Source organism: Amblyomma americanum, chromosome 1 (genome assembly GCF_052857255.1).
Source record: "Amblyomma americanum isolate KBUSLIRL-KWMA chromosome 1, ASM5285725v1, whole genome shotgun sequence".
In the NCBI taxonomy this organism is placed as follows: Eukaryota; Metazoa; Arthropoda; class Arachnida; order Ixodida; family Ixodidae; genus Amblyomma; species Amblyomma americanum.
This window is the reverse complement of record NC_135497.1, coordinates 330,401,510-330,473,598: the sequence shown is the minus strand read 5'-3', so window position 1 is coordinate 330,473,598 and position 72,089 is coordinate 330,401,510. Positions and strand designations below refer to the sequence as shown.

General features: G+C 47.7%; 2 long non-coding RNA genes and 2 pseudogenes across 2 annotated transcripts in view; 3 read left to right on the top strand and 1 right to left on the bottom strand.

The window, feature by feature from the left end:
- LOC144099318 (uncharacterized) overlaps positions 1-2,030 on the top strand; it is an 8,468-nt gene extending 6,438 nt beyond the window's left edge. The window contains exon 3 of the long non-coding RNA XR_013307374.1: positions 1,923-2,030. This is a non-coding gene — a long non-coding RNA (uncharacterized LOC144099318). The remainder of the gene's footprint in view (positions 1-1,922) is intronic.
- Positions 2,031-4,478: 2,448 nt separating this feature from the next.
- Positions 4,479-6,276, top strand: LOC144099312 (uncharacterized). Its single transcript, XR_013307373.1, has 3 exons — positions 4,479-4,839; positions 5,211-5,334; positions 5,963-6,276. It is a non-coding gene; the product is annotated as an uncharacterized LOC144099312 (long non-coding RNA).
- An 11,318-nt stretch (positions 6,277-17,594) lies between these two features.
- Positions 17,595-30,615, top strand: LOC144120807 (nose resistant to fluoxetine protein 6-like; annotated as a pseudogene).
- A 36,000-nt stretch (positions 30,616-66,615) lies between these two features.
- On the bottom strand, positions 66,616-68,847 carry LOC144120804 (cullin-3 pseudogene; annotated as a pseudogene).
- Between the last annotated feature and the right edge of the window lie 3,242 nt (positions 68,848-72,089).

Below are 72,089 nucleotides of genomic sequence, written 5' to 3'. Positions count from 1 at the left end.
GTGATTGATTGCCCAGAAACAGCAGTGTATCTTAAACAAGGTGACAGCAGACATTCGTTTTGATAATCCCCCCCCCCCAAAAAAATAAAAAACATTACCACGTTGTTGTTTGCTGCGAGCCCCACAGTTATCTTGAATATTGGTGCTTTTCGGTTTACTGCGTTTTTTTTTTCATATCGCTCCCAGCGGGGCCGGCGAAGAGCAAGAAATCGTAGTGCACGAGCCATATTTTCTCAGGTCAGCAACAAGAAATGGCTGGGGAAAAAGTAGATGTAAAACTTTGGATGATGACTTGCACCAAGCAGAGTGCAGAGGCGGCTAGGTAATGTACGGCTCTTTTGAACGAGGGCAAGCGCGTAGTATATAAACAAGAAGTTAATGCACTGTAATAAAATCTGTCAATGGCATGGGCTGACTATGACACCTACTGTCGTCGTTGCTGGCTATGCATAAGGGAAACGGCTTGTACCTGCTGTGTACGGTATGGCCAATAATACGCGGCGATGAAATGGTACAAAAAAATGGCTGTGGTTTAGCTCTGGTTAAACTTGGAGTGACGCGATAGCTACATCTGACCGAGTGGCTCAGTCGAATTGCAAAGTCAGTCTTTCGCCGCTCCGTTCCGCTGGGCGTTCCGTCTTCATCTTCGTCCCACTTGAAACTGCACATGCGCACAGCTGTTGCGCGCCGCGCCGCCGGCTGTTCCGCACCACGTGACCAACCACGTGACCAGTGGCCGCACCACGTGATCAACCCACGTGACCAGCCACGTGACCAATGGCGCCGCCGCGGAGCTCCACTGGTGAAACGCTGAAGGGTCGAAGAGGGGGCGTAGTTTAGCTATAGCTACAAAAGTAAGCTTCCAGGGTAGAAATACAAACCCAATGTCATAAAAGGGACAGACGATTGAATACTGTTAACGGGCATATTCGGAGCTCCGCAGCTTATATTGCTTCTCTGGCGCTCTTGCGGCCTACATCCCTTCGATCACGTGCGAAGAGCTTCTAGGCAACCACCGCACTTCTTCGTCCAAACGCTGCCAACTTGCGCTTGCTTTGCGTCCCCGGCGCTTGTCGCCTGCGCGTCTGCTGTGCCAGGAGAGCGGATTGCCGCACCTGCATCATGCTTCGCTTTCGGGTGCGCGTCGCAGGCCAAGGTTTAGTCGTGGCGGTGGAAAACAATGCAGAGCGTGGACACACTGACCGAAATGTTAAGCTAAGGCCCGAGTTCCTTTTCAAGACCGTCGGCATGCGTCATTTGTAGGTTGTCCATAAATTAACACTCCTCGTTGTTTTCTGAAACATTGTTTAATAAATATTTATGCGATTAACAGAGAATACCACCACATATCTGCCGGATCTATATTGCATTTCAGCGTAATCTCCGTCAACGATAATAGCCTTGCTCGTGCGGTGAACGAGGGCATGCATGCCTGCTTTGTGCCAGCTGTTTTCCTTCTGGTGCAGCCGTGCCTTCACGACGCGAGAAAAGAGATGGCGAGTGAAGGCTCTAGTCATATGCTGAAGTCTGGGCAGCGCATCTTTTAGCCGCCCGAAAACAATGAAAATCAGGAGATGCTACCTCAGGACTGTATGGCGGATGAGGCAGCGCAGTCGACACAAATTTGGCAATCACTTCTTTTGTTTTCAGGCTGGTGTGAGGGCGGGTGCTATCGTGATGGAGAAAAATCTCCCTCGCACCTTTTTTATTTCGGACACGGTGGTAACGCTGCTTTAGCTTCTGCAGGGTTTTTCGTGAATATCAGTATTTACTGTCTCCCTCTTAGGCAGCGCATCTACAAGGAATACTGGATCAATGTCCCTCAAAATAGTGACCACGTCTTTAGCGAGCCGACTCAGTAGCCTTGAAATTTCGTATTCTTGGCGAACTTATATGGCACCATTCCATCGATTGCCTTGCAGCGCCACCACATGGACTGGGGCTTCAAATGAAGGGGAGGTGCCGGACACGCTCACAGTGGAACATTTAAGGCACACGGGCAGAGCGGACGTGTTGTTGGCTGGTCGCCGCCTCTCATCGCGCCTCAAGTCATCTCAATAAATGTGGGGCCACGTCTAGCGCACACAGTGTTTTCGTTTCTGGCTCAAAGTGATTATTAGTGGTTGTTTCGAAACCCACCGCATAACATCCACCGGTGCAAATGTGTGCAAGCGTCCTCCGGGCCGGTGCCTGGACTCCTCACGGATGTGCGCTTGGAGGAGGCTGCACCCCCGGTGCGCCTTTTTTGGGGAAAACCCAGTTTTGAACACGTCGACCTGCAAAGGTGGTTCGTGTTACCGGGATTGCATGGGGATGCCTCACCAGACGTACACGTTCTCAACAGCGTGTCTCAACAGACGTACACGTTCGACTGTCACAAGTGCAAGCAATCCTTCGACATTTCAAAGAGAAAATTTCACAATTTCACTCCTGTCTTGGACGAAGCGGGTTCGGCTCCCCACTGGCGACCGGCTACCCACCGGTTCCTTCAAATGGATGCAAGGCTATCCCAGTGCCCGGTGCTCGGCTTTTCAGGGTGGATGGGTTATAGCAAAGGAGCCTGCGCCTTCAAATCTCGTCACTCTGCCGTAGGTTTGAGCCCCTAGAGTGATTTGAGCACCCCGCATGCGGTAAGTGCGGGGTTCAATTCCCTGTGCAGCCGTCTACCCACCGGTGATACAATAGGTAAAACATTTCCTCTCGCCTTGTGCTCGGCTTATTTCGGGCGAAATGTTTGGGAAAGGGGTTTTCGAGCCCACCTTGTGTAAAAAAGGGCCACGGTAGGCTTTACACCACAAGGATAATTTCGGTCCCTATGCCCTATAGATTTTCCATCGCGAGAGGGCGAAGTGACCAAAGGCCCTTCTCGAAGCATTTCACCCCATAAGAGTCGATCACTAGGCTGAGGAAAATCTTGTACCCATTATAAAACTGATGGTCACCCGGCAGCTGTGGGGACCAAGCCCAGAATCACCCGAATGCGAGGTGGATGCTCTACCACAAGCACATCGCCTGGGTTTAAAGATTGCCGCCTCTTCCAACAGGGCAATTTGCCAGAACGACTTGGGTCACATTTTCGACCGAAGCGGTCCCATGATGGCCGAGCATCAAGCAAGAAGCGTTCTCATGCCTATTTTCACGGTAGGTACCCGGCGACATTCAAGCTCCCACGAGTGAGAAGGCGTGCGCCGGCCGGCTCGCATCGTGAGCGCAGTCGGCCCGTGATGCGGCGTGATGCAACCCTATGTCATGCAGCTGAGGATTTTACATTTGCTTGGCTCTACGTATCCGCCGCCGCACCCCTTCTGATCAGTGCGCTAGCTTCGTGAAGGCAGTCGCCACCCCAGCGCGACCCGCGCTCCGCCTTAAAGGTATGACGGTATGTCAAATAATTTAATGCCCATATACGCAGAATTGCTGTTTATTTACTTCACATTCAGAGATCCCTGGGAGTCCCGTACCAGTCCTGGTACAGTGGTACAGCAGTTAAGCGGTGCGCCACTGTCCTTGGATGGCAGCTGGTTTTGCCCCCGTTGAATTCGTGCGATCCAAGTTGCTTTTCCCGCGCAACCTCGTGCGACCAATCAGTGACTTAACCGCCACCTGCCAGGGGGTCTATTCTCGATATTCACGTTTGCCTGTCGGCGCCATGTTGCCTCTCTGATTGGCTGTCAGAACTGTCAGTCAGCGACAGGGCTGGGCAAGGTGGGTGTCAATCATCGTCTGTTGCAGAAGCACTTTTCGTGCTGACGTCAAATTGACGTGGCATTGAAAAAACATTTTCAGCAGCGCTATTCTTGGTGCCCGGCTGGTAAATATAAGTGATTGTGAAGGGCAAAAGAAGATACAGGTGGTACGTATGAGAGCACATGCGCTCGACTTACCAATTTGGATAAAATAGATGCATACCGAAAATGGCCGCTTCCTGAAATCTGATAGGCTGGAACAATGTCACGTGTAACACGTGATACGCACGTATTATGAAGTGATGTCAAAATGACGTGTCGTCATTTTTACAATGTGCCGCCATTGCTAAAAGTGATGGAAATTCGCTGCCATAATTTCGCCCCGCGAAAGGTACCCGAATTATGCAAATGAGTGAATGCAACGCTGATTCATACGACGTTAGGTCACCGCAGTTTGACATGTATCTATTTGAAGCCAAAACTAAGCTTATAAAAGTTTTGTTTTCTTTGCACAATGCAATGAAACGGCGTCATAAGTGCACATGTGAAATAAGCAAGGGATTAGAGCGTTATTAGCCAGAGCTTAAATATGCTGCCGCATTCGGGCGCTAACTGCTCTCCCATTGCAAACCCTTCGCTCGCAGTAAGAAATCATCGGTCCGTGCGCTTAATGTAGCGTGGTGATGGCGGCGCTGGCGGTGCGTTTCGACGGTTTTAATGAGTTTTTCTGATCGTTGCATTTATTCGTCGTTTGTTAAACCCTAGAATTGTGAGAGGTGAGCGACTTTCGATAGCACCACGACGCTTTCGAGTTGTCTCTGACTAGACAGCTCTTCTGTGCAATCATCTGACGAGGCGTGTGATGTGGTGGTTGTGCAAGGATGCACTGGGGTGAGAGGCAGTGCCGAACTGTCGAGCTCTGAGGTGCGATCGCCAGCAGTGAGCGTCGCTGAACGGGTGGGCTTTGCGCGCGTGATGAGTGGATGACGTGATAGGTGTTCGCGCGGCCGAGGAGGAAACTCCAGGAATGTGTCGGGCGTCACGACGAGACATCCGTGTGCACTGGCGCACTATCTTGATCACAGCTGTGTCAGCAAGACAGCGTAAACGTCTGTCGGGAAAGGTACAACGTGACGCCTCCACCATCATTGAGGTAAGGAAATCTAAAGCTGTAGCGGTGACAGTTTGTCGAGCATCATTCTCATTCCTTTTGCATGCAGGCTGAAAATGACTTCAAAGCAGGCAGATGAGTATTTGCAGCACACAGTCGTTCCCTTAAGCGTGGAAAAAAATATTGCGTGAAAGCTTAAAGAAATACTATAACCGGCCTTAAGCATTACTAATGAACCACATAAAGGTGGTTTCTCTACTCAAGCTTAAATTTTCATGGCAGTGCTACAGCATCAGTTACACAGCAGTCACGTGGGAATGACCGCAGGAGGACGAAAATTTTTTTTCCCTAACTATTTCTGTAAGGGCTCGCGGAAAAACAAAAATATATGAGTCTTGCACATTTTTTTACAGGTGTGCTGTTCCTGACGGGGAAGGTGCCAGCACACAAGAAGCCTGTGTGGGATCCATCCATGACCCATTTGTGTGGAATATCTCTTCATTATCCTGTGCTGCCCGCATAGAAATCGTCAAACTGGTGAGCACGTGCTTAGTGTGTTGTGGCAGGCATGAAGGAATAACATGTTCACCTGTAGTAAGATTGCACACAGCTAGTGATATCTGATTCTATTTATACATAGTTTATAGAGCAAGGAAGGACAGTGTAAATAAAACTGCATATCAAAATAATGTACATGAATCATGGCTATAGTTTTCAGATGACAGCAGAGATAGGTGTGGGTTATACACACAGTTGTTCTGTGACATTGGATTTCTCTTACTGACCACAACATCACGGCAGCCTCATTTTGATGGGTACAAAATGGAGAAGCTTGCATGTACTAAAAAACTCAAGGTAGTCACACATAACTTAACTTGTGCCTTTCCTTGCAATGTATTTTGTAGTAGTTTCTTTTACTAAGTGTAAAAATACTCTAATATGAAATTATTTGTGGCTATCAGTTTGGAAAATCTGCAATCAAGTACCTGTAGCTATTATGGAAACAGTTCAATTTGGTACTAATGATTGGTTTTGCACTGAAACATATTTTACAACGATACGTAAAACAGACTGCAGTTGGACTTGCAGCTTCAAGAATTTAAAATATTTGGAAACCCAATGTCTACCTTGTTCGAAGATTTCAGAGTATAACATTAACTTGCAGGTTATGGTGTGCGTCAAATGCAGATGTGGCGGACCGCTATCACCATGGGATCTCAGCTCGAAGGCCCTGATGCCAGATCACTCTTCGCTCACATCTCGGCTTGACTGTTTACCTAGCTGGGTGGCCGTACCAGGCTCCTGAATGATTACATGAGGTGTCTGCAAAGATGTCAACTGCTGCATGGCATGGTCAAGATTCTCTTCGAAGATCAGCACAGCTTGCATTGTGTAACAGAAGGCATTCATCCACACTCAGCTGCAGGATCATGACACCACCGGTGAGTGGTGACAATAACAGGAGCATCAACATCTACAACAAGGAGGAGAACACAGTATCATTTGGGTTCTACCTGACAGGCAGGAATTGTGTGATCAGCTGAGTGTGGGAATCGCACTCACTGCCATGGTTTTCACATGTAGCTATGCCACAAGCAATCAATGCGCATTTTCTCTCTTTCAAGTTTAACAGCATACTGCTAAGAAGCTGGTGAAGTGTTCTTCATTTTGGTTCTGTTCTATAAACAGGACCATATTTTTGGTTGGCCTTCAATTTATTAGTGGTATTCATGACTACAGCGAATAGTTTCAAGGCGAAAACCTTTATAGGCTCATGACTCGCGATCGGTGATGGTTGCATAAAAGTGTCACACCATAGCTAAAATCAAAAGTGGTTGAGGTTTCCACCGAGATTTCGAGAGATGTGAGAGCTACTTAGAAGTAGTGAAAGCTGGGCAGGTTGATTACTACTATCCATGGTAAAACAGCGCGGGAAAACACGAGGACGGAACAAACACGACGACACTAGCGCTGACTTTCAACTGGTGGTTTATTAAGCACATGTGTACATATACTATTCCCGCGAAACACTAATCAGAACAAAAAAATATTGAAGAAGCAATGCGTCATCACTGAACAACTTAAATCTACATTTCTACAAATGCATGCTCCAAAAGGTGATTTCGCGGTTAGCCAGTGATAATAAGGGCTTGCTAATGCATGCTGCACTCCCCTTGTCAATGTGATATGCCTCTACTAGTTCCCTTACTATCTGATTCTTATGTTTGAAGATGACGAATGTCTGATGAAGCAATGGGGCGCATGTGTGCTTAGGTTGACTGCAGTGCAGCGCCAAATTCGAACCAGCTGCCCTGTCCAAAGAATTGTGATTCTCCCTCAGGCGTTCGTTGAGACATCGCCCAGTCTGGCCAACATACCATCCACCGCATGAAAGGGGGATCTTGTATACACCTTCAACGCACTCTACCCTCCTCTCTACGTGTGCTGTGGTACAACCAACACCAATCCTCCTTCCTAGTAGGGACTCTCGCTTCCGCTGCACAGCTCAGAAAATGTTGCTTAATTTTCTGCGAGACGAAAATACAACATCAATTTGAAATTTTCGCCTAACTTTTTTCAGACGGTGTGATAATGCGTGTTTGTTCCATGCTTGTGTTTTTCCGCTCTGTTTTACCGTGGATGAGAGCTACTTGTCCTTCCCTCAAAAACCTTTCCTCAAAACGCATGCTTTCACATTTCTCCTCGTAAGCAGGCTGGAGTCCTCACAGTTAAATAGTAATTAGTTAATTAGCAATAATAGTGCTTAATACCTGCGCTTCAGCCTACTGCGCATGCGTGAGACGTGATTGAGTGGCGCCACCATCGTTAGAGAGGAGGGTTCCCCTGGCAGTCTTGCCAGACGCCTCCTGAATGGCGATCTGGAAGGATGCCGCCTAAACCGCAAGATCTCGAGCAACCAAGCGTGCGCGTGCTAATGCGAAGGTGTTGTGAAGCGAGTAATTGTGTAGTATTTAATGAACATCAGCGAGACAGGGTGTATTGTTACAAAGTCAGGAAGTTTCCCAAGTGCTTTCCGCCTACCATCGGCCAACTTGCTGAGTGTGTGCTTCAACACATGCGCTGGTGATTTTGAAGATATGCCATTCCTTGTATTGCCTCCTTACGTGTTCTGTTTGTACACAACGCACATTTTATTTGGTGCTTCAGTGAGACAGGAGGGCACCAAAATGTTTCCCTTCTAGCATCATAGTGTTGACTGGACATGCTTTCATCAGTGCTTTGCTGTTTATTTTGGCGTTTGTGGAGAGCCAGCAGTTCACAACTTGCTCAACATACAGCATGGTTGCTGCGTCTGCAGTCATTTATAGCATCTCTCCAGGGTGCAACACATCTTGTGTGGCACTGTTTGTATGGTAAGATTGCAACATGCTTTGCTTCATGGCATTTGGTTGCCTCTGTGTGCTTGCTTTCGACTGGCTCTTTCCCATGCTGCATGTGATTATACCGCAATTAACTGTTTTTCTTGACGGAAAAGTCAACCGATTGTTTCATGGTCATTATCTTCGAGATGAAAATGGAAGGCTTGGGCAGAGTTTTGTCAGGCTAGCCATTGCCATCTTCGAACTGAAATTTGTACCCCTGACGAAAAGCTTCAAATTCTACATTAATTCAGTTGAAGGTAACTGTAAGTGTAAATTATGGAGCTGGACGTAATTTCAACAATAAAGCTCCAAATGGCATTTTGCAGCTGGAAGGGTATGATCCAGTTCAGTAATCCAGCTGGAAATTGACAGTAATAGTAGTAGTAGTAAACTTTGTTATTCATCTTTCTGGGTTACTCAGGTGGTCTTCCCAGGTCCAATATCTTTTTCTTTTTCCGGGATAATTTTGTGCTCTGGGCTATCAACCTCCCAGTCAAACTGTGTTCGATCCCACTTTCATTGACTCAGCCGTTTGCACTTTGCTTCATGTAAATTGGGGATGTTCGGTGGCTTTAAGAAAAATCCCAGACAACCTGTTTACCCTCTACACCCTTATTGTGACTGGACCGTCAGTGTACGTGCTTCCACTTTTTTGTTTAGCAAAGGTGACTTCTGGGTACTCCTCTTTGCAAATTAGGCAACAATAATGTGCGTGTCCACGGTTGTATGTTTATGAAAGGAGGGTCTGTCCAAAAATTCTTATCTTTTTAACACGAGGCGTATTGTTCAATATGTAATGTTGCCCTAGGTAATGTGTCTGAATTAGGCTGCATAAAGAATTCTAGGATTCATTAAGGACAGTGATGAAAATAAATTATTTTGGCAATACAGGCTTCCACTCACTGTACATGCAAAACACACCTTACTCGGACAAGTTGCAACACCTAAAAGACATAGCAACTTGTTAAGTGTCCTCCAATACAGTTGGAGGACACTTAAGCTCACCATTTGAGGCATTATGCGACAGTTTTAATGGATCCTTGCAGTGGTTTTTCTTCACACACACAGTCGCTGTTCTCCGTTCATGCTCGCACATGTATCACAATTATCTTAACACAGGTTCGACATTCTTGTTTTTGAACTCTTGCACACTGCAGGTCGCCTACATGATATTACTATAACTGGTTTCTCACTGACTGGCACATCTCTAGTTAACTGCAGTAATTACATTACTAAGCTTCAAATGAAGCCAACAGCACGCACACATCACGCCCCCCCCCCCCCCCCTCTATTTTTGTACCTCAGTACTGTCAATGTGCCTGCGTGATCTAGTCGGTAGTCAGTGCCTGGCTGGTGACCCGAGCGTCTTTGAAGCCAGACTGAAATTTAATCAAATTTTTTGTATGTAAAATCTATTACTTTATTAAGGCGAAGTAGTTTGAGACATGTGCTGAAATTTGATTTAAATTACAAATGCTGTTTTCAGTGACTTGTTCCAGACATGCATGCGTGGTGCAGTTTTTTGACACAATGCCGGTTGGATAACGCTGGGTTTTCTGCTGAATGGCAGCTTTAATGATGTCCTGTTATAAACCTCTCCTTGACAGTGGTGTGTGCAGGCTTTCCATACCTTTCTTTTCTGGTGGTACATATTGCCCAATAACATCTCAGCACTAATTAGGATGCCATCGCATTCCACGCAGCAGTAAAGATAATACCTGGTAGTAATCACAAAGAAAAAAATTTTTTTCTGACAGTCCAAAACAAGATAGCAGCCTATTTCCACCTTTCTTGGATTGCTTTCATACTTCTCCTTGAACTTGAAGAAAAATAGCCAGCAAAGTTGTACAAGAAGGTAATTTTTCAGGAAGCCTAAATGTTATGCACGAGCAATGACTCCAATTTCCTCATTTTGCAACCTGTTGTACCATTATATTCGTGATGAATACTTTCTGTTCATGACTTGCTTACCATGTTTCAAACTGACTTAATCATGCTGAAAAACACACCCATGTTCACACACCACTGTGCATCTTAAGTGTTCCATTTTTTTTTCACATAGTCAAGGACTGTAATAGCCTTCTTGCCAATGCAGTTCACCACGGTAATCTTGCGCACTTCAAGTGTTTCTTTGATCAAATAATCTATGAGCTGTACACGAGCTTTGTTCTAATTACAAGCAGGCCCTTTCTTATTGGAATGTGGTAATATATTGTTACAGAGCAACTTTTGGGTAATGAATTGTTACAGAGCAACTTCGACTTGTCCTCAGTGTCCTTCCAGACTTTTGCCAACATTTCAACGCCTACTGATGGTATGGTGGCCTTCATTGAACTGTAGACGTCATGTTTTAGTGTGCATACAGAGTTTCGGTTGTTTATGTTAATGCACAGTAAAGGAAACTAATTTGAATGTGAATGCAATTAATTGGAGCATTACTCTCCTGCAGTGAACATTAGTGCCATCACAGGGTCTTCATTGCATCAGTGTATGGTGTAAATGTTGCCTAACCGCATTATGATACACCACTTGAAAAGAACCAACAATGGCCCTAATATGTATGTGATGAGAAGTGTACACAGGGAAGGTTATACACTTGCACATCAGGCAACAAACGTTGATGAAGCCTGTTGTACATTCCTCATGGAGTGCACTGGGCTTGCCAAAATCATTACACATCCAGCGTTATCATTCAGCATTAATGAACCTTTTGCCAGAATACCACTGCCTGCGTGTGATGCTGCCTCCCTGAAAGATTGTTCTGAGGGCCACGTTAGCCTTGCATTTCTTGTGTCCTTTGTGTGTTATCTTGCTGCTGTCATGCTTGTGCTTTTCTTGTCGTGTTACTGTTCTTCCTTCTTAATTGTGATGCCTGCAACTTCACAGTTGTTTTTATTCTCCTTTGGTTCCTTCGCCTCACCCTGAGACATGTTCATGCTTAATGTGCCACATGCACTAGATAATGCCTGTGTATGTGCACATTAAGATAACTTGCATGAAGCGTATAAACCAAGTGTTTTGAACACTGCATGAAGCTGTTTGTAATGTTGCATCACCCTCCAGCTCTGTATTCGTCCCGTTCCGGAAGATTGAGTAGCATATGTGAAGACATTTTTTCCAGGTTTTATGTTCATCTTTCCAGGCGTTAAACCTTTCTCTCTTACTAGGAATGTTGCTGCATTAAAAGGAGCTGTCTGTTGCTGCCGCAGCTGCGTAACGGTTGCCTTATAGCAAATGAATCACTGGGCTCTGCGTGGCAAATTTTGTTTAAACATTGTGGTGTTAACTTCCATCAGACGACCAGTCATCATCATCAACATCAGCCTGACTACGCCCATTGCAGGGCAAAGCCTCTCCCATGTGCTCCCCGCAGGGTGGCGTCTGCAGCTTGCAGGCTTTGGTAAATGGCAACACCACGGGTTCCCGAGCATCCGCAGGCACATCCCCGCAAGGGGATGATGGTGAACAGTGCATCACCACGGACTCGCGCACCCGCGCCTAGCCGTGCGTGGCATCGCCGTGTCCGAGGAAAAGGGGATCCTGGTAGTTGAGCCGATGCCGAGCGTTTGGACCCTTAAGGCCCCTCGGCGGAGGCAACACACCACTTTGGCCCCAGCTTCCTGTAGACGGCACCTCCGGCCTGTCCCGACCGGGGGGAATCGGCAGTCGCCTTTTCCTATCCTCCCCTCTATCTTTCACTTTCCTGTCTCTGTCTCACAACTCTCCTATATCCTACTCACTTCTTGGTTTTTCCTTTTTTCCTGGCAGCGAGGGTTAACCTTGTCTGACCAACTGCCCTGAGTTGTGTCATATTTGGTTATAGTTGAGATGTACAGCTGGCGGGGGCAGGACTTGATTTCAAGTTCCTGTCCCGTCCCCTTGTTGGACTGCGTGTTGGGTGGCTGGCACCATGACCAAAAAACTAATTTTTTTTATGGCTCCCCCCTTATCTAAACCTGATCGCTCTCTAAAAAGAGGGCGGAACAAAGCAGCTGATTTTTTTTTCAAAAAAGAGACAAACATTTTCAAAGTTCCACGTAATCCACGGTGAAAGTGACGGAATACAGGCAAGTATAATATCCCCAATCTTTGTGTCAAAATGCTTAACCGATACCTTGGGCCCTGGCTACAAGGTCTCAAAAATGGCCAGCGGCGACTTACTTCTTGAACTGCGCGACAGCATCTAGTGTTCCAAACTATCACACATTGTGTCTATAGGGCACATCTCTGTCTCTTTAACCCTCCGCCGATCTCTAAACACAGCCCGAGGTGTAATCTCTGAATCTGACTTATCCATCTCACAGAAGCCGAAATGCTTGAAGGGCTCACCGACCAGAATGTAATCAACGTTCACCGAATCAAGATCCGCAGGGACAAAGAAATAGATGCCAAACACATGGTCCTCACATTTAACACCAGTACCTTGCCCCAAAACGATCGAAGTTGGATACTTGAAAGTCAACGTCAGACATTATATGCCCAATCCCCGCCGATGTTTCAACTGTCAAAAGTTTGGCCACGGCTCACAAAGTTGCCGCGGCTGCAAAACCTGCGCGAAATGCGCTTCGAAAGACCACCATTCTGAGGAATGTGAAACAGCACTGCGCTGCGCAAACTGCGAAGAAGACCATGCTGAGTACTCCAGGGTGTGTCCGTTCTGGAAAAAAGAAAAAAATAATTACCATAAAGACAAACGAAAACATTTCATTCAAAGAAGCAAGGAGGCGTTTTGCTCTTACCAACACATTCTCTTTCACAGCAAAACCCAACTTCCCTGATGTGCTGTGCGGGGGCGTAGCACCACACAGCACTACGGCACCTACCGAGGCCGCTTTCACAGTGCCTATGGCAGGGCCATCCATGCCTCAGCCAGGGACAGCGAAGGCTGCTCTGCCACCCTCAAAGCAGGGAGCGCCGGTGCATGGATCGGCATCCCGCAGGACCTCCCCCCGTCGGGAGAGGCCTGAAACTAACACAACCGCGGCCCTTCCGCGGTCCTCCAGCACCTCGGTTGAGATTATGGATACAACACCCACTCCGCCTCCATTACAGAGGTGGAACAGCTCTCTTGAGCGGAAAAAAGACAGGCCCCTCATAACGGGACCACCACATACGTAAATCCCCGTTCATTTCCTCTCAAAAACATAAACATGTTTTTTTTTTAATACAATGGAATTGCAGAGGACTTACGCGGAATTAGTGACATAACACATATTTTAGGGTGAACGTTACCCATAGTTTTGTCTTCAGGAGACGAATCTTGGTCCACAACATGTGCATATCCTAAAACATTATAAAACTTTTAGACGTGATCGAGAGCAGGAAAATCGACTCTCGGGAGGCGTCGCGATTGTTGTTCAACGCGGCGTCCCTGCTCAAGAAATAAAGTTCAAACCAAAACTTGAGGCGGTAGCAGTCAGCATCGTCAGCTACAAAACACTAACAATCTGTTCCGTGTACATTCCTCCACACTTTGCATTAAGAGTCCATGACCTACAAAAACTGATAGATGAACTTCTAGAGCCATATCCGGTAGTTGGGGATTTTAACGCTTACTCCCCTTTTTGGAGAAGCGAGCGCTGCGACTCTAGGGGGCAAAAAATCGAAGATTTTATTCTTACAAACAATATATGTATTTTAGGCACGGAAAAGGCCACATACTGCTCTCCAACCTCGGGCAATACGAGCTGTTTAGATTTGTCTTTTAGTTCTCCATCTGTTTTTAACGATTTTAAATGGGACGTTATCGACAACCCATATGGCAGCGATCACCTTCCTGCAGTAACCAGTTTTACATCTGCGCCAGAAATCATCCCAACTAAACCGCGACGTTGGAAGATGCATTTAGCAGACTGGGAAATTGTTAGAGCACAAGCCAATTTAGAAGATATAGTTTTAGAAGACCTCAGCATCGACGAGATAAACGAAATGTTCACGAATTGTATAATTAATGCCGCACACCTAGCTATTCCTCAGTCTTCAGGAGTGATGCGGCAAAAACACAAAGTGTGGTGGACAAGGGAATGCAAGGAAGCAAAAAAACAACAAAATAGAGCTTGGGGCAAATTTCGCAGCTACCGTACACGTGAGAACCTCGTACGTTTTAAAAAGGCAAGAGCGACGTTCGTCGCAGTGCCGAGAAAGCTTCATACCACAGTTACATTTCATCTATAAGCTGTCAAATGACATCAAAGAAAATGTGGGAACAGGTTCGGAAATTATATGGCAACTTCTCACCGTTCACGATTCCTCTTTTGACAAAACCTAGCATACAAACAAGCATAGGGGAACAGGCAGACATTCTGGGGGAGCACTTCGCTGCAGTTTCTAGTCCATCTCACTATACGCAGCCGTTCCTGAAATACAAAAGTATTGTCTAAAAACAAAGACTTCCAACAAGTGGAGGTGCAAACCAACAATACAACAATTTAATAACTCTCCAAGAAATCAATGCCGTACTGTCTGCCGACAAAAAAACTGCTCCAGGACCCGATCAGATACATTATCAAATGCTTGCCCATCTTTTCCAGCCTGCCATAGAGGCACTCTTGAATTTCTTTAACAATATATTCACAGAAGGAAAAATACCTAAAGAGTGAAAGAAAGCCATTATAGTACCATTCCTGAAACCTGGAAACCCACCAACTTAGCTATAGGCCGACAGACCTCACAAGCTGTCTCGCGAAATCTTTCGAAAGTGTCCTTAATATGATTAACATTTGTCCTTGAATCCCGCGAACTTCTTGATGTCCATCAATGCGGTTATAAAGAGGGATGCTCAAAAACAGACCATTTAGTTCTCCTCGAAAACAAAATAAGAGAAGCTTTTATACACAAACAGCACTGTCTTGCCGTTTTTTTTGCGATATGGAGAAAGCGTATGATACAACCTGGAGGTTTGGGATCCTGCGCGACCTGGGCAACCTACGTATCCGCGGTAGGATCTTAAACTGCCTCACTGACTTCCTTTTGGACCGTTCATTTCAAGTACGCCTGGGATGAACCCTGTCCAGGAGCTTAGTTCAAGAGAACGAAGTTCCTCAGGGGTGTATTTTAAGCACGACATTCCTTATTATAAAAATGAATTCGATAAGTAAAATAATCCCAAAGTCCATCCTGTATTCAGTGTACGTTGACGACCTTCAAATAGCCTGCACATCCTCAAACGTAGCAACATGCAAGAAACAAACACAGCTGACAATGCTTAAACTAGTGACATGGGCAGATCAGAAAGGTTTCCAGTTCTCCACGCAGAAAACAGTAGCCATTCTTTTCTCGCTGAAACAAGGCCTACAAGCCAACCCATTTATACATATGTACGGAACACAGATACCCGTTAAAAATGGGCATAAATTTCTAGGGATAACTTTTGACAAAAAACTCAACTTCCTGCCACATATAAACGCACTGAAAAAGAAAGCCTCCGGATCCCTAAATATACTCAAAGTACTGTCACGTAAACGTTGGGGTGCTGACAGGACATGTCTTTTACAAATTTATCGCTGAGTGGTACGCTCCACCTTGAACTATGGATGTATTTTACCTTCCTACCTGAAACGACTAGATCCAATACATAATTTAGGTTTGCGTCTTTCCTCTAGTGCTTACAGAACGTCACCCATAAATAGCCTATATGTAGAAATCAACGAACCGTCGCTTACAGATAGAAGAACCATGCTCACATGCTCATACATTTAAAAAATTCGTTCACTGCCCAAACACCTATGTTACCCAATAGTCACAAAGTGCCCATCTAGAACATTGTTTAACAACAAACCGCTCACTATCAGGCCACTGCTCCTGCGTTTTGAAGAGATGTGCCAAAGCCTCGGCGTACTAGATGCATTACCTGACATTGCTCGGAGACGAGATCCACTGCCTATATTGTGCAATTTTCCTGCAATCTGTGATCTCACTCTTACGCAGTTCCATAAAAAACAAACTCCGCAACAACATATAGTACAAGAATTCCTTTCACTCGAAGAAAAATACAGCAATTTTACGCAGTTTTATACAGATGGTTCAAAAACAGACGCTTACGTAGGGAGCACAGTGGTCCGAGGGAAGTCGGAGAAAATAGTACGAGTTCCACAGTGCTCATCCATCTTCACTGCAGAATGTTACGCAGTCTGTGCGGCCGTAGAAAAAATACAAAACGAGAACCTTACCAACAGTATTATTTACACAGACTCCCTCAGTATGCTTACAGCTTTGCACCCTAGAAATGCAGTTACTCCGATTCTTGGTGACATCATACACATGATAGTAACAGCCACAACTCGAGGACAAAACATAAAATTCTGCTGGGTTCCCAGTCATGTCGGAATAAGAGGCAACGAGAGAGCAGATTTCTTTACTGCTAAAGCTCGTGGGAAGAAAATAAAAAAGTAAGTATACCTTTTAAGGATTGCATAAACTTAGTACAGCGTAAATTAAAAGACAAATGGCAGTCGGAATGGAACGGCGAAGTGAGTAATAAACTACACTTGGTAAAGTCAGTTTAGGTGAATTTAAATCATGCGTGCACCAGGAACGTTTTAAGGAAGTGATTTTATGCCGTCTCCGGATAGTTCACACGCACCTTACACACAACTTCCTGCTAACAAAACAAGACAAACCTATTTGCGAATGCGGAGATGATCTTACGATTAATCACATTTTATTTTCATGTCTGCAACTCGAAACACTAAGGAAAAAGTATTTTACTCAATTTTATAATGAATGCAATCCTTTTCATCCAGCACTGCTCTTAAGTGATAATGCCATTGTTAACATACATTCCGTTTTTAGCTTTCTAAAAGAAGCAGGGGTACTTGAAAAGCTGTAAACCTTGAACCACTGGTTTGCTTTAGTACAGGATACACATCAGCCACTTTTTCATTCCTAAGAAGAAGGTTGAGGCTTTTTATTTCATTGGTTGGGAACCTCAGGATCCTTGCTCAGCCAAGGATAGCTGCTGAGGCTACCTGACCTTCTTTGCGGCTTTTACCATTAGCTATTTCCAGATTTCTTCTTCGCTGTTATTACAAGGCAGTTCAATACTTTTAGGCCATCTACACCATCGATGATTTTTCATATTCCTAAACACTCTACAGACAACCTTGAGCTTGGCGCAAGATGGCTTTAGCTGCCTATGTGCCATAAAACCCAACACAACACTCTCCCATGTGCCTCCAATTAAAATCCTTTGCCAGCCGCACGCGTAGCGCCCGCCTTTCCTTGGCCGATATACTATCATCGGGCGCGTGGGCCAACGCGTGGTGATTCTGCATAAAACTGAGCAGAGCTTCCAGTGGAATTGCGCTGCAGCGCAGTGCCGCTATCGCATTCACTGCTTCCCTCTGCACAGTCAATTTTAATTCTGGCGCGATTGCGTGCTCCGTAGAGCTCTTCCACCTATGTTCCTAGCCGTGAATGGACCAAGGTACAAAATTTTTAATTCAAGTTGTTTTCTTTATCTCTTTTTTCATGCGACGAAAATAAGTTATGAAGCGGTAAATTTCCACTATATCATTTTGTTTTGCCTTCATTGTATGGGCACGCGATGAGTTCCCGCTTAACGCCGCATGTGCCAACGAAGCGGCAGTCAGGGACCGCCAAATAATTCTCACTTATAGTGTTTTTCATGCTCTGCCGCCAAGTTTCGTCGCTTCTTGTGGGTATAGCAGGGGAGAGTCGGGAAGAACATCGCTTCACGCAGTTACCGCTAAACCGCCTTCACTAATCTTGCGACTATTCGCGCCGCATTAAGAACCAACGCCAGAGCCATATATTCCTTTGCTGGCCAATGCATATGTATGCACTGATACGCTGAGACCACAACGCATTGCACTGTTTCGCTCAGTGGCTGTAATACGGGATGCGTGCGCACCTATGCGCCGCAAATGCTCGGCTTCCGGCACGCTTTAGGGCATCGGTGTTTTTTGAACTTGGCGCCTAGTAGCAGACGACAGTATGTATCGTTGTGATGCTTTTTCCTTTCTTTTCCAATTTTGTCATCCCATTCTGCGTCAACGTACCTTGGCAACGCCTCTATGTGCGCGTCAAGGGTACGCCCCGCTCTGGGCGGTTAGGCGAATATCGAGAATACGGTCCGAGGTTTCATTTAGACGCCATCTTTTATGAGTACCATCGAGTGCCCGCCCGCCCGCCCCTTTCCCCCACACGCACGCACGCACACACACACACACACGCACACGCACACACACGCGGACACGCACACGGATTTTAGTTTAATGGGGCAAGTAAGGCTTCTGCATTAAAAATGAGGGTCATTACTTTTTGGACAACCTACTTAAAATGGCCTCTGGTCAGCTAGGCCGACCGCGAATAGTTGCTTCTCGTCTTGTGTTGAATAATTTTGCAAATATTTCAAACGAGGTTGCAGGCGCACTGAAGAAAGCGAAGCCAGGAGCCCGATGTGGTACCGTCAGACTTGGGGAGACCCGTTATCGAGCAGCAGCTGCCGCTGAACTCCTCGCGATCCCGGCGTCTCCAACGCCTCCCCGTCCGGCTGCAGGAAGGTGCCTCGCTTGCCTGAACACGTGTGGCTACGATTGGTATGCTGCTGGACTGGCTCGCGTCTTTGCCGACATGACCTCCTCTCCCTGGCTGGCGATTACCCACGTTGTGGCGCCCCTGAGGAGATGCGGAGCAAATATTTGTCAGTGCCTCAACTTCGTTCCACGACGAATTGCATGCAGGTTCCGACGCCTGGGCCTCCAACAGATACCGCGACGTGCATTATATTCTTTCTACCAAGGCCTTCTTGGATTTTCTGGCCTTCTTGCAGGACACAGACTTCAACGGCCACTCCAAGTCGAGCTTTCTTGGACAACACTTTTATTTGTGAGGCAACTGTGGAGTATTATAAGATACTGTTATGAACATATTGGCGGGAATGGCGAAACATCCTGAGCCGTAGCAAAATCTTGCTTTTAAAGCTTGTCCTGCGCTGGCGCCGAGTAGTGATTGCCATTGAAATCCAATAAGGGACGCCTTTGACAATAAATAGCAGAAAGTAGGAGCGTCCCAACTAGTGTTCTGTGGGTGTATTGATTGTCATGGAGCAATTTATGATATGAGAAAACGTCGGGGCATAAGTGTTTATAACCGAGAAGTTAACTTCCTGTTGGAAAATTGCGCTTGCCCAGAATTTCTTGGTATATGAGGCTAACAGATTACCGGACGGACTGTTGTCTTTGGCACACAGAGTGTCTGTGGCGCACGAGCCACCTTTCGATGCTCTCCTTCTTTCAACTATATCTCCTATCCTTCTTCTATTTTCCCTACTTCGCTGCCGTCGTTTTTGTGAGCGACGAAGTGAATGATGATGACCCGCCCCGGTGGCTCAGTGGTTAGGGCGCTCGACTACTGAGCCGGAGTTCCCGGGTTCGAACCCGACCGCGGCGGCTGCGTTTTTATGGAGGAAAAACGCTAAGGCGCCCGTGTGCTGTGCGATGTCAGTGCACGTTAAAGATCCCCAGGTGGTCGAAATTATTCCTGAGCCCTCCACTACGGCGCCTTTTTCTTCCTTTCTTCTTTCACTCCCTCCCTTATCTCTTCCCATACGGCGCGGTTCAGGTGTCCAACGATATAGAAAGACAGATACTGCGCCATTTCCTTTCCCCCAAAACCAATTATTATTATTATTAAGTGAATGACAAAATGCATGCCGCGGTACAATAGCGGAGGCTGCTCGAATCGGGCGCCGTACGAATTGCATCACGTCACCAGAGTACACTGCTTTTGCACCGAGCTTCCAGCACTCATCATGGGCTACGATTACGATTTCGGGCAAAAAATCACCCGATTTCCTCGCGCTAATGGTTTTGGAGAACGACGTTTTCTTCATTTCAAAAACCAATTTCACATCATCTTCACAGCAGTTGCGACCTTGCTGTTGGCCGTAACGACCAGACTGCGCTAATTAAAAAGTTAATTGAGAAGTGTGTCACTGCTAAAGTGGCTGCACATCGCTCTTCAGAAAAACCTCGCCATCCACGTAAATACGTGCCCTATTTGAAGAGAACTGCATCCTCGCCTCCACCGTGATAATCACCATGATAATACGTATGGAATAGGCGGTAAGAAAAAAAACAAAAACAGTTTAAATTGCTAAGCTCTATTCTTCGTCATAATGGCGCATTTATTGTTCCCATGTCATGACAGGTGTCGTATACATCTACGCCTCGCTAAGATTTTTGTACCTAAATACGGAACTCTGAGTTTGGACTAGCGAAAATACACTCGCACACCTTTCTTTTCTTTTTTTGAAACTGTACTAGGACCAGTGATCGACTTGCAGAAATGACCCATTAATTCACATCGATTAGAATACTTATTCTAATCCCCTGTTGACTTTAATTTCTACAGTCGATTTTTAATCACTACAGCAGAGTTAATAGGTCATGCAGCAGGTTCCGTCCAGTTAAGTAAGCAGATGCCTGTCGTGAACAGCTGCATTTTGGCAGTGTATATCATAATGCACCTCTTGGCAAAGAGAACGAGAGAAAAGCTAGAAACAGTGCAGACTATTTGTAGACTTTATAATTCCCAGCGCACGCTGGGAGACTTTTTTATTAAAATGAATAAAAAGAAACCCAGTCTTGGCATCGTCTTTTCTGACCTTAAGTGTTCGGAACGGATCTCTGTCAGCGAGTGAACAACAGTTGACGCAGTGCCACAAGTCACAAGTCAGTCACAAGTCAGTACCACTGGTCAGCTGACCTTACAGAATTCCCGTGTTCTAACCGAGGTACAGCTTCTCATACCACGAACTCTTACAACTGGCGTCTCCATTTTTCTAAAACCAAATTTATTGTCACAGGGTATCAATTATGGGTGAATGTGTGACTAAATATGAATCCGTAATTAAATGTATGGAAAAAGGCTAGCTGATTTGATGAAGTCCAGTGGAGAACGATAGTACGGTCCCTACGTCCAGGCAGTGTATGAAACAGGGTTGCTTGGTGAAAGACCCGCTACCTTGAGTTGCCGGATCCTTGTAGGCTTGAGTGCTGGGCAGTCCCACAGTAAGTGATGAATATCGGCTTCAATGTTCTCGTGTTTGCATATCGGACACCCGCGTCTCCATTTCTTCCATGCAGTAGTGGGTGATCTCAAGGTTAATATCAAGGCTGCATGGTGCTATATTGACCGGCCAGTCAAGCTGGACCAACGCCAAACCCTGATTGGGTAAAAAATGAGGAATATGCAAGCCTTCCGACGCCTATATATTCGTTTATTTATGTATTTATTTGTTTGTTTGTTTGTTTGTTTGTATGTTTATTTATTTCTATTTTTCATTATTTATTTATTTATTTATTTATTTATTTATTTATTTATTTATTTATTTATTTATTTATTTATTTATTTATTTATTTATTTATTTATTTATTTATTTATTTATATTGTAATGGGACCGACCGGCAGCAGTTCAAGCAGCGCAGCGAAGATGTAGACGATGTGCAGATGGGATTTCGAGTTATGCCTGTGAGTGTGTCCATCGCGTCGCTGTTCGACCAACACACACTAACCTGCGCTTCTAATAAACACCTTTACACTTCGTGGGTGTGTCTCGGTTCCCGTCCTGCTCCTCATCCTGGAACTTCAAAGCGGAACGCTTCTCGTCGGGAAGTCCAAGCGAACCATCGCAGCCCATCCCTACCACCATCCCCTGTTCCGGCTTGCCGCGCCAGCGTGACCCTTCACTCCTTAGTGGCACCAACGACCAGGACGTCATCGATTGGCTGGCCTCCTACGAGCGTGTCTGCAGTTACAATCGGTGGGACGATTCCGTTAAACTGATCAACGTCCTCTTCTACCCCACGGACGTTGGCAACCTATGGTTTCGCAACCATGAAGCCGACCTTCCCACCTGGTCGTCCTTTAAGACGAGCTTCGTCGACGTTTTCGGCCGCCTCGCCGTTCGGAAACTTCGCGCCGAGCAACGTCTTCGTGCTCGAGCTCAGCTACCGCCAGAGGCATTCACTAGTTACATCAAGGATGTCGTTGACTTGTGCAAGCGTGTCAACCCGTCCATGACCGAAACTGATAAAGTCAATCGCATCCTTAAAGGGATTGCCGATTACGCTTTTCAGATGCTCCTGGCGAGGAACCCCAGCTCCGTCACTACCGTCATCCAAATTGTGCCAATGCTACGACGGACTACGAAAGCAACGCGGTTCTACGCGCCAGTCCGGCGCGCCGGCGGAGGGTCTTGCTGGCTTGGCCCATAATGTATCGTCTTCTGAACAGTCCCTGTTCATGCAGCACGTCGAAGACTTCGTCCGAGAAGTCGCTCGCCAGCTTTCTCTGCTACATCACATTCTCGACCTCCTCTGCCCTGCTCTCCACCAGGCGGCATCCCTCACGCCCACTATCCGCCGCGCTATTCAGGAGCATTTAGCTGCAGTTCTGCTGTCCAGCCGCCCACTTCTGCCTGTGGCAGCACCGCTCACCTATGCTGAAGCAGTCACCAGTACACGTCGCTCTCCCACCCTTGCCGCCTACCGTAGTAGCCCGGCCTTTTATGCTCCACCGCCACAAGCCCCGTTTCGTCGGCCCCGGAGGCATTATTTATTTATTTATTTATTTATTTTATTATTTATTTATTTATTTATTTATTATTTATTTATGTAAATGTTTCTCCTTTTGGCAAACACAATCGTGCTTCCTTTTCCTATGTGTGGGTACGTGTATTATTCTATGTGTATGGATTTCCTTTCTCTCCCTCAAATACCGATTGCTTTCAGTTCACTCTTGACTCATTTACTGCGCTGTGATTGAGCGCATTGCTTCCATTATGGCAGTTTCGCAGTCTGCCCACGAGCAATCTACTCTAAAAAGTCTCGACCACTAAACCAAGTGTGGTTGGTACTGCAGGCAGCAGCAGTTAGTGAATATGCGAGTGCATTCCTCTCATATCAGTGTGCTTGTCTTCTGGTCAACACCTCGGCAATTACAGCCAAAACGTGCCGGTGCCCACAAGAGCGTTCGGAAGAAGAAAATTACAACAAAGCTGAATTCCTGAGCAGTCTAAGCGCGTAGCCACTAATTGAAGAAATGTGCTCCGCACTTTCTTGCGAGACATGCATCGATGAATGGTTGTCCCTGTACGTAGCGAGGTAATCCAAGTCTTGCGCGCTTTTGGCATTCCAGAAACTTTTGTGGGCCCATACGTATTCTCTCTTGTCACTTGCGTAAACTTTCGTCGACTCAAAATGTTCAGACCCTGTTTTGTTGTCGTTTCTGTTTCGCTTTTGTGCGAATGCGAGTCGTGTAACCAGTTTTTGTAAGTAACTCGCCTCTTAGTGGTTGTGGGCTCTACGAATGTTGCACTGCCCTTACGCACAACCTAAGACACTTCTTTTTTACGCACTTTTTGCAGGTGCATATTTGTGCTGTGGACGGCTTTCATCCTCTTCGGAACTGCATACGACATCTATAGGACGGTGGTGGCGGCAGAAGACAGGTTGACGAAATACAACGCCTTCACAGGTAAGAAAGTTTTTCGGTCGCGTGCCTTCGCTCGAACGAATGGCGCAACAAAAACTGGCCTTTGGAATAAGAACACAACATGCGCGGGTGTTTTTCTTCCAACGTTAACTGTTCTTGGCGCGCCATTCCTTCCAGCGGAACTATGTATACATAATAAGCCGAAGTAGCAAGTCTTGTCAAGTTCATTTCTTCGCTCTCCGGTCGCGAGCGCAGTATCTACAAACTCCACGCACGCACGCACCAATGCACACACACGCACACATAGTGTCTGTGTGCTGCGGCGCTCCTTCTCGCCCGAAAGGTATTGTGTAATTCCGATAGCCAGCGCTGCGTCGGCTGCAGTCGCCTGTGTACTCATAGGCACATTCGTCAACTTGAATTATTCCTTCAATGTACAAAGCACAGTTGTACGTACAGCACAATTATTCTGGCAAAAAAAGTATATAAAACAGAGTAAGGCGGACAATAGAGGCATCCTAGCGTACAAAGGAAACCTTCGGGGCTAGTGTAAAAGGTTGTATCGTATCCGGCCACAAACAACAGCCTGGGGCTCTATCAGAGCGTTGAAGCCTCAAGGAAAGTGCTTTCACAATGTTGGGAGACAAGAATAATCGAACAGCTTCCAGCAAACCTCACGACGCGTTCTGTGATTCGGCAACGCGATGATGTCCGATCGCTTTGTCTCTGTCGCAGCTGTGAACATCGCTGGCGCCATTTCGCAGGCTTCGTGCACGAAGCCGTGTAATCTCTCGCCCTTCGGAGGGCCTTCAAGAAGCTGATGGAGATGCCCAACTGGGGAGACTACTCAAACAAGCTCGGATTTATCCACGGCGTGCGGGTCTTCTCGGCCACGTGGGTGGTGCTGGGACACAGCCACATGCTTCGAGACCTTCACGCCAGCTGTGAGTATCAAGGACGCTCCAGGGTGCTGGCGCGAAACCTAAGCGGGAGAAAAAGTGGAAGGGGCGCCAGAATGCTGGAAGGCAACGTGCCGCGGTGGCTCGGTGGATGTGGCGTCTGGCTGACGAGTGCAGCCTCGTGGAACCGAAACGCGGTCTCATTTCGACAAAGGCGAAATGCAAAGTACGCTCGAGTGCTGTGCGCTGAACGCGTATGTAAAAGACCCCCAAGCAGTCGAATTTAATTCGGAGTCCTTTATTATAGCGCTTCTCATAACCCGCGTGGAGCTTCGGGACGTCGAAACTCATGTACCACATACAACGATATCACAGCATGAACTTAACACGATAGCTACGATTTAGTTTGGTCGGATGTATGCCAGAATTAATGCAAAATCGAGCGCGGGTAGTCCAGTCAGCAGACCTCAGCAATGACTCAGGATGACATTAAATATTTGTATATTTACGATTTTTCCTTTCCGTTCAGCTAACACGATTCGCCTCATGCGTCGGGTACAAGAGGACATCTTGCTTACTGTCCATTTGAACACCTTCATGGCTGTGGAGACATTTCTCGCCATAACGTAAGTATCGCAATGTCGTTGCTTTAGCGGATAACGGTTTAACGGATGAGGGGGCTATAGCAGCGCTTGAACTGGGACTTATGGCGACAGTAGACAGATAACACTTCGGCCAGCACTGTAGCAACTCTACCCAAATGGTTCCAGGCTCAGCGTTTGACTGATGAGAGAGGAATCGCGCACGATTGCGAGAGAAAAAAGTTTGTTTATATCGTTAATTCCACGCTTGTTGTAAAACAGGCAGTGAAAATGACCGCGCGGAGACATACCCTTCTGCTCCTGCCACTCGAATTTCCCGATTGAAAACTATCACCGGGAAAAGAGAATCATTAGAGAGCACAGGAATCGAAAGTTGAAAATGTGATTCTCTACTCAACCACTGAATTGTGGGGGAAAAAAAACTCCGTATCATTATTCTCCTCTTACAGTTCCATGACATATTCAGTTTATTGGTTAAATTGACCTAAAACAGCACTAATATAAAAATAAGCTCCTTACTTAAATTATCATACCCAATCTAAATGCTAACCGGACTTCCCACAGTGACCCTCATATGTTTTTCTCTTCTATCCTAAGTCTGTTTTCTTCGTGAGCACCGCTTGAATAAACGAGAGAGGATTCATCTGCACCAAAATCAAACTTTTGCAGCGCATTCATTTCCGGCTTCCTGGGGAGGGACGTTTCGCCGGTATTGCTCTACATCATGCCGCTCGTGAGACGCTATATCAGGTGAGCCGGAATGGGAAGGAATGCCGCCGTGTATTGTGCCGATACATAGTTTAGAATAGAATGATTTACACTGCACGGCTTCAACTACGAGCTTCGATTTGTGACGTGTTTTACTGAACGAAAAGAAAGGGTATAGATAAGTAGAGTTTTTGACAGAAGATCAATGCGAAGAAAAGACTGAGTACTTAACCTCTCTTCATATCCTTCCTGTGTTTTTTTGTTTTTTATCCCATGAGAGGGAATATGTTCACTTCTTTATGTTCACGAAGCTCATTGTCCAAGTGACGGCGCATTGTCTAAGTGGCGGGGCTGCAAGAAAACTACGACGACTTATTGTTTCTTCCGGCTACACACACAGAGCTATTTACCTCCTTTCTGTTGCAGCGAGCCTCATGCGTATCGAAAGCTTGGGTGAGCACTGCTTACAGAGAAAGGAGCGATAAAAAGGCAACAAACGCACGCGATTTCACGCCAGAAATCGTCTTTGTTATTTTTTTTACGAAATGGTGACTGTGAACAGCCGATGGCCGTTGATGTTCCGAACTTATAACGGCACTGCTGTATGTAGTTACACACCCACAGGTAGTTCGTGTTTCAAAGCTGGTTATTGGCGCTGATAACTCTGTCGGTAGACATCGTGGTACTCGTTTCCTGAGAAGTACACTGTTGATCCTGCAAATGCCACTAGCGCAATCAGCACAGAGGACCTATACACAAGCACTCTTCACTTGCGCCGCCTTTATCCATATCGCCCAAGGGTCATTCTGTAGCAGCCACACTCTTTCTTAGTTGGTCTGTTTCTCAGTTTCCGTTTGAGGCGTTCCTGAGTTTCGGGATAACCTCTGCATAGCTTGCACCGACATCACAGCAGCTGCCATGTTGGCGGATCCAGACCACGGTGTAAGGCTGCGCGCTCTTCTAATCCTCTTAGTGCCAACTACGCCAACGTGTACTGAGGAAGCATGGTCCACTTTCACGGCGCCTATGACGTCACGCCCAAGCTGTCTCCATAGCTGCTCGCACCTGTACGCGCGCTCGGGTAGGCTATAACGCATGCATCCACTGCATCTGCACAGACTGATGGTGCCGATGGCTGCGTTGCTGGGATTCGTGTACCTCATACCGGCCATCGTGGACGGACCCCCGCTGCACGACTACTGGCCGCTTTTGATGAAGCCCTGCGACAAGAACTGTTGGAAGACATTCACCATGAGCCAGAACTACATGGACGACTACAAGGACCTGGTGAGTCTTCGCGTTGAAGCGCGTTCAGCTGCTTGTGCAGAAGTTCGATTTTCCTACTTGAAACGATAATTGGGAGGCTGTGACGTGTGTGGCCATTTAACGGGCACGCTGACAGACCCCGTACTGCGCTTTGTTGTGTTCGGGATTTAAGTCTCTTTCTATGGCAGTGTGGGCTGTCGCATTATTATTATTGCCATAAACTTTAGATTCAAAGACCCCACACGTGCAGGCACGTATAAGAATGCACCGATGTAAACTTACATCACTCTGCTGTCTAATGCCCCTGAAGCCGTTACCTATAGAGCAAGAATAAAAGTGTACGTTGTTCGTTCGTTGACGAACGATTACATTTTTTTTCTCCCATTAAACAATGCAAAAACTTAACTTCAGCCCGCCGCGGTAGCTCAGTGGTTATGGTGCTCGGCTGCTGACCCGAAAGACGCGGGTTCGATCCCGGCCGCGGCGGTCGAATTTCGATGGCTCCGAAATTCTTGAGACCTGGTTACTGTGCGATGTCAGCGCACGTTAAGGAACCCCAGGTGGTCGAAATTTCCCGAGTACTTCACTACGGAGTCTCTCAAAGCCTGAGCCACTTTGGGACGTTAAACCCTCATAAACCATAAACCGTAAATCTTAACTGCAATGTGTAACTGAAACATTTGTATTTTGTGTGTCTCGCTTGTCAGAAGGTATTTTATGAGCTGCTCATGGTTTATTCTCTGGATTGCAGTGTATGCCACACTACTGGTACATCTCCATGGAATACCAGATTGCAATTCACAGCACTATAGTCATGGTTGCCATCTTCCCCAGGTGAACATTATTTCTCGCGTTGTCACTGCTATGGGAGACTTTGCTTGCATGAGATAAACTGATATTTACATCGAGTGACTCATTTTCCATCTTTGCCAAAGAGACTTCGTGTAAGCATTAGAGCTGACGTGTTGCTATTTTGATCTATTTCAAATAGCAACCTATCTTCTTTTGAATCAATGTGAGGTGTATTCCGAAGCTTATCATCTGTTTGAAATTGAAGTGTGCTGTCATGTTTAGTCGTAACAGGCAATGGATAATCGTCTACATAAGCGTAAAGCAAACGGAGCCGCTGATTCATACGCAAGAATGTCATTATTGTGTAGTATCAGCGTGAAAGCCTTTTTGTCGCTCAGTTCCTTCAACATGCCCTAAATATTGGCATTACCTACGGTCTACGCTGCCAACCGGCGTAAAAGAAAAACCATAAAGCCTGGCGCATCAACTACATTCAGTTAAGCTCTTCTCTTTTTGATCCCTTGGCGTTTTCCTCTGAGTTTGTCTGCGCACGTTCAGTTATGAGTGAAAGAGAAATGTGAAGAAACGTTTCTTTCATGTGCATTTTACAGGTGGCCTAAGGTAGCTTTGTGGCTTACGGGAGCTTCCGTAGCTGCCGCTTGCCTGACGGCGGGCATCCAAGTCTACGTCAAAAACTACACACAATTCAACATTGTTTTTACTGCAGACGTCCAGTAAGTCATTCTGGCAGTACACGTGCAGGCTTGTTTTGCGAACACGACGTAAGTCTTTGAAAAAGTGGGCGTTTATAAGATTCTTAGTAGTTGCGACAAAAGGTGCGGAGCGAGAATGAGCATGATACTGGTGGGGCTATGGTAACGACGACGCAGAGGAGGAGCAATGCAAGCTCCTTGAGTAGTGTATACATAGCAAAGGATATGCGTACAGCTTCATATGCGTCTGCCCGTAAGCATGAACAGAAAGCTTCGTCGTCAGATTGGGGCTTGTACAAAGGAGCAGGCGTGAAATGCTGTTGAAACCGTCATGGCCCTGAAGGGCGTGCACGGGGTGTAGCATGAAAACGTCAGGTGCTCACAAAAGGTATAAACTCTGCACGATCGGCATAGCTAGAACGGAAACGTCTACAACGTGAAACAAATTCTGAACTTGCCCCAGACTGCAATGAGTATATCTGATCGCGTTGGTTGCATTCGTGTGTCGATCATGCCCTTAAAAGAAGAAAAGCACGAGATGTGGGTTGAGGGGCTTCTTTTTCTTCCTAATTTCACATTCTGGAGTAGCGGGAGCTTCACAGAGTCTCGCTCCCTTGGTTTCCGTCTTTCAGTGTACCTGCGTACCTATCATTAGCGGCCTTTAACGTTTGCTAGATCGTCTCTATAGAGGATGAGGGCATGCCATTATACCTTCTACCTCTGTGAACTGCGCAGGAGTATCATCAACAGCTACATCAAGGCGTACACGCATGCGGCTTCCCTGTTCGTCGGCATGACCTTCGGTTGCCTTGCCGTGCGGCAAAACCAGCTGTCAAGGCTCATCCAGGGCGCCGCATGGGCTCTGGCCGCCACCGCATCCCTGGCCGCGCTGCTGGGAGTGCGCACCTGGTTCGATGGCCGGCAGCCGGAGAGGCTCGAGTCGGCCTTCTACGCGGGCCTCCACCGCGCCTCCTGGAGCTTGGGCGCCTCCTGGGTCATGTACGCGTGTGCGACGGGCCACGGCGGCTTCGTCAACAACCTCCTCGCCTAGCCCATATGTAACCCCTGGGAAGGCTCTCCTTCTCCGTCTACCTCGTGCACGTCACCCTGATGGGCTGCAACGCCACCCTCAGCCGAGAGAACATCAGTCAGCAGCCATTCCTGCAGGTACGTGAATGAAACGCGTCTGACTCGCATGCGTCGCTTGAATCCCGAAACAAGCACAGGCATATCGTCCAACGCCACAAAGATCGGCTAACTTTCACAGACCAAACTGCAATGAAAGGATTCTTTACTAACTTGATTACACGTTAGAAATCTTTAACCAGTGCTGCCTTTGTGTTTGATAAGTGGCCTCTTGATCCGGCGTTCAAATGTGGGACAGCCCGTTGTTAGTCGCTGGCGCGGCAGCGGAAACGCAGAGTAACTGCAGCTCGGTGTCAAAACACGCTGCTATCCTCAGCCATTTTTGATGTTTGCAGGCTCAAGCGTACCTGTCCCAGGCCATCATGTCCTATGTAGTGGGTTCCATCGTCTACATCTTCATCGAGTGCCCCGTGGCCTGTCTGGACAATGCATTATTCACCAAAATCATACCCAAGAAATCGATCATGAGTGACAACTCCAAAATTAAGGACGAAAATCAGGAACTGAAAGCAATCCAAGTCTCCAGCGGAGACGCCGCCGGCAAAACATGGGACGTGGCGCTGCCCATGCATGAGTGCATGAACGGCTTCCCTGACGTCACGAAAAACGCTATCAACGGACGTAACCTCAACGGCTACGTCAACAGCGCATGTGAAAGTGAATTTAGCGAAAAGGACACTGCACCCGGTGCCACCGTGATCACAGTGAATTTTTGAGGGCATGTTGTCTGTCTAGGTGCTCAAATGTGTAAATAGTTCGTTTTGCCTTCATATCGGTTGTTGGTGTGTTTATAGAACTTATGCAGAAACCTATTTGATCTGTTCATACACGGCATATCTAAACGGAGGAAAAAAACAAGGTGATGCAAGGGATATGAAAGACACATAGATAAATACAAAGCGTACAAAAGATGTCACGGTTGCATAGACGCGCAACCAGAATAATGAAATTACAAAAAATTGATGTTCCAAACAAGACATGAAATACTAGATTAAAGAAAGTACAGTTGAGTGAAATAATGTCGCACTTTTCTGCGTGAAATATTTTTGTTTTTTTTTACACCGATTCCATACACCAGGACGATTGTGCATTGAAGATTGCAGCCTGATATCGGTGCGAAATCGAGGAATGATCCACTCTTTGAAACGACGCACATTGTCATGTTTTTCTTCTCGCGTAATAATATGGCTCTACAGGGCACGGTCTAAGGATTTGAACTGCCTAAAGCTCCTCTATGCCACTTGTGTTCCTAAGTGAGAAAAAGAAGCAGTGGTGAATTCCATTCCGAATACAAAATTTGTTCGTTAAGCAGCACCGAAAGTTCTACATGTTGCACTCTTTCGGAAATTAAAAAAGAAGTACAACAGAAAATGACTGCACCCTCACTGTTTCTTTGCCTACACGGATTCGTGGTAGAAGCTGAGGCGACATCCCAAAGAACTCAATTTCGAACCCAATTACGAGTGTTTATACATGAAGTATCGCGGGCAAGGAAAAAGGCCCACAACAGCCGAAATGCTCAGGAATTCCCCATTCAATGGTATATAGGCACTTTCCCATTCAATGGTATATAGACCCCTTATTCACTGACTAAACTTATTCAATTTTTCATACAAGTGGCCATGCTGGGAAAATTAATGCACGCGAAGAAACAGTATTCCAGTAGCTCAAACGTTCTCCACCTGCCCCCCCCCCCCCTTCCCCCCGTCGCTTTCTATGTAGGAACGTATAGACAGCTTCCACTGGCGCATGCCAGATGGCCATCATGTTGGTGGACAAGGATCACGGCAAAAATTCGCGCGCTTGTCTAAGCGGCTTGTCGCGACCTGAACTGTGGAAACTTCGTATCAGCGAGGCGTGTTGTTTCACTGTGGCACCCTTAAGGTCAGATGCAAGCAATATATACACAAGTGACGAGTTTACAAACATAAAGAGCACCCGGATTCAAACCTGACCGCGGCGGCCGCGTTTCGATGGAGGCGAAACGCAAAGGCGCCCGTGTTCTGTGCGATGACAGGGCACGTTAAAGATCCCCAGGTGGTCTAAATTATTCCGGAGACCTCCACTACCGCACCTCTTTCTTCCTTTCTTCTCTCCGTCCCTCCTATATCCCTTCCCTTACGGCGCCGTTCAGGTGTCCGCCGAGATGTGCGACAGATATTGCGTCATTTCCTTTCCACAGAAAGCAATTTACAAACACCAAGTGCACTTGCGGATGGTGAGGTTCCCAATCATCGTCTGCCACGGTTTGATTAGCCAATCAAATCCCAGTCGTATACACATAAAATGCTTCGAAGAAGTCTACCTTACTCGATATTCAATTTCACATGCGTCAATATTCGATTTTACATAATCGATTACTTGTAATTAACTACATTTTGTGTAGTTTTGTAACCAATCGATTTCTTTTTGAAACTGTAGCGTTTGGGGGCATTCAGTTAACGTTATGTTACCGTTTACCGGTAATAAATTACTTCTTTGCAAAAAAGGCTACCGGGGCGAAGCGTCCGTGACGATACGATTGCGTTAAATAGTTCGGCGGCTCACAAAAGTGAGCATGGCTGCCTGGCGTGTAGCGTTTTCCGCGGTCTTCCTTCCTAGTGTAACTGGTGCCATCTATGGATTCTTCTTGCAATACGTCGTGCCCGGCTGATTCGTTGTGATAAAAAAAAACTGCTTTTTCCTTAAACTGTTAGAAACAGCGCCGAGATGGCGTGGAAGATGAGAAGGGATATTTACAAGACGGGCGCCGACTACGAACTGATTTATTTAGTTTCAAAGGGGCATAGGTATGACCATCACCCATGCAAAACATCTATCACACGATCCAGCGATAAACCTTATTGCCCCGTACAGTCTTTGCTTATTAACTGGACATACCACAGTTCTCCACAGTAAAAAACAAGAAAATTGACATAAAATCGGCTTATAATCTGGAATAAAGAAAAATCTCCTGTGTTTATCAACGCCGAATTGTATATCTCTTAGGCAGGCTTCGTCGAACTAGAAAAAGGAAAAAGGCGAAAACAAGGAACCAGTGTAGACAAAACAATTCATAGCAATGCAGTGTCAAAAATGAAAAAGGCGACCCCTGTCAAAGGGTCATCAAGACATACGAAAATCGCAGAAAAGATGGCAGTGGAATCTCTAATTTACAGCGGTTATCAGTAAGCGCAGTGAAATTAAACCGGATTTTACTCATTCTGACCAGGCCAGAGGCAAAAAATTCGTTGCAGGCAATTCGATATCTCTTAACTGCGTTAAGGTGAAAGATGTTCGCGACTCATTGCACTGATTAGAATTTGCCGCGCTTGAATTCATTTCACGACAGAGGAGAAGAGCTGCTGGCCGAAGCGTGCAGAAGGATCACGGGACATAACGATGCGCTGCGCCTTGATGTCACAAGATCTTAATGTCACGTGGACCTTAAGTAACATGACCTTGTGATGTCACGTGATCTAAAGGTCATGTGGCATAAAATATAACGAACGGATGCCAGTATGAGCCATTGAAGGCCATTGAGCCATTGAAACATGCCTTAATAAAGCATGTTTCCGTGTTGTGACTGTAATGGCGATTGTGCGATCACTGTCGAGTGCGGTCCGGTGGTCCCACGGAGACTGCATCTGCGACATTGTTCCACATGCTCACATTATGCCCCCCCCCCCCCCCCAACTTCCACTGAAGATCAGCGTGCTCTGCCCGTATCTCTCAGCGCCTATACTTTCCTTAATGGGAAATAACTTGGGGTTGCCTTGCCATGACGGCCACCTACAAAATAACTGATTGGACATCCACCTTCACCCAGCCCTTAATTCTAACTAGTGGGTCTCAGCGTGTGCTTTGCAGATTAGGCCATCAACTGAACCATATCAGCGCAACCTTCACGTGCGCACGATGATGAAGCCTGGGTTTTGCCGACGCTCCTAAAATGCCGGGACATGGTTAGAGCCCCGCATTTTCTTCCTTAAAACAGTTCTCAGTAATCAAACAACGCCACGAACCAAAGGAGCCGCCGCGATGGCTTAGTGGTTATGGCGCTCAGCTGCTGGCCCGAAAGACGCAGGTTCGATCCCGGCCGCGGCGGTCGAATTTCGATCGAGGTGAAATTCCAGAGGCCCGTGTACTGCGCGATGTAAGTGCAAGCTAAAGAACCCCAGGTGGTCGAAATTTCCGGAGCCCTTCTCTACGGCGTCTCTCATAGCCTGAGTCGCTTTGGAACGTTAAACCAGCATAAACCATAAACCAACGAACCAAAGGCGTCAAAGCGCATCAAGCCTGGCTGCCAGTGCTCGCGTGAAGAGGGTGGATCGGCTGGGTTGTTGCAATAGCTGCGAGGCATTCCTTGAGTCCTAATAAGCTGCTGTGCGCACATCGGAATCGTCGATAAGGCTGCGGGCGACCGAGTGAAATGCTGCCAGTTCTTCAGTGGTATTGATGAGAGAAATGGTAGCCTAGCTTCCCTGCACATCCCATGTGACGGTGCGACACAGGCAGCCGATGTGAACGGGTAGCTGTAGGGACGGAACAAGCTGTCTCTTAGAAGTGTGCGTGGTTGGCCACTGCTCGTGCAGTAACGCCGCCATCTTGTTCCACAATACCGCCTTGAATTTTTCTCATGTCCTCTGGTATAGTGAGATATATCTGGAACAGATGACCGATATCAAGTAGGAGAGAAAGAGAGGTCCTCGAGACTGTGCACCAGCCAGGTGCTCGAAGTCGAGGGCAGCCTTTCTTAGCATGGAGCGTACCACGGAGGCAATGCGGGAAAAAAACAGTCGTCTGGCCCTCTATACATGGTGGAAAGTGGCGCGTTACGCCCTAAATTTCATTAGCCGTGTGCCTGATTCAGTCAAATTCGGCCTGGGAGCTTGGAGGGAGGCCGTGGCGTATAGCAGATCGCTGCTTCCACTCGACGAAAACCTATTGTGCAATCGTGAGCTGTACCAGCGGAAATATCTACAGCAACTAGGATATCACCATGATGCTCTATAACGTTGCTACAGATGTGCTGTGACCCTGCAGCCACCTGCCAGAAGCTTCCGAGCTGCCCGCAAGCTATGGACAGTGGCCAGCCAGGTGAGGCGGCGGTCGATGCGGAGCACAGAATGACTGACTTGCCGCTTCTTGGTAACTGGTTGACCAGTTATGGTTAGACTGGACAGTGATAGAGGTAACTTCTTGTCTAACTTGTCCGCTCGAGCGCCACAGATACAAGCAACCGATAATGGAAGAACTCAGTCCCCCGATGCGTCGCAGGCCATGGCCCCCTTCGACTCGCAAGGCACAGTATAGCTCCCATACAGCTCCGTGAATGGACGGTCGGCCATAGGAAACCACAACGTGGAATTCACGCGTCTTCACCCATTGCCTTCCTCCAAGGTGTTAGATAGTCCGCATTGCCCCGCCCCTGTGCCCGCTGCTCTCCCAACCCAAGCACGTGTAAACTGGTGCCGTCGTGTATATCTGGTGACAGTCCGCTCACCAGTTTGTTGAAGCGTCTCGTTTGCGTTCTGCCTATTCTCTGCTGTGGAACCTGCACCGCAGCTACGCTCGATCGGAGACCTCACCTCGATTTCGTCGAACTCTCATGTACTCTCAGCTCCTTTTGTGCAAGATCTCGGGGATCTCGCCTAGGATCCATTCTGCTTGCCTGCTGTGAGGCGATTTGACACGCGACGATTCCCGCCCCATCACACCTGTCACCTTGTAATGACGTCCCTCGAAGGTCCCTCCTTCGGTGCGCTGGACTACCCAAAAGTATTGAGCGCCCCGTTCCTGTAGAGATAGCGCCAGTAAATACATCTTATTTTGTTCTTCTAGGACAACATTACGCGCTGAATCGACGAAAAAGGTGATGCGCTGGTCGACTTTACGGAAGTTTTCATTTTGCGTACACATATTTGCAAAATTATTGAACAGTAAGACGAGAAGCAGCTATTTGCGGTCGACCTAGCTGATCCGAGGTCATTTTTAGTAGGTTGTCAAAAAAATAATGACCCTCATTTTTGATGCGTAAGCCTTACTTGCCCCATTTTACTAAAATCCGTGTGCGCGTGTGTGTGTGTGTGCGTGTGTGTGTGTGTGCGTGTGTGTGCGTGTGCGTGCGCGCGCGCATGTGTGTGCGTGCGTGTGTGCGTGTGCGTGCATGTGTGTGCGTGCGTGCGCGTGCATGTGCGTGCGTGCGTGTGTGTGTGTGTGTGTGTGTGTGTGTGTGTGTGTGTGTGTGTGTGTGTGTGTGTGTGTGTGTGTGTGTGTGTGTGTGTGTGTGTGTGTGTGTGTGTGTGTGTGTGTGTGTGTGTGTGTGTGTGTGTGTGTGTGTGTGTGTGTGTGTGTGTGTGTGTGTGTGTGTGTGTGTGTGTGTGTGTGTGTGTGTGTGTGTGTGTGTGTGTGTGTGTGTGTGTGTGTGTGTGTGTGTGTGTGTGTGTGTGTGTGTGTGCGTGCGTGCGTGTGCGTGCGTGCGTGCGTGCGTGCGTGCGTGCGTGCGTGCGCGCGCGCGCACTCGATGGTACCCATAACAGATGGCGTCCAAACGAAACCTGGCAGGTGGCGGTTATATCAATGATTGGTCGCATGAGGTTGCGCGGGAAAAGCAGCTTAGATCGCACGAATTCCACCGGGAGCAACCCCAGCTGCCATCCCAGGACAGTAGCGCACCGCTTAACCGCTACACCAGGAGTGGCACAGGACTCCCAGGGATCTTTGAATGTTAAGTAAATAAACAGCAATTCTGCGCATATGGGCATTAAATTATTTGATATCCTGTCATGCACTTAAAGGAGAGCGCGGGTCGAGCTTGTGTGGCGACTGCCTGCACAAAGTTAGCGCACTAATCACAAGGGGTGCGGCGGCGGATACATAGAGCCACGCAAATGTAGAATCTCCAGCTGCATGCCATCGGGTGCATCACGCTGCATCACGGGCCGACTGCGTTCACGAATGAGCCGGCCGGCTTACGCCTTCTCACTCGTGGGAGCTTCGGTGTCGCCGGGTACCTACCGTTAAAATAGGCACGAGGACGCTTCCCGCTTGGTGCTCGGCCATCATGGGACCGCAACGGTCGGAAATATGATCCAAGTCGTGCTGTCAAATTGAACTGTTGGTAGAGGCCGCCATCTTTTAACCGAAGCGATGTGCCTGTGGTAGAGCATCCAACTGGCATTCGCGTGGTCCTGGACCAGGCGCCCACTGCTGCCGAGTGGCCATCGGTTTTATAATGAGTACAAGATTTCCCTCGGCCTAGTGATCGACTCTTCTGGGGTGAAATGCTTCGAGAAGGGCCTTTGGTCACTTCGCCCTCTCGCGATGGAAAATCTATAGGCTACGGACCGAAATACTCCTTGTGCGGTAAAGCCTACCGAGGCCCTTTTTTACACAAGGTGGGTTCGAAGACCCCTCTTCCAAGCATTTCGCCCGAAATAAGCTGAGCACAAAACGAGAGGAAATGTTTTACCTATTGTATCACCGGTGGGTAGACGGCGGCACAGGGAATCGAACCCCGCGCCTACCGCATGCGGGGTGCTCAAATCACTATAGGGGCTCAAACCTACGGAGAGTGACGAGATTTGAAGGCGCAGGCTCCTTTGCTATAACCCATCCACCCCGAAAAGCCGAGCGCCAGGCACTGGCATAGCCTTGCATCCATTTGAAGGAACCGGTGGGTAGCCGGTCGCCAGTGGGGAGCCGAACCCGCTTCGTCCAAGACAGGAGTGAAATTGTGAAATTTTCTCTTTGAAATGTCGAAGGATTGCTTGCACTTGTGACAGTCGAACGTGTACGTCTGTTGAGACACGCTGTTGAGAACGTGTACGTCTGGTGAGGCATTCCCATGTAATCCCGGTGACACGAACCACCTTTGCAGGTCGACGTGTTCGAAATTGGGTTTTCCCCAAAAAAGGCGCACCGGGGGTCCAGCCTCCTCCAAGCGCACTTCCGTGAGGAGTCCAGGTACCGGCCCGGAGGACGCTTGAACACATTTGCACCGGTGGGTGTCAGGCGGTGGGTTTTGATACAACCACTAATAATCACTTTGAGCCAGAAACGAAAACACTGTGTGCGCTAGACGCGGTCCCACATTTATTCAGATGGCTTGAGGCGCGATGAGAGACGGCGACCAGCCAACAACACGTCCGCTCTGCCCGTGTGCCTTAAGTGTTCCACTGTGAGCGTGTCCGGCACCTCCCCTTCATTTGAAGCCCCAGTCCATGTGGTGGCGCTGCAAGGCAATCGATGGAATGGTGCCATATAAGTTCGCCAAGAATACGAAATTTCAAGGCTACTGAGTCGGCCCGGTAAACACGTGGTCACTATTTTGAGGGACATTGATCCAGTATACCTTGTAGATGCGCTGCCTAAGAGGGAGACAGTAAATACTGGCATTCAGGAAAAACCCTGCAGAAGCTAAACCAGAGTTGCCACCGTGTATGAAATAACAGAGGTGTGAGGGAGATTCTTCTCCATCACGATAACACCCGCCCTCACACCAGCCTGAAAACAAAAGTGATTGAAAAATTTGGGTGGACTGCATTGCCTCATCCGCCATACAGTCCTGACGTAGCATCGCCTGATTTTCATTATTTTCGAGCGGCTAAAAGATGAGCTTCTCAGATTCATACTTCAGGATATGACTAGAGCCTTCACTCGCCATCACTTTTCTCGCGTCGTGTAGACACGGCTGCACCAGAAGGAAAATAGCTGGTACAAAGCAGGCATGCATGCCCTTGTTCACCGCACGAGCAAGGCCATTATCGTTGACCGAGATTAGTGTAAACAAACCGGCTTTCAACTCGGGGTCCGCGCTGGCGGGATGCGTTGCTGTAGCCGTCGGGCGCTCAGCGCGACGCATTTGGCGATGCCTAAGACATGTGGTGTATACCGCTGTAATGCCCAATATGTATATAAAAGCAAACTCGGATTTTTTCGCTTTCCGAACGCTTCCCGGGACCGCCTTCGACACGAAGCGGGGATAAAAGCAGTTCGCCGGCTCGACGATTATGGCCGCCCTAGGGCACCGTCAAGCACGTCAAGACTGCGGGAATCACTTTGTAACAGGTACGGACAAGCAAATTTCGACCGGAAATTTCGACCACCTGGGTTTTTTTTAACGTGCATTGACATCGCACAGTACACGGGCCTTCAGAATTTTGCCTCCATCGAAATTCGACCTGTGTGACCTGTGTGTTCTTCTCTGCGTATAGTACCGATCCAGTCTCTATATTACACCAATACATGCCGCGTCGTCGTTTGTATACGCAGCTTCTGAGTAAACGTTGCCGCCAACGTGTTGCCAGCAGGCAGCGCGTCTAAATACAAACACCTGGCATCCCTGCGAGGCAAGGGCACAGGTATACTACTGCAAGTCAGCCTTCAAAGACTCCTTTCACTTTTCGCAGGAACTTTTACCGGGAGAAATCTGGGGCCAAAAAGACATTTAGATCGTTGCGCCTTTGAAGATTCCCTGTTGCGTTACAAGACTACTGAATCGCACGTTTTTAGGCAAATAACGCGTGGATTTGTGATTTAGAGTGAATTCGTGACTCTGAGTCCACGTCTGAGAGATTGCTGTGAAATTTCTGTATCGAAAAACATTCCGTTTTTCGCAACAGACAATGATTACTACAAGCTCTCACTGGTTCAATTTGCATATGAAACTTGTTTCGCCAGAAAAAAAAGCTCACATAGCTAGCACAGCAAATACTAAAACAAGTCTAATAGCTTCCAGATTGACAACACAGGTGACCACTTGGAATGCAACGTGCGCTCCGTAGTCAGATACAACTGAAGTTCTCCCACATACCGGACCGACAGCCAGAATTCCTCTGTGATAAAAAGCAGACTCATGAGACGAAATCATAGCTCAAGTAACTTAATGCCTAAGGATTGTTTGATACAGTAAAACATTAAAAAGCCGATTTTGTTTCCTTTTGTCATTGGTCAGCGGAATACAGGACGCCGTGGACCGTGGCCCATTGTTGCAAACTGCTGTTTTTTTATAGTATCCTACTATAAAGAAAGCTCAGTCGCCTAATACAAACAATGACCGCCGCAGTCATTAGGGAGGAAACAGTGACACAAAGAGTGGTCTTGGTTTTTTTCCGCAGTATGTGGAAAAGGAGGAGTGAAGTAGACGGGAACAAACTGCTCCGAATAACATAATTACTATTGCAACGTGGCGCCAGAAAAACATGACTCCTCTCAGTTCAAATGCAATGCGCACATCTGTCTGAGCCAGAACAACTACATTTTGGGCTACTTCTCTCAACAATACAGCCCTCCTGGTTGGTATTACAAAACTCGCGCTTTCGTTTATTTATTCATAAAAACATATATGACACAAAAGTTGAATTGAAGGAGCAATACAGCAAGAGGTCCCGAGACTGTAGAGGGGACCTCTTATGAGAAAGTAATAACTTGAGAAAGTGAGAAAGTAGACTAGTTTGGTTGTCCACTGTCCCGAATTTGCGGAATTTGTAGCAGAGCTGAGTCACTCTGACGTCACCCTGACAGTACCCTAGCATCGTGACCTATTACGTCACTCTCCTGTATCTTTATAAACCCCTTTCCTATCGGCAGTAAAGGATGTTCTTCACTGACTGCAGGCCTGCACACATGGTGGCAGCGGTCCCTAGTCTGCATGTCAACGCCAGCGTCCCTTCCAGCTACCCTTCTTCCGCCACCGAAGCCCTTGGACACATCAGGCAACGCTTGGCTAGGATAGCAAACGTGGAAGAGTGAGTTCACGTTGTTTTCTATTGCTACCCAGCTGAACAAGCAGAACAAAGAAGTGCAGGCAGCCACACTGAGAGTGAGGGTTGGTGAAGAAGCAATAAGGCGTACAGCACGTTCAAGTTTGAAGCAGGAGAAGACAGAAACGACGTCGGCGTCCTGCTAAAAATGTTTGAGGATTTCTATAAGCCCGAAACCAACCTAACCATTCACGAATTCCGCGTCGGCTCAAGAAACCAAAAGGAAGGCGAAGGTTCGGTGAATGGCTCACAGAACTACGAATACTGGCAAAAAAACTGCGAATTCGGAGAGCTAGAAGACCGTATGCTGCGTAGCCGCATTATTTTGAGCATTCGAGACAGAAACTTGCAGCAAAAGTTGGTCGTTGAGAACCCGTCCTATCAGAAGACGGTTGAAATCTGCCGAGCCCTAGAACAAGGGAAAGAACAGTTCCGCGAGATAAACGAAGCGGCAGGAACGACCCATGAAACGACAGTTTCTGCAGTAGCTGCTAAAAAAGACGTCTGCAATAGATGTGGTTATCAGACGCACCGCAGCGGAATATGTCCCGCGAATGGTAAGACTTGCAAGAAATGCGGCAGGCGCCACCACTTCGCACAAATCTGCAAGTCGTTGCCGCATTCACGCGGCGCGATTCAGAGAAGAAAAGATTTGCGAGAGCTGCAGGTAGAAGAGGACGAGGATTACTTCTTGGAAACTTTGACAGTGCACACCCTGACGGCAGACAACTGGAGTGCGATTGTGGACATTGAAGGCACACCAATGGAGTGCAAATTAGACACGGGGGCAAACTGCTGCGTGATTTCAAGTAAGGACATTAGAAAGCTACCAGATAAGCCAGAACTGACCTGCCTGGTCCCACTTACGGCATTTTTTGGGCACAAAACCACTTCCCGTGGGAAAAAACGGCTGTTGCTTACTGCAAACGACAAAGGTCACGAAGCAACGTTTTTCAATGTGGACCAGGACGTGCCGGTAACACTGAGTGGTACAGCAGCCCAACGTTTAAGGTTTATCAGCCGCTTGCAGAGCATTCAGCATGACAAACTCTACCCACAAGCACAGCCTTTTGCAGAAGTCTTCAAAGGGCTCTGCCAGCTAAAAGACTTCGAGTACAACATGAAGCTGGAGACTGGTGCCGCGGGTGTCGTCGTGCCAGCTAGAAGAATTCCGGTAGCCCTTCGAGACAAGGTGAAAGCGGAATTACAGCGCATGGAAGAGCAAGCCGTCATAAAAAAGGTAACAGCCTACTGACTGGTCTAGTCCCATGATCACAGTAGTGAAAAAGGATAAGGTACGCATTTGTCTCGATCCAACAGAGCTAAACAAGTCGCTTTTGCGAGAAGACTATACGATGCCGACAATAGAGGACGTAGTTCCGCGACTTTCCAGGGCTGTGTTTTTTTTTCTACTTTAGATGCCGCATCAGGATTTTGGCAGATTAAATTGTACAAGGCAAGCTCAAAACTCTTAAGAATGAGCACGCCATACGGCCGCTGCCGGTTTCTTCGCATGCCGTTCGGAATCGCCTCTGCTCCAGAGATTTTCCAAGCAGCAATGCACCGCTTGTTAGAAAGGTTACCATGCGAGGCGGTAGTTATGGACGACATATTGCTCTGGGGAAGAACTAAAGAGGAACATGACTACCACTTGACACTCCTGTTGACACGCTGTCACAAGAAAAATCTTAGGCTGAACCTGAAGAAATTCGCGTTTTTGCAGCCCCAAGTGCGTTACCTGGGCCACATCTTCACTGCAGAAGGCCTGCGAGTAGACCCCCAAAGAGTTCAAGATGTACTACAAATGCCAGCGCCCAAGAACTGTAAGGAGATACAAGTATTTCTTCGCATGATTAATTTTATGCAGCGGTTCATTCCCAGCATGTCGGATGTGACTGCCCCACCCCGAACATTGCTGCGCAGAAATATTGCATGGGTGTGGACCGAAGAGCAGGAAAGAAGTTTTAAGAGGTTGCGGCAGTTCTTGGTAGAAGCACCTGTGCTATCGTACTTCAACCCAAGTAAATCTATCATCCTCTCAGTCGATGCCAGCCAATTGGGAGTTGGCGCGGTTCTTATTCAAGAAGGCCGCCCTGTCGCTTTTTCGTCTCGGTCGCTCGAAGGCGCACAACAGCGGTATGCGCAAATTGAAAAAGAGACTCTCGCTATTGTGCACGGTTGCACAAAATTCCACGATTACGTTTATGGTCAGCCAGTAGTAACCGTTGGGACCGATCACCGCCCTTTGGTGCCGATATTCAAGAAACAGTTGCATGAGTGTCCTCTTCGATTGCAACGCATGAGACTGACCCTGCAGCGCTATCCTATCAATGTTATCTACAAACCGGGCAAAGAACTATTTCTCGCAGATGGTTTGTCGCGGTTTCCCAGCAAAGAATGCATGGCTGAAGAGACAGTAGCGTGACGTAATAGGTCACGATGCTAGGGTACTGTCAGGGTGACGTCAGAGTGACTCAGCTCTGCTACATCTTTCTTTTCATAAACAATTAGTTTAAAGTCTCTCCAGAAGTGGGTAGCGGCAGAGCTGGAGACGTTGTCGTGTGCTTCGCCGTAGCTCTGGGGGGTCGTGCGCGACGTCTGGGTTGTCAGACGCCGGAGGATCGTCTGCAAAAGCTATTATTCCCGTATGTGCTCCCTGGTCCTCCTGATCTCCCAGCCGTGGCCAGGAGATCAGGAGGACTCAGGAATAACGGATTTACACCGGCTTTTTCAATGTTGGTGCATTAGCTCGCATAGTGCAGCAGGTATTATTTCTTCACTCCGTTCTCCCATAATTTTGGCGTTAAAGATCAAAATGTATGGAGATATTAAACGGTACGAACTGCTAGCTTTTTCAAGCAAGTTCACAAAAGAACGGAAAACAGTGTTAAGGCAACGTTGTCGTCAGCGGTGGAGAAAGGAAAGGAGAGGATTAAGGGAACGAAGTCAAGCTTTAGACGCGGCAGTCCCAGCCGCACTGCACAACCTAATATGGAGGCATTAAACATAATAATCAGCGCAAAGTAGACTTCAAAGGCTCGTCAGAAGCTGAACAGTCAGTGGAGTTAATGACGGACGGCTAGAACGGATGACGTAGTTAGAATTTGTCAAGCTGTGCGCCCATGCTGTTCCCCACGCATAGTGCCGCCATCAGTCGGCGCGCGGGTGAACTGCATCCGCTCGGCGCCGCAGGACTCGGGGAAGGGATGGTGCTGGCGTACCGTTGTGGTTAGGGGTGCTCCAATGGAGCTGACAACTAGGCACCGTAGTTGTGATTGTGATCTAACGTGCACCGAACGACACTGCTGCCAGACATCGGCGTCTTTTCAGGCAGGAACTTGGCAGCTTCGTGTCCACACCACGCCTTACGCAGGCGTCACGTACCAGCTGGTTTTTTAACAGCAGTTAAAAGTGCGCCGCTCTGTGCTATACCACTGTGCAATGCGCCATCCATACCGCCGTCATCGCATTCCGTCCAATAAAAACTGTGTTTATTAAAACTAAATCTCCCTTGCATAAACAACCGTCGCACACGCGCACAAGCACACCACCGACGACCATTAAGACTCTACACAAGTGTCTGCACAGACCTTGAGCCAGGCTGCTGCCACTCGCGACGTGATTGAAACCTTTAGCACTATGTGAAAAACAGTTCAGGACGCAGGAAACCACAACCGCCGTTCCATTTCGATACATACGGCTGCGCTTCCGAAGTTGGTGCAGCATCGATGGCGGCGCCAATGCTGATTATAGCTCGCTCAAACTGCGAGCAGATCAAGCTGATAGATCACGAGGCACCGAACGAATCCACTTTTCGATTGGCGCACGTCGTGTCGCATGCCGCAGTCGCTTCCCATCGATGTACGAGTGACATTTGTGCTCGCTACGCATGACCGGGTGCGCAAGCACCGGTTCGCGGCATTTGTGGGAGCGCTGGGATGTGCTTAACTACGTCTCGACATCGGCAACCTGCAATTCAGTTTGCCGCAACTCGTATCGCCACCTTGTTGGCACGAACATCAACGCTGAGGCGGCCAAGCAGTGCTCAGGATATTAATTGTTGCCTCCGTTCGCTTAGAAATTGGGCATTTGCATCAAGCTGGACTAAACTGACTCATCGTAATTGGTCTCGTTGGGCTCCTCTAACACTTCGACTGCTACGGACCTCAAGTGGAAGAAAGAAAAACCCCAGTGCAGCTGCGCAACAGACTGCCACAGCATCACGCCACAGTCGTGAAGGAGACCCAGGCGACAACAGACCTGTTCCCGTCGCGACCGTGGGAAAAATTCACCGCTCGTTTACCGTTGTGCGAACGCGACTCTCAGCAACGGGTGGCTTTGAGCGAAGTACTTACAACAGTTGGAGTGTCATGTGACTCGATGCAAGGGTGTATACCTCCGTTGTGTTTGTGCCGCTACACTCGCAGTCGCGCACGCTCAAGCTATAGAATGCGCTTTGCTTAACGTTATAAAATACAAGGGTGCAGTAACCAGTGCTGGGGTGCGGGGGGTGAGCGGTCATAAAAACCGACGATGAAGCCCCGATTTCAACGAAGGTGCCGGCGACAGATGTGGATTGGGACTATGCCTCCCTTTCCTGGTGAGCAATATTTTCTCTTGCCTTGTGTTTGATCACAGCTATGAAGGGAGCCTAACACCCTCACAACGGCTTAGCGCGTGGCGCGATGGGAATTCCTCTCTTTGTCTTCTGTCTACGAAAAGCATTGTTCTCTTCTAAAGCCAGGAAGGAGGCGATAACAACTGGGCATTAGGCAACGATGCATAAGTTGGTATGTTATCTTTCTTGTAACTCAGCGTCCCGCATCCCTTTTATAGTGAACTTTAGTTGTGCATGGTTTCGCAAGCAGGTACGCTGAGGGGAATAGAGGTCATGCAGGCACAGTTGCCTGCGACGTTAGTGATCACTGTCCTACTTTCTTAACATATCGCATTGATTCACTGGACAGGAATGTGAAAAGGGAAACATTTTTTGTTCAGCGCATTACCGAAGGAAAGCTAATCTCGTTCAAGAATGAAATCATGAACCAAGATTGGTCTGCCGTGCTAAAAAATGTGGATGCGAATGACGCGTATAACGAATTCATAAATCGTTTTGTGTGCATCTATGCTAAATATTTCCCTTTGCAAACTATCGAGCCAACAAAAAAGATTAAGAAACCATGGGTCACTCGAGAACACTTACAAATGATCAAAAATAAAAATCATCACTTTCATTCCTTCTTGCGTGCACGTTCAAAAGAAACTCTAAAGGAGTTGAAAATATTGCGGAATAAGCTAAACGCTGAGCTTCGGAGAGCCAAATCTTTATACTATGAGCAGTTATTTGCAGACTGCGCTCGACAACGCCCGGATGCTGCATGGAAAGCAATAAACACTGTTTTGGGTCGTAAAAGTAAAAGTTCCCTTCCGGATGTTTTAACACATGAAGGTGGTGAATTGAGCGGTAAAGCGCTTGCGGATTACCTTAACAATCATTTTGTGAGTATTGCAAATCCTTGTGACTATCCTCCAGATACAACTGGAATCTCCACTAGTACAATGAAAACAATATACCTTCAGCCTACTGATGAGCAGGAGATTTATAACACTTTCATGTTGCTCCGAAACAGTAAGGCGCTTGATATTGAAAACATTCAAATCATGCCGATAAAGTATGTTTTGACCTTACTTACATCCGTACTTGCTTACATATTTAATTTAATACTGGATTCGGGTGTCTTTCCTGAAAAAATGAAATGTGCCAGGGTTTCTGTAATCTTCAAGGGCGGCGACCCAAACTTGGCAACAAACTATCGCCCAATTTCAGTCCTCCCTGTATTTTCTAAGGCACTAGAAAAAATCATTTTTGCTCGTATAACTAACTTCTTTAACAAGGAAAACATAATAACAAATGCACAGTTCGGTTTTAGGAAGGACAGATCGACGGAAACTGCTTTACTAACATTAAAAGAAAATATTTTACGAAACATAGAAAGTAATTTGTTCTCGTTGGCTGTTTTTATAGATTTCAGCAAGGCTTTTGACTGTCTGGACCATAACATTCTTCTATCCAAAATACAAGCTTATGGGATCCGCGGCACGTGTCTAGCTTTGCTGAAATGCTACCTCAGCAACAGGTTTCAGAGAGTGTTTGTCAAAAACTGCAGCTCATCCCTTTTTCCGATAAAGAGTGGCGTACCCCAGGGAAGTGTGTTAGGTCCGCTGTTGTTCAATACATACGTTAATGACTTGGTGAATATTGATAATACAGTAAAACTAGTGATATATGCTGATGATAGTACTATTCTTATTTCTGGCCCAAATGCTGATGGTTTAATCATGCAATGTAATGAATTTTTAGCTAAGCTATCCACATGGTCCAAGTTAAACAGACTTCAAATCAATTGCCCTAAAACTAAAGCTATTATATTCCGCGCTAAAAACAAATTAGTTGAAATAAATCACACTATAAACTATGAGCACCAAGAAATTGAAATCGTTGACAACCATAAAATATTAGGTGTACATTTTTCCTCACATCTAACCTGGGATGCTCACATTGATCACCTTCGTAAAAAACTTTCCTCGATTACAGGAGTTATATCGCGCTGTCGTACTGTACTTCCACCCAAGATAAAACTTCAAGTATATCATGCTTTGTTTAACTCTCATTTAAGATACTGCAGTCTAGTTTGGTGCACAACCACAAAAACCAATTTAACTCCTGGTTTTACAGAAAAAAATCATCCGTTACATAGCAAATATTGAGCCCATGGAAACTACAAAGGGTGCATTTGAATCATTCAATATCATAAGTGTAGACAAGTTGTATGAATTTCGCCTATTACAGTCAATCTACTTTTCCTCCCCTGAAGTTACTAACCTTCTAAAGTCCTTGGCATCCTTACAGCGACGAAATATTAGCGTGCAAACAAGAAATGTTGATGCGTGGGCAGTTCCTCATTTTCGTACATTTTATAAATATCAGTCACTTACCCATAACCTCCCTACAATACTAAACAAATATAGACACACAGTGGGCTTGAACAAAAAACAATTACATTCCTGTTTTGTGCAGTTGTGATCCATTAATTTTTGTTTGTTGTTTCCGCGTATGTGCTTTTCAGTTGTTTTATTTTGGTTTCAGTTCATTACTGGTAGCTTTATGTGATTGACATCATTATTACCTGTCACAGTAACTGTTTTATTATTTCCCTATTACTGTCTACCTATGTACTATTCATCTATTATGTTTCTATTCTTCACGCTGCTGCCTTGTAATGGTCTCTTGGGCCTCGTCAAGCTTTTGTGTAGCTTTTAGCCCAAGAGACCATCCAGTTGTCGTCTGGAAATAAAGATGTATGTATATTCAGCGAGTGGTCAGGGACTACTTAGGTTTCATAAAAAGCCAAATATAAGCACCACATAAATAGGCGAAGTCATGCAAAAAGAAAATGCAGCACAGATTCGGCACGTGGCATTGTCACAGCTGGTGGAATTCTAGAGTGTCTCGCGATACACGGTAGCGAATTCGTTCGTTAACGCAAGTGCCTTCAATAGCTCCCTGATTAACGTTTATCTTTGAGCGCTTGCTTGTCCACCGGCTTCCCCACACTTGATCCACGCTGATTCAAGGTGCCTAGCTGCTCGGGAACATCAACGAATCTCGTTAATCCCGAGCAGTGATTTTAATGGGGAAAACAGTCGTGGCGGCAGCTGCACTTGCCTGCCTCTTGAGTTTCGTGGTGTTGTCACAAGCTGCAAAAGGCAAACTAAAATTTAAAGCATGGTGTGACATTACAGGGCGAGATCACAAGGAAACATATATGTTGGGGCTGAAAAGACAACGATAGGCAACTGGTATGCTTTCTATCTCGTTAGGTTGAGTCTGCAAACATAAAGTGTGCGTAAAGGTAAGCGTAACTAACTGGTTACTTTGGTAAGCGTAACGGCGCACGCATGCTCAGGCGCCTCGCCATGAGGTTCTTGCCACTCTCCTCTTTCACGCTTTATACGTGGCCGTTTTTAAACAGGCGCCCTCCTCGAGGCAATATCGCTGGCGGAAAATAGCCGAAAGGGCCCTCGAAGGCTTTAAAACCGTGAAAAACGGTCACCACTGCCTTATAAAATGCCTTGCTCAACTGCCCGACTGCAGCCTCAAGGCTACTCGGCGCCGGTGTTGCTAGCGCGTTGAACGCTGTGCTCCAGTGGCGCCGCCTGGCCATTTAAGGTTGCCTAAAATCGTCTGTTTACGATCGCGGATTTTGCATAGCTGTATGCGGAAGCGTCGCCTAACGAGATAACGAACTTGATGTTCCGCAGTGCCCGCATCGACAGAGCTAGGTACAGCTGGAGACGTACAAAACTGGTGGGCTAATCTTTGGCGTTCCTTGAAAGTCGCGAATGTGGTGTGTAACTTTTATACGCTACGTGGGGAAAAGAGTGCGTAGAAGAAACATGACGTGGATATTCTGGACTACAATTTAGCCATGACCCAACAAGGACGTCCGCCATACGTTCATTGAGAACCAACTGGGAACGTTGGACGTATCTTTAGATACTTTGTAATAATATTTAGTAACAAAGATGACGTCCAAGACCTGAAAGCCTGTACACCCTTTAGTCTGTTCGTCGTGCACAAGACATCGAAGGGCTTAATACAACACGGCGTGTAGCGACAGTAACTTTAACTTGCCCGTTCTCAACTACTACCCCCATAAACTGTTCTATGCTCTTTACATGCTGTGAATACCTCTTCATCTTAAAGTTTTACCAAGTACGTTACCAGGAGGTTCATTTGGCAAAGTTTTAAAGTTTGTACGTTTTAGCCAATACTTCAACCTATTTTAGTGATTATTGGTTTATAGCGTGTGCACAAATCTGGTATTAGAACTTTACATATCGTGTTTGGTGGATTATATCCTTCATGGCTGCTGTACCATAACGACCGAAATGATTAGCGCGGCTAGCAGCAGGCGCTACCATACCTTAATACGCCGGCAGCTGCTCATGCAGACGTGGCAGTAGTTGATGAACAAATTGCTCGTCTTTTGGGAGAGGTCATCAAGGTCCACGAATACCACTAACATCTAGCTTCCGAATCGATTGACTCCACCACCGTCAATTAGTGCTCGTCACCAGTGTCTTTCAATGACTGGATTCACGTGTATTGTCTATGCTACCAAACATGTTTGCTACATCTCGGCCATGTTTTATAACCAACCGGTTGTGCAATCAGACACCGGTGCTTTTACGAACCTTGGAATCGTATCCAACCATGCCCTATGCTTGCATTTCTGGCGGGGTTCAGTATAATTACAGACTCCCGACGTGGGAGTGTTCAAGACTCATCTTCTTAGAGACAAGCGTAAGGAGCCCTACGCCTTGCCCACTCCGTCCGTACGGACAACCGTCGTTCGCACCCCACATTCCATCCCGTCCCCACCAGGAAACGCGGCAGTGCTTTAGGTCACTCGCCAGTAGAGGTGGGCAACGTCATGAGGTGACATCAACCTCAAAATGATCTCAGCCTCACGTCGTGAGGTGGTGCTGAGGTGAGGTCGGCGATGGCGCGAAATTTTGTGAGTGAGGTCCGCAAATCAGACCTCAACCTCACTCGTGAGTTTGAGGTTGAGTGAGGTCGTCATTCAGTGAGGTCGAAATTTTGAGGTCGAGGCTTTTTGCAGTTGCCACGTCTTACTCCGACGAGATGCCGCTTCCGAAGCGGAGTTGCAGCGCATCACCGCAGTGTTCATGCAATGACGCTTGGTGCTCGGTTTCCCCTGTTCGGACAACCGGATGCCACAGTTCCCTCTTAGCTGTCAATGCTGCGCTGTAATGTCCGTTCAGCCCGAGTCAACACGAAGACGCACCCCTCTGGTCTTCCCGGAAGGAGTGTTACTTTCGAGAAGGTTTCGCTGCGGGGAAATTTGAGTGGAGAGCCATGGTGCTCTTGACAGAGAGAGCGGTTCCCGCTGCCCACTCAAGGCCAGTTGTTTTGACCCGTGTGATTTTAGTAGTTGGCACAGTGTTCGAAGAGCCGCCGCGGTGGCTGAGTGGTTACGGCTCTCGGCTGCTGGCCCGAAAGACGCGGGGTCGACCCCGGCGGCGGCGGTCGAATTTCGATGGAGGCGAAATTCTAGAGGCCCGTGTACTGTGTGGTGTCAGTGCACGTTAAAGAGCCACAGGTGGTCGAAATTTCCGGAGACCTTCACTACGGCGTCCCTCATAGCCTGAGTCGCTTTGGGACGTTAAACCCCTATAAACTAAACCAAACCAGTGTTCGAAGACGTAATCTAGCCCCTTCTTTCAAAACGCCGCGGGTTCACCGAGTCATCGGAGAATTCCCAGGATTTTCAAAACCATTACCATCGCCACCTCGAGGGAAGTGGCAGAAACGGGGGAGGGCCTTGACCACCCCGGAGCTTCAGCATCATCATCCTTAATTATTAGCGCCAGGTATTCCTATTTTCCCGCACAATAATTGTGTCCGGTTGCTGGGTAATGTACAATATTTAATCAATATTCTGGCAACTTTTAATTTGGTAGCATTATGTCAGACTTCCCCGGGCTCATAAGGGTACACTGTTAGCATCATCATCATCGCCATCATCTCGAGAGTCAAAGGCATGTGTCTTTGCATCATCGTTGCAGTATGTCATACATGAAAACTGGCGCGTTTACCTGCTGGACAATCCGAATGTCATTAATGTGGACAGGGTTGTGGGCACTCTTTGTAATGCGTCATGCGCGCATGTGTAGTAACGTGGGATCCATATGAATCTAGAAATGAGGGTGGAAAGGTAGTGGATGGGGGCCTGGTATGACGAGAAATTACATCGTTGTCACGTGAGCAGATATGACGTAATATTACAGCGTCGTCACGTGCATAGGTTTGATGGCACATTACATCGCTGGCACGTGACCTGGTATAACGTCACAATCGCTTGATGCCATCACTAATTATACTAATTAGTATTAGAGTTATCTAAGTAAATTATTTAGCATTAATTATGTGACGTCATTATCTTCGCCGCGTAACTCGTCGGCTCGTGACGTCGCATGGCGCCGTTTCTGACAGACACTTTACTGAGAATATGACCTTGAAAGTGAGTTATCTAATGCTCTCGAATTAATAAAGAAGCCGCTCGCCTTTACACAGACATAAATATAACGTGCCGCTGTTGGTGCACTACAGTCGCAGCTTGTTAAGTGTTTTCGAAGGAAACATAGAGTACTGAAAGAGCATTCTCGCTATGCCGGATAGAGCTAGAAAATCGAATATACTCATAAGCGTCTGCATAACCATCGCATTTAAAGTACATCAGCGACCAGTTTCTTTATGTTGGGTAACTATTCTCAACCCTGAAAAGGGTATGGTGAATACCTACCCCCTCCTCCGAATTTCTGGTAGATGGTGTAGAAAGGCTGTGTTTGTCAATTGTCGGTTCGTGCCTGAATTATCGAGAGGATTCCAATATGAACAAGTATACCCGAAGCAGGTTGCCAAATACTGACACGTATAAAGTACTCACCGATGTACTGGTGATAACCGCGTATGGGACACCACTGCCTGCAGGCCATATTCTCTCTGAGGGTTCACCCCAGATTATAAGCTTATCCTATTGCGTGTACATGAATAGTGTCTGTACACACCTTATTAAACAGTACCATCATCATTTTTGGCTTCCCTGTCTCAGATTATTCTCAGAATAGTTTTGACTGAAAAACTTCTTAATCGTTTTTTTTTAGTTTGCTCTCTTAGGTTCAGCAGCCGACCTCAACCTCACAATTTGAGGTTGAGGTGAGGTTTAGTGAGGTCAGCAGTGGCATCACGAAAAGTGAGGTGAGATCGTCTAAGGAGACCTCAACCTCAACTGATGAGGTTGAGGTTAAGTGAGGTCGGCGAATTCTTTTGGAGGTTGAGGTGGGGCCCAGAATTTTGAGGTCATATGCCCACTTCTACCCGCCAGTACTCCCTCTCGAGTTATGGCTGCTTATTGTTTTTTCATTGGCATGCTCTTGGCGATTCAGGTTTTAGTAGACAGGGACTTTATCACGCCGCATTGTACTGTGGTTACTTTTCTTGCAATCGCCGTGGCTGGCATGTGCGGGACGCCTTCGCGAACACGTTTCTTGTTCTGCTCGTTTAGCTCATTTCAGCCACGTTTGCAATTCGACATACTTGTGGTGCGCCGTACTTATGGGCCGGATCTACATGCAACCTGGGCTTTGATTCCGGAAGTAGTGATCACGACACTGCAACAATACGCCTCCCCTCTTAAGGAGGCGTCAAAAGCACAGCGCCTTGAGATTGGACAACTTCTCCTCAGCCCTTGATGCTCTCTTTCTGGGATGCCGCACTATACTTCGTTTCATGCATTAGGTGCAACACTATCAAAGCTAGCGCACTTGTTTGCGCTGCCCGCATCCGCTACCAGAGAGTAGTGCGTTCCTTGTGGTGAGCAAAACATAGTGAATCCTTTGTCTGCAGGCTTACGACATGACACATTTCTCATGAACTTGATCAAATGGACACTTACTGCTGACGTCACGCTGTACCTCTCTCGTGTCTTTGACCACTCTGGCACAGAGCAAGCGCTGAGTAACATGCCTCCCTTTATTTTCCCGTCCGGACTACTTCTATACATTTCACAGCGTTGCACATGATGTATGAAACGGAGTATAGACTTCCTTGACCATCTGCAAAGCGCACTCACCTGTGCGACTGCCACTATCTGCTAAGCATAGATAGGCCAAGGCCGGATATTGGGCGGGTGAACTTGGCGGCACGCCAAGATGCAGAGCCAGCAGCTGGTCAAGATCGTGCTTCCCCACACAAACTTGCTCGCCCAAATGATCTTGGTCCATCATGAACTTGACCTATCGCAATGTCATCTGCATACATGGCGTGAGCGGTGTTTAGTAAACATCTTGAGCGCATATTGCGACCGTCCTGCCTGGGAACGTCATATCGGCAGAATTCAATGCGTCCTTTGCTGCTAACTTGTCAACCAATGCTTCAATTCTTTGCGAGGGGCTACTCCCTTAAAAAGCTATCGTGTTCTGCTTAGGAGGTCTTCTGGCACAAGTCGATTAACTACCTTTGGTAGCCAACGTTTGTGGCATCGCTAGGTTTTTTACCACATAACAGCTATTTCAAACAATATACGGTGCAATCAGGAGCTGAGGTTAGAGGGACTCGGGTGCGGGGGGAAGGGAGGGGGGAGGGGGCAGAGATAGAGGATGGAGGGGGAAGGATTAGAATTGGCGACCGCCACTGGAGCGGTTTATATTCCATTTTTATGTTCCAAGTGATTTTCCACAGGAAAATCACTTTTGTCTTGAGGTTTACGACAAAGAAATTTTACGAAATAAATACACAGCACGTAGAACCGCCCACTACCCAAGGACGCCTCCAAGGGTACGCCTCAGGTACGCCTGACAAATTGTTGGAATTTGTTTCTTTTTTATTTTTGGTCAGACAACATTAATTGGCAAAAGATTTAGTATAAGGGTACATTTATTTCTCCTTAGCCTGCCAGCAAGCTTCGAAAATTTTTATGACACATGCGTGCTGTTGCCATCTCTTGTGCTACACAATTTCTTTTCAATCATATAAAGTGAAAAACTAATGATGATACTTCTATGTGGACACGCTTGTGCATAACTAAAACAATTATACAAAACAGGAAATATTCAATACACCCCCGTTAGCTTTCCTATCAGAAACGACTCATTGAGCTTGCTTAGTAAAGGTACTTATTGTTTTTTTAATATGCCACATTTCCATGTGACAGCATGGGCTTGTTGCGTGCATACTAGGCAGTGCTTGAGTACAGCTTTATAACGTGATGACCTAACTGCGGTCAGGCTCAGAATCATGTAAGTTCCACCATGCATTGCTCGCTTTAGCAGTTAAGGCCATCAGTACGACCTGAAAAGCACTAAAATCATTAAAAATGATACAGAAAATCCAATCAATGGCAAGAAACATGGCGTCATCAAGCGGCCTCAGGGCGCACATAGAAAGACGAGTACTGCCGCTGCAGACAATCCTATACATGTCGTTGTTCTATAGATATCACCCCTGGCCGACTTGCGTCTGGCTCCAGCTTTCCCGAAATTCGTACGAAAATAGTGACGCAACCATTTGTCGTACAATGTTACGGGTGGTGGGATTTCTTGTAGCATATAGCTCAGTACATCTGCTAGTTAACTTGGAGGCTAGCTTGCGACAGGGACTCAAACCGACGACGAATTCACCTCTAAATTTGTGCCTTCCCAGAATTCGTATGAAAATTTTGATGCGACCTTTCTCCGTACAGCTTTCCGGGTAGTGCCATACGCGCGTGTGCGTGTGTGGGTATGCGTATGCGTTTGGATGGGTGTCCGTGCACCCAGGGACAGTAATGACAGTAAAATAGTTTTAAAAAGCGGTATAAAGAAAAAGATGACACAGAATAGAGATGAAGGCATTTCAAAGGGGACTACAAAAAGATTTAAAGTTTCTCCACTATATGTGTAATGTCCCGCAGGTAGGCAGACAAAAGGTCATGTTCGAAGCACGGGCTGTGGCGAAGGGCAGGACGAAGGACCTAAAGTACATTTCATTGCCAGTCACATTTGTGCAAAAAGCGCAGTGGTGGCCGAGTGGGATTGAGTATAAGCCTCGTATGTGTGTGCTGCGGGGTTCGACCCCCAGTGAAGCCGGGTACCCACCGGTGTGACAGCGGGTACAAGCTTTCTCCTGGCCTGGTGCTCGGCTTCTCTGGGGTGAACTGCTTCTAAAATGAACCTATGACCCCCCCCCCCCCCCTTTCTTGAGTAGATTAAAAACATCTTGTGTCATGGCGCTGTCTGGCTTGCCCTTGCGCCATTAAAACTCATCGTTCCCATCATTTGTTTGAGGGTATCCAGTTTGAACTCGTAGTATGTCCGCTACATTATTATAAGCTGGGCATCCTAACGGAATATGCCGCACACTTTCAACATAGTCTCAGTTGTCTGAGTGCCAGCTGTTCGTTTGCCTGAGGCGATACCGATAGCTGTCCTTGAATGCACCATTCAAACGGAGTCGATAGTGGAGATATCTCAGATGCCGATGAAGTCGTCGGAACGGAAGCCCGAATTTTAGATGTGGGTCTGTGGAATGCAGATATGTATCATTATGAGATGGTAAGACCTAGAGGCCATTCCTGTGTTCACAAGCCCAAATCTTTGTGATTAGTGGTTTTGTAGATTTTGCAAACTAAATTATCCGGTAAGTCCCATACTGAAGACGTCTTGGGACCGATTCGTCTTCATTTTCGGTACTCAAAATGCCACAGGGTGTGGAATCGATTAGAATAGTACACAGTGGCCTGCGATGCTGGCCAAATTATGCAAATATCCGACGTCTCAGGAGGCCGGCTAATGATGAGGATTCCTCAACATGCTAGACAGATTTCGTAGAGTTACTTTAGGGTGTATAAAGTGGTTCATCGCCGAGCTCTCTGCCATTTAATGCACAGGACTGCTTCTTCAGTAGCGTGCAGCTCTGCTCCTATGGGACGTCTGCCACCGAAGTCGTTGGGAGAACACTGGTGTTCCTTTACTGCAGGTTGCTAGAGATGTCGTGTAATCAGCAACCGTGGTGCCGAGATTGACACACAGTTCTTTTAGTGCACGGTGCTAAGAAATAAGAAACGTGGATTATCTGAGAAGTAAAGAAAAAAAGTTGTGTTCTCGATAATGTGATATAAGTGATTATTTTCATTGTGACATATTGTGTGCTCACAACATCTTCAGATTTCGTTTCGCGACGACTGGTATGGCGAGAAGCGGCACATAAATGAAAACGACTAACACAAGCGCATGTTGAGGTTGCGTGTGCAATCTTCATGGCCTCGAGCGCTCGGAAAGATCTCTAAAGTGGGTAGTCAGCCTCTCAGAACTGCACCTCTCGGGGATTGACCCAAATAGCCTGGGTTGGATTGGAAAACAGTTATTTCGTCAGAAGGCAAAACGCAGATGATCCGTCCTTGGTCGCTATCGGTCCACGGCTTACAGCGACCTGAGTGGCCCATTCAATGGCCCGAGTTTTAACGCCCAGGTCTGAGCTGACCAACATGGCTTCCCATTGTTCGAGAGGGGGAACTTGTATTAGACATTCCGGGCGGCACCTCTTTACAGTTCCACAATATGTGATCGTAAATAGCTATTTCGCCACATGGTTAACATTCCGGGCCGTAATCATAGGGATATAATTTTGACAGTAAGTAAGGAGTAAATAAGGATCGCGTCTGGAGTCGCCTCCAGGTGGTCTCCTACTCCTTATCTAAGCTTTTGTCTGGGGGAGGGAAGGTCCTCCTATCTAGTTTCAAATGATCGGCAATGTCGTGATATGAAGCTTGGCCGTCCTTTGAGAAACTCTCAGTAACTAACGCATCCCTTACAAGGCTGACGAACACTCGTGCTTTGATGTGTGCCGCTTCGTTACCAGTATTCCCCGAGTGAGACGGGACCCATATCAACTCAATAATTCTGAGTTTTTTGTTTGACCCAATATGTTCTTTGCATCGTGAGGAATTTTGCCCGTCGCATAACTCCGTATGGCGAATTTCGCGTCGCTTAGTACAGTATAAGCGTTGGTGTTAATGATAGCAAGGGCGATAGCCGCCTCTTCTGCCGTTTCTGGGGATTTCGTTTCAGTAGTACCGGAGACTATCAGTCGGGGGGTGGGGCTTGCGTGTCCACCGCCGCTTGGGCGAACGCTTGTTTCTGTGGGTATTCTGCGGCATCTACATATACCGGTTGTTCACGTTGGCTGTATACGTTTTGTGTATTTGTCCTACTCTCCTTGTGGTGAGCAACACGCATATTCTTAGGTAGCGGCGTGACTAGTATTGCCTGGGCGATGCGTTTAGCTATTTCTGTCTTGGTATCTAGTGGTGGCAGCTCGATGCCTAGTCCTAAGCGATCAAGTATGGCCCTCCTGCCTTGGTGCTGGAAAGCCGGCCTCGTTGCATTGTTAAGTGTGCTTCCTTAAGCTGGTCTAGGATGTTGTGTACCCCTACGACCAGGAGTCTTTCGGTGGAGGTACAGTTCGGTAGCCTTAATGCATCCTCGTATGCGTGTCTAATTATAGCCTCTACTTTGGCTATTTCAGTGCTGTCTAAGTTTAGGTATGCGAGAGCGTAGACAAGCTTGCTCAGTTGAAATGCTTGTTCTACTCTGCAGAGTTCTTTCTCCTTCACTCCCATCTTTTTGTTGGCAATTCGCCTTAATAGTCTTACTGTCATGTTGACAGTTGTCCTTGAGTCTTTTTCAGGTCTCCTTCTTCTTCCTGCTTGACTGAAGGGAGAGTCCCAGGGTTCTTATGGTTTGAACTTCCTTTACAGGGAGCCCTTCTACCCAGGTGTTAAGTGGAGACGCAGGGTTTATAATTTTTGGCTCGACGGCCTCTTGGCGTGTTTCTTGTTAAATATAATTTGGAATTGGAGGACGAGCAGGTTAGCCCTGCTTTACCGGCATGGCCTTCTAATATATCTATAGCTTGTTGCATGGTATCCTATATCTAACCATCGCTGCCAGTTATGGTCCATAAAGTGAAATTATCTGCATATATTGTGTGTTGCAGCCCCGGGAGGGTGTCAATTTAGGAGGAATTTTAACTAGTGAGAGGTTAAAAAGGAAAGCCGGCAGGACTGAACCTTGAGACGTTCCTTTACCTCATAGTGATATAGGATGTGATTTGATCTCTGCCGCTGCCATCTCTGCCATTATGTTACTCAAAAACGACTTTCTGTAATTGAAAGTTTTTTATTCTGGGCTAATATTCGAAAGATTCCTTAAGATAACATCGTCCGTGACGTTATCGAAAGCCTCATTTAAATCCAAGCCTAATTGGCTCTATCTGCTCGGCCACATTTTGGGTCTATTTTGGGTCTGCCTTGAGTTGCAGCATAACATCCTGTGTGGAAAGATCAGCCTTGAAGCCTAGCATGGAGTTTTGAAGTAAATTATTGTCCTCGGCGTATTTTTGTAGGCGGTTGAGAACTACATGTTCCAATAATTTTCCTAAGCAGGATGTCAATGAAATTGGGTGTAGGTTCTCTATACATAACTTCTTGCCTGGTTTTAGAATGAATGCAATCTTTGCATGTTTCCATTCTTGTTGGATAATTCCTTCTCTCCAGTACTTGCTCATGAGATTAGTAAGAACCCTCACTGAAACCGCTTCCAATTAAGTTTCTTAGCGCTTTGTTAGTAAAACCATCGGGCCCGGCTGCCGACGTGGTACGTAGTTGCCCCATGGCAAACCGCACCTTCGCCTGCGTGATTTCGGCGTCCAATGTCTCATTTGGTGTCCCGCGATAGCCTGGAAGCGGTCATTCTAGGGTTGTGCTTAAGTGCCGATCTCGTAGTTCCGTTAAGAATTCCTCTGTGGTGCCTTTAAACTGATGCACTAATCTCATCACTTGACCCCGTTGAGTTGTTTTGGTCTGTGTGGGGTCAAAAAGGTGCCTCAGCAGATGCCAAGTTTTCTTGTATCAATGCTGGCCATTCATGCGGTCACATATCTGTCACCATTTATTGTGTTGAAACTCTACAGTTTAGGACTCAATTCGCCTCGGTAATTGCGCTAATCTCTTCTTAAGGGCAGCGTTTGTTCCTCTTCCAGCTTCTTTGCAAGCTTAAATGTGCTTCCCACATGTGCAATTGCCCAAAATCAGTGGCTTGTCCCTCTTCTTCCATGGCCATTTCAGTGGGGGTAGGTTTAATATCCCTTTTTAGCGACTCCACCCAGTCCCCGAGGTTTTAAATTATTGTGTCTGTGGTTTTGTTAAGTCTCTGAACATGTCCCAGTGCATGGCTTTGACTTTGTTCAAGACTGATTTATGTCACACATGGTAGTTACATGAAACACACACAAACAAAACAGGGTACGCGACGAGCGCATCCTGTCTTGTGTGGATTGCGCTCGTCCCGTACCCTGTCTTGTGTGGATTGCGCTCGTCCAGTACCCTGTCTTGTGTGTGGTTGCGCTCGTCCCATACCCTGTCTTGTATATGTATGTTTCGCGCTACTACCATGTCTGAAGTACTGAACCAACTAGCCCGACAACACGTTCTACTGATTTATGCTCTGTTGTTTCAAAGATGGTAGATATATAATCTAATAGTCGCTACTTAGCGTGTGTCCTGTGTTCACTTTCCATTTCGTATGGCGAGGTGGCTGTGCATACGCTGTTCCCTACAGTCTCGTGTTGTCTTGGCGGTCGTTCATAGTAGTTAGGCCCATGGTTTGGACTGCCTGCCATACTCTGTCGCCTTTGGGGCTAGCTTTAGTGTATCCCCATTCCGAGCGTGCACATGGTGCGTTGAAGTCCCCTACTATTAATGCCTGAACTTTAGTCGCTAGTTTCAAAGTCTTGATAAGTAACTCCGGTATACCGTTGCCCTTATCTTTGTGTGCTGTATAAATTAAGTAGAAAAATATCGTATCCTCGTTTTTTTTGGAGAGGGGGGACAATCTCAATTATGACGTAGTCTTCTTTTGAAGTTTCTATGTTTGTTATATTGCCATGATGTTGAGCTGTGTTAATACGGCGGTGGACACGCCCGTGACTACTCCAGCATGGTACCCTGGCGATAGATATGCCTTATGGCTCATTAATTTTACCGCCCCACTAGATTCTTGCATTGCAATAACGTTCGGTGCGCGTTGTTGTGCTTGAATTAGAACTTGCAGATTCCCCCGTTTGCGTCGGACGCCTCTGCAATTCCACTGCCATACTTCAATTACTTGTGAGAGGTACATAATTTTGAACCACTTTTTGCTGTAATGAAGGTAAGCCTTTCTCCAATGCAGTCAGCTTCTTCATCACTTGCTGGAACATAGTCATTACTAGTGTTTTGAAAGTTCCAAATTCCCCTGTTAAGGCATCTACATCAGCCTCTAAATTTCCTACTCTAACCTCTAGGTTGCCTACGTTGATCGCTATGTTATCCACCCTTTTTGTGAGTGCGTTAAGGTCAGCCCTGAGGGTTCCTGTGGCCTTAGCTGGCTGCGGTACATCGCCCTCAGAGGCTTCGGCAGCTCGTTTGTTTTACGTTTCCTCCGCGGGGGACGGGGTCTTTTAGCTGAGTTGCGTTTCTCCGTTTCTATAGCTTCGCACGCGGGAGAGTGTGTTCTCGGAGGTGTCTGCACAGCTTTTGGTTGTGGTTGTGATGCTTGCTCTCTCGAGGCCATTACAAGTTGATGGAGCTCCGCCATCTATTTCTTTAGTCTCGCGTTTTCCTCGTGCCGCTCTTTTAGATTGTTTTGGAATTTTTCTCTGTTCCTTCTCCCGAGCGCTCATCTGTTAAGAGGCCGAATTTGGCCAGCTCACCTTTTTGTTTGGTCAGCTACTGCTTCTGCCTCGGCTTGAGCTTGTGCTCTTCTTTCCATCGGCCACCCCGGTCAGCTGCGGGAAGGAGCTGGATCTGTCTATGGCCTGGTTCTTTGCTTGGTCCCTCGCCCGGCTCGCAGATCGCTGCCTAGATCTCGGCTGATGTTCCACTTGGTGCGGCGGCGCACCCTTGTTAGGCTTAACTAGTTGTCGTTTCTGGACCACGAGGCGTTGTTTGCAGTTTGGGCTCCCGGTGTGGTGTGCCCCGTGGCACACGATGCAGTCGGCTGTGGTTGAGAGTGGTTCCCCATCACGAGGTGCAGTATCGTCCTAGCCGCATCGGATGCAAAGGTCAGCTTTGGGTCGGTAGCATACGTCGGTTCGATGTCCGACTCTTCTGCAGTTGTAGGAGGATTCTACTTGTTCACGGTAACGGTCGACATAAAAGATGGATCCCTAGTGGTAAATCTGGCTCGGAATTTTCTTCCCTCGTAATGTGACCTGGATCGTGTTTGAATGATCCATTTTACGAGCGCCGACGATCACGACACCCGGGTTGCGGTTCATGAAGCCTTGTCGGGCCTCCTCCGGCGAGCTTCCGTCATATGCTTGGTAAATTACGCCTCGGACCGAGTCGTCTGGCGCCGCTACTTACGTCACCAACTCATAATTCTGGGCTTCAAGCTGTAAAGTCTTGACTCCGGCATACGCTGCAGCTCGCTGGCGTGCCGGGGTGCTCACGGTGAGCGTTTTATTGATGGAGCGTTTTATTAACAGAAACGGTGTCTTCAGTTAGCGCGGCCTGATACAGAACCTCAATTGGCTGCCGCGCACATGGCGAGTTCGAGTTGATGTGTTGCAAAGGTGTTTAAATTGTAGCTTCGCGGACGGCAGACTATTTTATTGTCGCTCAGGGAGAGTTACGGTAGCGGTACTCGCCTTTTAGTGGGGGCCGGCTTCCATGTTTTTTGGCGGGGGCGCCGGAGTTAGGCTTAGCGCTGGCTTGCCGCAGATTAGTCCTCGCAGCGGCGGCTTGGCTGGCGGCGTCTTGCTTCAAGCGTCTGGCGCGGTCTTGTGGGCGAGGAATGATTTTTCATTCCCCAGATTCCAGCTCCGAAGGAGAAATGTCGTCCCCCTCGGCGGTGTAGTCGATCGCTCGTAGTTTGAGGCTGGCTCGAACAAGCAAGCACAAGGACCCGACGTCCGTGAAGTTCACGATAAAAAGGCGTCGAGTTGCCAAAAATTGTGTCCAAGGGTGCGGGGCAGCGTTCCTAAGACTTTCCCAACAACGGCAGGTCGGAGGATTCACTAAATCCGCCAAAAATTGGCTCTCAAGCGGGAGCCAATGTGGAACACGTCCGCACAGCTCGGCGTCTTCGACTTCGGTTGGTACCGCACCAACGCATGGACTGTTGGTACGTTAACGCCGTTAACGGAGGAGGCGAGAAGGAAGAAAACGCAACCAGCGCTGAGTATCTGAAAATTGGTGTGAAGGTAACAACAACAACGACATCTGAAAATTGTGCCGGTAGTGGGCACTCGTGTCTTCTTTCTTCGTCCTTGTCTCGTGGGTCGCGCTGAACGCTAAGAACTTCAAATTTGCTTTTCCCGCCGAAAGAACACGCACGCTACAAGGTCAAGTTTGTTTTGTTTTTGCTTTTTAAATATGACGTCTTTGTTTAGTTGCCCACTTCGAAGGTGGCGCTGGCTCCGCACCACAAGCCGCCGTGTTTAGAACGTATGGGCTTACTACAATACCCAACTATTGTACATCTACATTGCTGTACATGCGAAGCAACGGGATCATTCACCGCCGCGATTAGAGCTAAGGAAGTAGCAATCAAGTTTTGGAAGTCAGTTTCATTAAAGTTACAGCATCAATCTCATGACCGTTCGCAAGAGCTGACTTTAGGAAATTGATAGTTGTGACCGTCTATTGAGCGGAATAACTTTTTTTGCTTACTTGCTAACGGACATCTGTGGTTTGCATAAAAAGAGATCTGAAAGAAACCCAGTATTCTTGCACTGATTGGAGTTCAGAAACATCGGTAAAAGTGTCGCTATTAGTATTTACATGATGGTGTACGAGTACAATTTGAGTTCTTATCGGGTCTCAAAAGAATAAGAACGTCTTTATTTGCTGCTAATAATTAGTCAAGAAATAGTAGCACTCCTGAGCATGCCAGACAACAGCGAATAAAAGGGATTGTTCCCTTTTTCTTCACTTTGCCTTTTTCGACTAGAAGCAATTTCTACCTCCTAACTTTTGGTTTCGCGTCGTTGTTTCACATAGGGCACAAGAGCGCGGTCATGCATACAAAGAAGAAAAAAATTTAACATTGTGCCCTTTGTTTCTACTTTCCTGCAAATCACTGACAAAGAAAATTCATATCACTGTTTGTTTCTATGGCAGGTAACGCCGCCGTTGTTTGGTTTGGTTTACGGGTGTTTAACGTCCCAAAGCGACTCATGCAATGAGGGGCGCCGTAGTGAAGGTCTCCGGAAATTTCGACTACCTGGGGTTTTTTAACGTGCACTGACATCGCACAGTACACGACCTAAAGAAATTCGCCTCCATCGAAATTCAACCGCCGCGGTCGAATTTCGATGGAGGCGAATTTCTTTAGGTCGTGTACTGTGCGATGTCAGTGCACGTTAAAGAACGAGCTTCCTTCCGAGGGGCCCGAGTGAGCGGACGCGTCTCGCATCGACTCCGCCAATTTCTGGCTCCTGTGCCCAGCTAAATGTTCCCAAGGACCCATCAAGACCCTCAACGGATCCAGGAAGGTACACGGGCCCTAACCGTTATCATCTTTTGGATGTGCCCGATTATTTACAAGAACTGGCAAGTGAAAACGTGTCCGCCTGCTGTGCCGCTGTGCTAAGCCTCGCCTCATAGAGGCGAGCCTCGCCGGCGCGCTGCGTTCCTCACTCACCGGCAGCGCACCTACCCCCGGCAGCCATGGAGGTGCAATCGCAGAGGGAAGACCTTCGTCCCAGTGAGTGGACCCCGATACTCCGCGCGTACAAGGGTGAAATCTCAAGCGCGGGAACGCTGCCCATATCCCATCAAGCAGCGCCTGTTCCATCTACGCCTACGGCGTCCGCTACCCCTGCGACTTTCAAGCCTACATACAGGCCTCAACAAGAACAGCTGCGCGCGACGCACACAGTCGCACAGCGAAGCAAACAACTTGCTTCACTCCCCCCGGCACTATACGGGTCGTTTACCGACCAAGAGGAGGCCTCGCTTTTAAAGGCACCATGGCGCAGCCACTCCTGCAAGCCCTGCAAGTCAGCGCTGCTGGCCGTGACCTCGGGGATATTCACCTGAGGATCCACCCTACGAATAACACCTTCACGGTCGCTACCCCGCACGAGACAACCGCCCTTCACCTCGTCCAGCTCAGGGGAGTGGTCCTCCAAGAGACCGCTTACCCTGTCGCAGCCTACATTGCACCGCCGGCGGCTGCTGTGCGTGGAGTCATCTCGCAAGCCTACTGGGAGGAGACGCCGGAGCAGATGCTACGGGACCTCAAACCCGTAACCCGTATGCTGATATCATTGCAGCCCACAGAATGGGTAGGACTCATTCCGATCTGATCACCTTTGCGCACGGACCAGTCCCGCATACCATACGCTACATGAGTGTAGTGTACAGATCCACGCCGTGCAAGGGAAGTCCAGACGCGTGCACGAACTGTCGTCGGCCGGGCCATAGGTATGACATGTGCCCGCACCCCAAGACTGGTCTCTGCCCGCGGAGCGGAGACAAGCATGAACCGCAAGATGTGCCCTCCTGCATCCCGACCTGCATTCTCTGTGGAGGCCAGCACCTCACGGGCACCGGCTCGTGCATGGCTAGAAATCGCACCGCCCAACCACGCAACCCATCGCCCCAGAGGGCAATGCCCCCTAAAAAGGATGACTTTCCTCCGCTGCAAACTAACAAGAACGACTTTCCTCCGCTGAAAACGACCCTCCCGTCTACTGCAACATGGGCCTCCAAGGCTGCCGGGACGAACACCAGGACCTCCCAGGACCCGGACGTGAAGGCTCTGCGAGAGGAGGTAAAGCAGCTCAGGGCAGCCCTCTCTACCGCCACCTCTGCAGAGGAGACCGCCATCGCCCTAGCCCTTGCACATTCGGACGCCCAATACATCTTCAGCGACTCCAAAGCGGCTCTGTCCAACTTTGCCAGGGGCAGGATTCACGCCCCTGCCTGGCAATTGTTGAAAACCCCTACCCAAAATTTACCGCGCAGGGTAGAGCTTCAGTGGGTGCCGGCTCACTCTGGGAATCCTTTAAACGAGGCTGCCGATAAATTGGCCCGAGGTCTGATTTGCCGGGCTCAGGACAGTCTCGATCCAGGATTCTCGAGGGAGCGGGCGCACACCTTTGCGGAGCTCACGCAAATACCCCGTTTGGACCGTCGGACTTACCCTCCTCCCCACCCCTCTCTTACGCACTCCCAACAGATCCTCTTCAGACGCCTCCAGACCCGCTCTCTGTCATCCCCTCAGCTTTTATCCCCCTATTGCGGCACATCCCCTGCATGCTCTCTATGTGGTGACCCCCACGCCACACTCTCCCATATCCTTTTCGGCTGCCCTGCTGACCCTCCTCCGCGGGGACAGCACGCCATCTCGAGCTGGGAGGACTGGGAGGTCCTGCTTATGTCTGCAGACCCAACATCGCAGCTTGCTGCGGTGACTCGGGCTGCCGACGTCATGTCCCGGCATGACCTACTTGATGCAGTGCGGGACCGCGCAGTGGCCCAGGGACCCAGCTGGGTCTACATAAAACTCACTTGCTGAATAAAGTTTTTCTGTCTGTCTGTCTGTCTGTCTGTCTGTTAAAGAACCCCAGGTAGTCGAAATTTCCGGAGACCTTCACTACGGCGTCCCTCATTGCATGAGTCGCTTTGAGACGTTAAACCCGCATAAACTAAACCAAAACACATTCTGTAGACCTGCCTGTTTGTGCGTCTGGCTGCGATAATAAAGGGAACAGTAAATTTGCACAAAAAAAGAAGAAATTTTGTTGCTACTTCTACACTGAAGTGGAAAATGTCTCATGGCCATTACGCATCCCGAACAAAACTACACAGAAAAAAGGGGAAGTTTTCTTTCCTCTAATTCTTATGGAATACGAACTGAACGCAAATAATATTCGTATTCTCTTTCATGTTGGAGCCGCCTGCACTCATATGCACGCAGTAACACTAAGAACTGCACCTCTATTCTACTTCTTCCATTTTTCTGCGTTCATAAGCGGAATAAGTGCAAAGTATTCGTCATGAGAATATAATGCCGATAATTAAGTGCGGCATGAATGTGTGACGCTCATCATAACGCTGCTTCCGCGTAGCCAGCTGCTACGGTTTATGGGGGTCTAACATCCCAAAGCGACTCGGGCTATGAGGGACGCCGTAGTGATGGGCTCCGAAAATTTCGACCACCTGGGGTTCTTTACGTGCACTCTCATCACACAGTAAACGGGCCTCTAGAATTTCGCCTCCATTGAAATTCGACCGCCGCGGCCGGGATCGAACCCGCGTCTTTCAGGTCAGCAGCCGAGCGCCATAACCACTGAGCCACTGCGGCGGCTCCCACCCAGCAGCTACAAGGAAATATAAAAGGCTGTGGCGCAAACCTGGGGAATTTATTTTTCGAAGGAGATTTTGCTTGAAGACGGAGACCAGCTCGCGCTACGAGCGCCGCTCGCCCTTTCATGGCACGTAGGTGTACACGTCCTCGTCATCGAGAGCCCTCTTTATGTACTCTCGTTTCTCCATGGCCTCGATCCTTTTCTTGATCTCATGGGGGCTAGGGATGAACCCTATGCGCAGCAAGCTGATAACCTCAGGGACGAGCTCGTTGTAGGAGAGCTTCCGGTGTTTCTTCATCACTCGCACAATGGCGGCGTCCAATTGAAACCTTAGTTCTCCACTGATCACGTTTCCTGCCACCGCCTCGTTCCTATTCGCCTCGTTCTTCCTCTGGGCGGCGAGCAACACGATCTTCACCTGGCGAGATTCAGGAGCGAAAGAGTGATTCACTGCAAAGACCTGGCCTCGTTTGATGTCATTTGCCTCGGGTTCCTTGACGAGCACCCTCTCGTTGGATTTTCCTGCTGACAACGACAGAAGCACGTTCACCAAGTCCTCCTCGGGAATGCCAGTCTTGTAGGCTATGTCCTCGAACGGGATCCTCTCGAGGTCATTGAACAGCATCAAAACGCACATTTGGCACGTGGATACCAAGATGGTGTACGTGTGCGCGTCACTGGAACGATGTGGGGACGCAGAATACATGGACAGCTCGTTGTCCTCGTTGAACACACTCAGTTCCGCCGAGCCAAACTGTGGCTGCAGAGTCAGCTTCCGGGCCTTGTGCTTCGCCATGTAGAACAGCCTGAATGTCTCAAAAACACCACGGGGGGCAGCAGGAATCTTGATTTGCTGCGTAACGGCTGGAACAGGCCAAGAGCCCTTGGTCAACAGGCGTACATTCAGGTCTAATTCATGCAAGTCGATTTCACATGAAGCCAAGATGGTCTTAAACTGCGCTGTCATGGTATTGGAGATAGCGACGTCGTTGAGCACGGCCTCAAGTTTTGACGTGAACATGCGGCCGCACTGAGCCTTGAGTTTGAAGATCATGCTTTTTTCGGCATCCTCTGAAACGCCTTCGTTAAGTAGCAGCCGCTTGCATAGGTGCTCCCTGTAGTAGCTCTCGAAAAGGTCTTTGTCTTTCAGGAACCGGAAGATCGCGACCGTTTTGTCGAGGAGCTGCTCTCGCTGGTGGCGAGTCATTTCTTTTATGCTGTTACTCAGTATGTCATCTACAAACAAGGCCAGATGCTCGGGCGACTTACGGTTGAGGCTGAGGAAGTACTCGAAGTTGGCATCGATCATCTGCTTCACCAGGCGCTCGCCATTGAAAGAGCTGTGCAGTAGGTGGTCAAATTGGTCCTTAAGATCCAGAAGCTTCTTTACAATACAGAGTGAGTCTGTCTCGTCACCGTCCTCCGTCATAATTGACCTGCCAAGCTCCCGCACGTACGTGTTCGCACGATCTAAAAATGTTTCCAGGCCGTTCTTAGTGTGACTAAGCAGACGAAACGTGCGAGCTAGTTGCTCCACCTGTTTGTGTACCAGCATGTGTACAACTCCCGAGCCTTCCATATCCACGATTTTCTTGACATGGTTTGCGACCAGCTCCTCGTAGACCACATGTCTGATGAGGCGTTGGGTGGAAACACTCAGGCACTCCTTTGCCAGCTCCACCTCTTCGCTGATACGCTGCTCCGCCATGTCGACGTAGGCGATCGCCGTCATTTTAGCAAGGTGCTTCTCACTTTCCAGGGCATAGAAACTTGCGGTCTGCGCCAGAAATGGGCGCTCGAAGTCTTGCTCGTAGACTGAATTATCAATACCAAGCTTTCCCAGCATCTCACAAGTGTCCTTGATCAGAACCCTGTCGACGTTCTCGCCCATGCGCTCGCGGTTTATCATGTGAAGCAATGCATCCCGAAGCTTATCCCGTATGTCAACGTGGCGGGCTATTTCGTCCCGGAAAATAACCCTGCCCAAGTTGTACACACTATGCTCTTCGTTCTGCGGTACGTACACGGAGTCCATATGCAAGGCAAAGTGGTCTATCACTTTCATCTTGGCCTGATGTTCGTTCCAAGCGCTGTTTAGTGTTTGCAGGAAGGTGTCTTGAGCGGAGGCCACGATCCTTGGCCGCACGTTGTTCACCAGTTGCTCAACTACCGCTTCGCGCAGGCCGCCGTAGAGTGTCGCCCCTTGTCCGTGGAACACCATGGTGTAGGCTCTGCGGTACAGCTCGTCGAATCGCTCACCATCCGAGCCGTTCGCCTGGATACCTTGTATGGCGTTCCACAAGGGCTGCCAGACGTTATCGGGGATGTCATCTTCCCCCGGACGGCGAAACATCGATACCCACACCTTCTTGGATTTTTTCTTCTCGGGGACTGAGGCTATGGCGTCCGCCGCTTCACGTTCTTTTCGCTGTTTACAGCTCTGCTCGAGCCATCGGCACTTCTTTCTCTTCCGGTATGACTGTTTCGCATGCGCGTGCATGTGCACAAGAACGTGTAGGTACTCTTCCAATGCGGACGTAGTTATGAAACACAAATTAATTCCAGTAATCTAAACATATTAAACTCGGCTGCATTACTGCCAAACAGTTTCAATTAGCGTTACATATTTAATGGAGATCTCATAGTGGCGGGATGAGTGGTTTATTGGTGAAAAATTCACAGATTATGTTTACAACATTCGATTCAGAGCGAAAGCACGGGCTTTTGTTTGCCAGCTGATTTTACGAATTTTTCATGCTTGAATGACTAAAATGAGGTACGCACATGATGACTGATTCAGTTTTCTGTCCTTTTTTTTTTAGCGGAAAAGCAAATGATTTTTTTTGCTCGGGTCTGAACATCTGGATTAGTGCTGCATAGAAGACGGCGATGAGAGGGCAATGCCGCGGGACGGAGCTCTCGCACCAGGCTGTGCATGCGGCGTTGAAGACGACGATGATGAGCACTCGCACTAGGATGTCCCTTGTGGGTGTATGCCATTTTATGAGGCCAACAACAACAACAACGTGTCATTAGCTTCTAAGCCGCCGTGGTGGCTGAGTGGCTATGGCGCTCGGTTGCTGACCAGAAAGGCGCCGGTTCGATCCCGGCCGTGGTGGTTGCATTTAGATGGAGGCGAATTTCTAGAGGTCCGTGTACTGTGCGATGCGTTAAAGAACCCCGGTTGGTCGAAATCTCAGAAGCCCTTCATTACGGTGCCTCTCATAGCCTTAGTAGCTTCGGGACGTTAAATCCCCATAAAAGAAACTAAACCAAACCATTAGCTTCTTGAGGACAACAACAAGAGCAAGAGACGATCACATACACGCAGGAGACGGTTTTGCTAGTATCTGAACCTGCAATCCGGATTAACTTTATTTTTCATTCTGCGACAATGTCACCTGTCGAACAGATCAATTTGCACAAAGCAGCTAACAGCAGACAAAAATAAGCAGCAGTATGCTCACCACAAAACAATCAAAGAACAGAAAAACGGTTGCGATCAGACTTTCTGGCTAGTTTTTGAGAGTAAGTGCGTGGGGAACAGCCATTTATAGGAATCGTTGCTGAGCCCTTTAGGCGCACTAATATTCAATAAAAGGCGCGGTGCTTTGACCTTACGATTGCTTTTCGCAGGCTTGATCTCTCACATTTTCACTACACGCTGTAATTTGGAGCTGTTGTTTTTTTTTTTTGGACCTAAAACTACTGTCCATGAACACCTTTTTAGCGGTCACGAAGCTTCCACTTAGTTTTATGCAGGGTCTTGGAAGCTACCGCTACGGCCATCGATGTGAATGAGGAGGCGACGATTCGGCGCCGGAAATGACGGGTTACGTAATGCGTTTGTGTTCGTACGCACTTATGGATGTTTCTGCGACTTTTCGCTGCTGATTTTTGGCAAGTTACTGGTCCAGTACATATATAGTACATATATATGCAACGCACATTCATAGCAAAACAAAACAAAAATTTTGGGGTGAGACTTGGGGCAACAGTAGAAAGATTATATACATTTAACCTACGCAAAGTAATTCCTGGCTGGAAAAATGTTTCTCCAAGTCCTATGTTATTCAGACGTTAAAAATTACCGAGTGCGAGTTCTCGGGAAAAGAATTACTGATGCCCTGCCTCGATACCCAGCCGCTTGGTAAAGTTACCACCTGATGGAGCATGCACGTTCCCACATACCTTCACACATGTCAGACCATTGGCTTACGTGACTGCATCGAAATATTTTTTTTTCTCGCACGCTCTCATCCGGTAAACTTTTGCGGCCGATAGTACACATTAATGTGGACTGTCAACTCGCAGCATTTTCTGAGAGAGCACTACAGCTGCTTGCCATCTGTTTGTTTCATAAGCATTTTTCACTCTACATATAGCTGATGGGTTGCTCTTTTCTCTTAGCTTGCCTACGCAGTAAATTCTAATTCGCGAAAAAGAGGGCAACGTGTCCTTCGACCTAATCATGTAGAGAGATTTTGTCCTTCGCAATAATAATCTTTGTTTATTGGGTTTCTAGCCTCATACACATCTTCGATGACAAAAATTGGAGAGAAAACTTAAGCTCCGCCTTCAGGGTATGCCGCGATAGTGTAATGGGTTTAGATAGCGTAAAGATGATGATGGTGATGATGGATTTTTATGGAGCTATAGGGCAGCTTTGGCCAAAGAGCGCCATGGCACAAGGTATTTTCTTCTACTCACGGTGGAGTCAAAGACCCATTTTCCAAGCATTTCACCCTCAAGAAGCCGAGCACCAGGTCAGGGGAAAGTTTGTACAGGTTGTATCACTGGTTTGTACCCGGCGGCACTGGGGATCCAACCCTGTACCTCCCGCATGCGAGGCGTATGCTCAAACCATTAGGCCAACGCTGCGGTTTAGATAGCGTAAGTTTGGCTTTGATGGTTTATGGGGTCTTAACGTCCCAAAGCGACTCAGGCTATGACGGACGCCGTAGTGAAGTTCTCCGGAAATTTCTATCACCTAACGTGCAGTGACATCTCACAGTACACGGGGCCTCTAGCATTTCGCCCCCATCGAAATGCGACTGTCGCTGCGATCGATCCGCCGCCTTTCGGGTCAGTAGCCAAGCGCGATAACCACTGAGCCACCATGGCGGCTAAATCGTGTAAAGTCTGAGGTGAAACACCTTGTATTGCACATAAATAACAGCGCGACAGACGGGACAATAAGGAAGAGACACAAACACGAGCGCTGTTTCTGCCGATCGTGTTTGTGGCGCTCGTGTTTGTGTCTCTTCCTTATTGTCCCGTCTGTCGCGCTGTTATTTATGTGTCATGTACCAACTGGCCCGGCTAATTCCACTCTTGGACCCTGTGTTGTCTCGTGCGAGTTACGACTGCTTGCACTTAGTCAAGAAAGCTACGCATGAAACAAATTACTAAATTAACTATGCCGCAACGAGATTTCAACCCGTTGCATAAACGTATGGAGGCGTTCAACTCAAATCAAAGGGCATTCCACTGTCAGTCGGCCTACTGCGACCGCTATTGGATGAGAATTATAACTTGGCGGCGTGCGTGGCCGCCGTATATTTGAACCATCACTCAGAAACTAACGGCGAATTC